Source organism: Solea senegalensis, linkage group LG1 (genome assembly GCF_019176455.1).
Source record: "Solea senegalensis isolate Sse05_10M linkage group LG1, IFAPA_SoseM_1, whole genome shotgun sequence".
Classification (NCBI taxonomy): Eukaryota; Metazoa; Chordata; class Actinopteri; order Pleuronectiformes; family Soleidae; genus Solea; species Solea senegalensis.
In genome coordinates, this window is record NC_058021.1 from 483,251 (window position 1) to 555,339 (window position 72,089).

The following is a 72,089-nucleotide window of genomic DNA, read 5'->3' on the forward strand; positions in this document are numbered from 1 at the left end:
AAAAAAAACACTCTGCAAAAAAAAGGCACACACGTGGTAAACAAAGTGATTTTTTGGCCTGATATTCATTAAGGGGACAAATGAGTTTACTCGTGTACGTCACTGTTGCGTTTACAGCTTGTTGCAATAAAGGAAAAAGCAACATTTGAGGCTGCTCCAAATCATTGTATCACCACAATTTCAAAAGACTTTGTCGCAACAAACGCCATAAACAGTATAACATTTTTTGTTTGAGGTGTTGACCGCATGGAGTCGTTAAATTAGAAACTGATGACATCTCCATTTTTCAGTGACCTTGTTACTCTGGACACAAGATCACGGAGAGGTTGTCACGTCGCATTTAGTGGAAACAAAGTGAACCAGACGACCACGAGATATTGGAGGTCAGTAATTAGTATTTTCAGCTAATAAATCAGTTCTTTCTGAAGGAAACAGTGCCAATTTAACCCTTAGAACACAGAGCATTTCAGCTGCTTTCTTCCATTACCATGTTTAAACTTATATCCTTTTTCTCAGCACAACCTAGACAATCTGATGACAAAAAAATAAAATTTTCACCAACTATATAAAAAAACCTGAGCAAAAAGTACTCCAAATGTTTAAATTGGATTGAATTTGTGAAATTTGTGAAATACATCAGTTTGAAGTTCACTTGGCTCGTTTTTATGAACAAAAAGAAAACTGTACAATTATTGCTACTTTCTGGATCTGGAAAAACAGCCTTTTTAAAAATGATTTTAGGTGAATGCAATATGCTTCCGTACTAAACAATAAAAATAATTATATAAAGATGGGAGAATGTAAACTTACACTCGTCAGGCCATAGGTCTGCTGACACTCTGTCCAACTTCTCAAAACTCGGCATTCTTGATGGGAATGCATTATTTTTATTTCCTCTCATTTCAAATAGCAACCAAATTAATAATTTCATCCTCCACAAGAGGGTCGTGGGGGAAATGGATGAAAATGGGCACGCAAATCAGAACTGGCTAATTGTTTGTTTTTACAAAATAAGGTGAATACATGGTGGTGCAAAATGGGCTCAGTAGCGCCCTCAAAGGTGAAACCCAGTAGGACAAAGGAGTTGAACTAAGTTTGTAGAAACATGTACCACAACCCAAGACGAACAAAAAACTACATCGGGACCATGACCTCAACTCGACAGGAAAGCTGCCATTTTGAAATTTGGTGTCCATCTTGGCGATTTTTCACGTTCCATAAATGAACAAACTTGTCCTACAACATCAAAGACACGTCCGTTTGTTCTAGAAACAGGACGTTGTCTGATCGACTCAAAAACTACAATGTGTAACAAAAGAGACCTGCCCAGAAATCTTCAGTACATGAAAACCTCTGGTACTGATACAGTGTAATGCCATTTTTAACAAATATCAAAATGGCTCATTTATTGAACTTTCTGATGAGGAGTAAATGGACACTTTCTGTGGAAAAAAAACAACAAACCCAGTCCATCGTGGCTCAGTGATTTTCTTTACCTTTACCTTTCTTTAACTTACCTATTTGAGGAGAAAGCTGATCTCTCAAGAGGTGGAGCACATTAAACCAAAACTATCTGCATTGCCAATAGAGCTGATATCGACTTAGATAAGCTGTCCCTTTGGAAGCAGGTCTTGGCGTACACCAACTTGACGTGGCTTCATTCCGCTTGCTGTAAGGAATCCCTCAACTGTCAAACAGCAGGTCCAGACATGAACTAACGCGTCAGTGTGTTGTGCATTGTTTTCACCAATGCAGGTGACAAAACACATTCGCAAACAAAAGAAAACCCTTCTCTCACACTCGCCATCATTTGTATTTTTCAGTTTTTCTGTTTGGGGGAAACCTGCAGATAAAAGATCTGGCTGATATTTAAGGAGAAGCGACACAAAACCACCCCCCCTTCTTGATAACCTATGTGGTTATGGAGGTTGTGTTTGATCCGTGTCTGAAGAAAAACACTGTCCATAACAGTTACCAGCTTAAAGTTTTACTGTAACATCACCATAACATCGTGGCAATACATTCTTAAAAAGCTACATAATTCATTAGACTAGTTATAAACAAGATATATAAAAAAAAATGTTGCTATAGTTTACTATACATTTTGTATTAATATGATGGTTGGACCAGTCCATATATAAACCTATAAAACCTATGAACATGTTTGACAACATTCAAATGTAGACAAAAGTGTGAGGGACAGCCACATGTGTCCATGTATATACACTATATTTAAAGCTCCAGTGTAAGTAAAATAACAAAAATCTTAAACATTCAGTCTCCACATATTTCCTTGAAAGTCTTTTTGCTCTATTTCATTACCATGCATGCAGCATAAATCTATAAAATGTCCCTCGCTAAATCTGAAACGTTCCTCTCCTACATTGACAATTTCAACTTTTAATTTAAAAAATAACTAAGGCTAAAATAAAAAATACCTATATTCACGGGTCATCATTGCACACTATGGCATCACAAAGTCGTGTTGCCAAAGTACATATACACAAACAACAAAAAACACACCATAAATCATGTCACACACACCCAAACTGAGAGAGGCACACGTGGTTTCAGGAATTTCCTCGCTGTGAAATCAGTGGGAAGTCCCAGCGTTCCCGAAGTGGGAGAAAGTGTTTGAATGTCCAGCTAGTGGTTACTGCAGTGTTTTGTTTTCTAATTTAAAATGTTGGTCACATGGTCCTTTGGTGATAAAGCTGCTGCTGCTGCTGCTGCTGCTGCTGCTGCTGCCAAAGTGAGCGAAGGCCCAGGTTAGTAAGTAGTGTTTGTGTATTCAGTGGTAACGTGGTCATACTGCGAGACGCCTGGCTTGCGTTCGAGTTGTCGGACCTCTGGTGCCTCTGGCTGGTTGCGGGGGGCCGGTCGCTGCTTAAAGAAGTCCGACACGTATCGAACCTAAACGAGGAGGAGACAGAAGTCAGAGAGTTAGAGTGTGTGTAAAGTGACATGATATGGTAAATGGATCTTGATGTCACTTCAAACACGACATGTGTTTAACATGAAAACAACAAAATATTGCACCAATTCAATGTATATTTAACTTTTTTTTGTTTTTTTTTTAGGTTTGAGCTTAAACTGATCATACAATATTCCATTGTGTTACCGCAAATTAAGATATTCATCATGATATTTCACAAAAAAAGCTAAATAAACATTGAATTAGTGCAATATTTTGTTGTTTTAATGTTAAACACACGTCGTGTGTGAAGTGAGCTGATACTATCATTTTTCACTAATGTTTAGTTGTATTCACGGACCACATTCGTGTCCAGGAGGACAGCATAATAAATAAAGAACAATTGTTGGAAATGTTAAGGATAATTTAAATACACAAGTCGGCAAAATGTGTAACATAAGTCCAGTTTAAAAACACAGTGAAATAGTGTTCAACTTTAATGGTCCAATAAAAGTAAACCATGTTCATATTTCTTTGACACTAAACGACACCCTGAAACAGTGTTAAACTCAACTGTTCATTGTAGTTTTGCTGCTTAGTGTTAAAGTGGCTTAAGTACCATTCAAAAAACAATACCATGTTGTAGAGAAAACACAGGTAAGGTTGCACTCACATTGAGGGAAGCGACTAGCGCTCCCTGCAGCAGCCCGACCAGGACGTCGCTCCAGTGATGTTTGTTGTCGGACACGCGTGTGTATCCCACGTACAGCGCAAACATCACCAGGAAGAACTGGATCGTCGGTCTGACCAGCCGCGTCCACTTCCCCTGCATTCGGGCCTGAACATAGAGCTGCACGCACAAAACACAACATGTGGTAAAACTTTTAACATGGTCTTAAGTTGGTAATATTATAATATTACCATCTCTTTTCGAATGTAACTTTAAACTTTGTAATATATTACAGTAATATCATGTTATTTCTAGTCAGAATTCTGACTTTTTCCTCAGAATTCTGACTTTTTCTTTAATCTCAGAATTCTGACTTAAATCTCATAATTGTCAGAATGTGATGAAGATATTATAATAACGTTTGACAAACTCCTGACAGAGCTCGTCATCTTCCTACTATTGTCCAGTGTGTTACAACAATGATGTTTTTAAAACTGTGTGTCAGTGTCAGTGATGACCACCTTTTTATGGGTGTTTTCCGGGTTAACACAAAGTTCACAGGCAAAAAAACAAAACAACTCACCGACAGAAAGAGCATGCAGTACATCCCAAAGGCAGAGTGGCCAGAATAGAACGATAACCTGCCGAGAAACAGAACAATATTAATATACAACATTTGCATATTTTTCATTTATGAAAAATCAATAAAGTGTGCCAATAATTGCAATATCCTTTACTTTTAGATGCAATTCTCATTAATCCAGGTCATAGTTAAGGAGCGACTATACAGTGGGTTCCTAAAGATTATTTTTCTTCACAATTATTGCCATGATCAAAGTTTGAAGCATATTTTTCACTATAATTTTGCTATTTTATTCATTTGAACTATTCATCTTCCAATAGTTGTAAAGAAACATGCTTTAAACGTGTCATTATTGCAATAACTATGAGAAATACATCACTAGGACTGAATGTTGGCTTAAATAGTTTTGTCAAGTCATTCATGATTGTCCCATTAATCAGAAACAGCTGGTGTGTGTGGCTTTGTAAACCAGTCACTCCCTGCACCAAGGTCCATGGAGAAAGTCAGCGATTCTACATCACAGCACACAGGAGTTGTTGATTCCACTGCTGCCTTCTTCATACTTTAAATGTGTTATTTTGTGGACTTTTGAGTTAGAAATCCTTCATTTGGATTGACCCATGTGACACACATTTACTAAAAAGGCAGCAGTAGACCAACAGCCCTCTGTGTCCCCATGAGCTAAAAATGCTAATTTTCTCTATTGACTTTGGTGTGGAGTGGATTGAGCAGTTTACAAACTAGTTTCCAGCCAGAAAAGGAAGTCTAATGACAAGATAAAGCAGAAAACTTGTTAGATATTGTAAACTTAAGCAGAGGTAGAACTTATTGGGGTGAGCAGACCGCGTGCGAGTTTGAGCTCACCGAGATTCCGTCACGTTCCGGATGCTGCCTGTGCAGTTGATATGCAGCATATATCCCTCGCAGTGGATGGGGGCGCACACTGCCATGAAGTTTGGACGGGGGCGACCTATGGTGAACTTTGCCAGGTCAGTCAACGATTGGCTAACGGCTGCTCCGAACAGGTAGGTGCCTACCACTTTGTAGAGAGCAGACATGTACTGGTTGAACTTGGAGTTGGAATGGAGACGTTTGGTGTGAACCAGATAAGCCTCTCCTGTGGTGATCTGTGAGAGCGGAAGATGTAATATAAAATGTTTAGTGCTGGGTCACTTTTAAAACCTGGTCTCTCTCTCATGTCTCTTTAACTTGCCTCCCTCTGTCCCCATTTTTCCTTTCACCCCAACCTGTCGAGGCAGATGGCCGCACATGTTTCACTGCAGTCACTCTTCATTTTATTATATTTTAACAGCTCTCAAATCATGGTTTAAGGCTTGAAAGCACAGTCACCCCTTCGTATCGACTGCTCTGCTGCTGACAACCTGCTAAGAAGTCCTCAAACCCACAGATACCCGTTTATTTATTTATTCCCTGTCCATTCAGGTGTCATGGACTCACAATGACGATGGAGCAGGTGATGGTGGATGCAGCCATGGCCCCATGGGAAATGGTGTCTCTCCGGTACGGATATTTGATGCTCTTGTCATCACAGTAGATTCCTCTCTGGTAAGGACTGAACATCAGCGTCAGAATGGCCGAGGGCAGAGCCGCTGGAGAGAGAAAGAGGACAGACACATACATGACTGAGTCAGACCTCCACATTTTCTGCAAACACACACGCACACAAATATCTACATCATAAATCATGAACCAGAAGGTATGTAACTAAAGATACGTGTATGACAAGCCTCACCTGGATATTTTTGGATAGAGTGTTATAGTATTAAAACAACAAGCAGAAATATTACGGTAAGGCTAAGAAGTGAAAGATATGGCAATGTCTAACATTTATTTGACAGGAGATTTTTTGCTGGCATAGAAAAATCAAAAATAGAACGATTCAATTGCAGTCTTTGAGATAAAATAAACAAAACATCTGCAAGACATTTATGAGATCAAAAGAGAGGGTTGAGATTTGAACAGAACAGCAGTGAATCAGAGTATCAGATGTACTGTATATTGTCCAAGTTTATTGGCAGAAATGGGCAGAAATTTTATACCCATTAATCTGTTTGTATAAGTGGTTTCTGTACCCTTAGAATAGGTAACTAAAGGCAGGGGCCTTGCTTTATGTAGGCTACCATTTTGCGCTGCAATGTTTCTACAATATCCTCAACCGACAAAAACCAGCCTGAGCGTGTTTTTCCCCATTCTGAAGCAGAAGTTTACCACTCAAACAAAAACAAAATCCTTGCAGGTATGCAAAGGCTACTACAGTTTCCCAACACACTTGGGGTGGGGGGGTTCAGGGGGGGATGTTACAATCTGTAGTCTCACCATTAGATGTCACTAATTCTTCACATTGGACCGTTAAAAAACTGCTCCAGATGTACTTTGGCAGCAGCAGCAGTGTTTAATAAGTGCTTCCAGAAGCTGCACAATCTTTGCAAACTGTGTCGGAGCTGGAGTCCATCTTGAGAGCAGCCAGACCCTTTCACTGACAAGTCAAACATAAACTACAACACACAAATGCGAAGCTCAGGAAACAGCTAAGAACACAGTGACGGCCTAATCTGTTGGCTTTGGGCAGAAGACTCCACTCTGCCAAATAAATGAATGTGTCATCATTCGAGTTCAGCAGCAACTGCTTCACCTCCTCAGGTCACATTCTCTCTGTATAGGAGGAATTGCCTATTACTATGGAAACATGCCGGACAGGACAGCCGTGACCTTTGACATGGGACCACAGTTTGCACAGTAAAGGGCCTGGGAGCTGAAGACTGAACCAGGAAACACAAACATACACACACAGATGCAAACAAGTGCAGAATTCCATCTAAATGGGAGCATATTTACAAAATAAACATATATAGATGTTGAATCTTGTGATTGAGACCCATTAACTCCTCAGGAAAACGTTTACTGACGTTATTTCCCATAAAATTCTATTTCAAAGAGTTCATGCAACCAAAAAGTCGCCCCCTGCTGGCTACCTGCTATCTCCGTCCTACTTCCCAGACAGCAAACACTGGGTTTAAGAACGACACAGAAATACAAACATGAGTGCAGATAAAATGTGGTCTACAACAACAACAGGTGTGTGATGACAAAAACAACACAGCACACAACTACAGGTCATTGGTTCCCCTTGCCTGAAGCTACTCAAGAAAATGACAGTTTTTAGCATTTAACTGTAACATTAAGAAAATAGAACAATGATATGCACATTCAATAAAAAACATATGGATCTAACAAAAATCTTCATAACAAGTCAAAAGCATATCAATAATATCTATGAAACGGCTCATTTTGCAACCTGCAGAGTCGCTCCCTGGGGGTTAACTGCTGCCTCTGTCCTACTTAATATGTGATGTGAGACAGCAAACCGGGTGTAACTGCTTCTCTTTAAAGAAACACAGATATGCAAACACGCATGCAGATAAAACATGGTCTGCAACAAAAACACACACGTCTTTACAGGTGTGTGAAGACAAAACGTTTGTGTCTGCTTGTGAAGACAGACAGCAAACACTGGCTTTAACTGCTAAAAGACACAGGTTTGTGCAGCTGCTCTTCTAGGACACTGCATTGAATTCCATTCAAATGGACAGTTACGGCCTAACCTAACCACAACTACAAATCTTAGCTAAACGTAACTAGTTCTTTAGATTCTGCCTCATTGGAACCATGTTTTGGTCTCCATGAGGACTACTGGTGCTGACACGCTCAGTGCTTGTGCCAGAAAAGGTCAGAAAAGTGGTGACAAATACAAGTTCAACACATAAACCCGTCTCTTAAATCTGAGCAGGACAATAGTCCAATCCACAAGAATGATGTCAGGAACTTTCTACTCTCCAACCTCTACATAGTTTTCCTGTTTTCATTGAACTTTGCTGAACGGCTGAAGCTAATAAGAGCGAGGGACGGGTGGATTTGTGTTTTCCTAAGTGGGAGCTGTTGTATATTGGGTTATGCGACAAGAGCGACTTAACAATAACAGATTGCTTCCTTCCTCCAGAATGTGTGACCGCCGCTCTAACAGGCAGCACTGGGTGAAACCACACGAGGACACGCACGTAGAGAAAGGAAAACAATGTGACAGACAGGTAAATTTGTGACGGTAATTCTAGCATGATATCATGTATGAAGTAAAGAGAGGGAGTAAATTAACTCTGAGGTCACACACACACACAGCTGTGACATCGTCAGACACAGGTGTGAACATTTAGACCAAATTTCCCCTACTCCTCTCTCTTCTTCTCTCTACCTCTATTTTAAGCAATTAACCAATAATACATTTACTTAAATGCGTAGTGTGTCAAATTTAGGTGAAATGTTATTCATTCTTTTGTATTTCATGACCCCAGAATCTATGGAAGCCACTGTTTTGGACCATGGTGGACAAACTAAACACCTTTTGAGTTTTGATGCTAACTGAAGGCTGCATAGGTTCATGGACACTCTTGGAAGGAAAAGCTGAGGTGAGAGATATTCAGTTGCTACATACGACTTCACCAATAAATATTTCTTTACCTTAAAGGTAAACTTGGTTAAGAAAAGATTTACCTCTTTGTGATTTGATTTTGCAAAAACAAAAACAAGTGTTAGCTTCTTCAATGTAAGTTGCATGCATGTAGCAGTTAGCCACCAGGGGGTGACTCTGTTTCCAATTCTCACTTTATTTTTTATGTCAGTAAATATCTTCTGAAAGAGTTCATGGTCTAAATTCAGCTCTTCCTCAGCTGAGCACGATGTCAGATAACAGAATTACAGTTTCATGATGCATAAAACCAGGTTTAAATTGACTTGGTTTCATATCCTCAGGTTGTTCACTTATGTTTCACTGAAGCATCGCTGTCTGTGAGCTCTGCTCAGCTTTTGGTCATGTTGTTTTTGGCTTTTGTTGAATTTGGCTGTTGTTTTTCTGTTCACGTTGCAAACTGACTTGAACTAAAATCACATCACTCTACTTTGTTGCATTGCAGATAAGATACATACAGTGGAGGTTGTTGGTCTTTGAACAAGAGGAAGCTCATTTCAGGCCCAGTCGTTTATACATTTCTTACTTCAATTCTGCAAATGAACAACGAGAACAACGAAGGATAAGAGTGTTTTTATGAGGTCTCCACAACGCTGTGGTTCTGCCTTTCAGGCAGTTCCTCCGATCATCATGCAGAAGCCCACTGGAACATGCTCCCTCTTGTGGCACTTCATAATAAATCACTAGGACTGTATGTGTGAGAAATAGGCAGAGTTTTTAAGTCACTCATGTGAAATATTAACAATTAGACCCATTTATACGATAATAACAAGTCACCACGGTCACCTTATTAAACTTGTATATCATCCTGTCCCTGGTCCGTTTTGTATCCTCATATTTAAGTGTGTGTGTGTGTGTGTGTGTGTGTGTGTGTGTGTGTGAAGGGGGTCAGAATGAAGTGCACCTGGAGGCCACATGTGAACCACATGTTCTCAGGAACACCACTGAGTTAGAGACAAACCACACAAACATAGGTGAAGCTGCCTACAGGGCTGTAACATGGCCTCTGTACTTTAACAGGATGCCAATAAATGAGCCAGAACTCTGTGATTGAGTCGCATTTCATCTGACACCAGATTGAATTGAGGTCTACTCACATGTGCTCCAGCTTCCTCTTCCTGCGCTAATTTGAGCCTTTGAATGAGTCTCTGTTTTTTGGCTGCACCGCAAAAGTGGGGCCTTAAAAACATAAACATCGCAAATGTCAAGTAAACTGTTGGTCGGCCCAGAGTCATGTGACTGTGTGATGAAGTTCATTCAGTCACATGTGGAAGTGTCTCTGGGCGAGAACCCAAAATTGCCCCTGATGGTGTATGAATGTGAGTGATGGGCAAGATGTAGAGGAGCGACGTGAATGTTGGGTAAACGTGTGAATGTCGACTGTGACGCAAAGCACTTTGAGTTTTCACTAAGACAGAATAAAAGTATTTGTTTTTTAGCTTAAATACAGGATGTCCTGTGTAATACTCAACAATCCTACATCACTTTTATAACACTGGCAACTCTTGCAAAGACGTTAGCCATTGCAGACGCCACCCTGCTGTCTCTGAAAGTAAAACCGAGAGAAGTGTAGGTTCCTCCCATCTTTCCTTTCTCCTCTGCCTGATAATGTTTTTAATTAGCATTCTGCATAATTATTTTTAACATGATTTTGTTTCATTTATAATCTGAAACTAGTGCAGGACCAGTTCACTGTGTTTTTTTTCAGTGAACTTCTGGATTCACTCATGAATGAACTGAATATCTCTGATGGTGAAATCTCTGGTGATCTGAGTGTGTCATCTGCCGACTCTGAGGCAGAGTTATGTTATTAACAGACAGACAGACAGACCCTCACAGCTGACAGAGTCAGTCAGTCGTCAAGTGGAAGGTTGAGGGTTTGATGCCCGGCTCTGCTAGTCCACAATGCTGCTTCTGCAGAGTGCCGGCACCTTTTGGGACACTGTCATGCAGGGAACTTCAGTATGAAGGGCATCATATAGAGCACTGCATCACTTTCCTCTTTTATTTCTATTTTGCCTTTTTGTCCATTAGGACGTGCCACTGTGTGCAATTCTTTCTATTTTTGTTGAAGAAACTATTGCAACCTGGTGGAAAAGCTACTACACATGATAAGATGTTTGTTTGGATTTCAGACAGAACTCTTTACTTTTACTTTGGTGGTGAAAATAGACAAAAGTTCAAAAGTGCAGCTCGAGTTTTCTGTGACTGATCATCGAGAAGTACTGAGGCAAACATCTCAACACCCAAGTGTCACCTTTTACACTTCAGCAAAAGACACAGTGAATGAACAATGCAGCTAAGGAAGTAAAGGTTAAAACCAAACGCCTACATCTCTGATCCTCTCCCCTCTAATAAGGTCCCTCAGGTCCCACATGGGAGCTTCACTTTGATCACAGCTGAATCACAAGGGGCACAACGCTGCTGCTGCTGCTGCTGCTGCTGCTGTGAACAGGAAACCCAGCAGGCTGTATGTCTGGCAACATGTCAATCAGTGATGTCACAGCAGGTGTTAAGTTAATGGAAAACACCTGCTGTGACATCACTGGAGGTGAGCTCACACACTTAATCTAAATGAGTTATCTGATCTTATCTTATCTTATATTGTCTTGTCTCGTCTTATAATAGCGAGAAGCTATAAGTGTTGCATTATCAAAGCTGGTGAGCAGACTGACAAACACTAATTCTGTTCCTCACTTTGGACTATTTTTATGCTTCAAAGGCATATTTTTGTACCAGACCTGCTTTTTGTGTTCATTTCTTCCTCTCCTCCATCCTGTCTTCATTCCTTTTTTCCAGCCTGGGTGAAAAACACCACAGGCTCATAAAAACCATGTAGAAATTCATCCCACATTTTATATTTACTGAGGACAGGAACACAGAGTTCCTCGCCCTCTGTGTGTGCCTCGAACGATCCCAGAGAATAAGCATGGAGCTAATGATTCAACCTTGTAACTACACGTTGCTGAAAAGGCTTCAATAAGTGAATGAATTCATTTTTCAGGGTTTACGTTTACGTTTGACTACTTTTATTCGTGTATTGTTTCAGCCTCAGGAAGCTCCCGAGCATCCTGAACATCAGTTGAGGAAAGTTCTGAGCTTCAAATCTGCGTGTGTGTGTGTGTGTGTGTGTGTGTGTGGGTATGCACATTTATTAAATACATTCTTATATGTGCGCGCAACATTCCGAAAAGCATTGAAGGCAGCACATATGTATGTACACATGGCATTTATTCATACTGAGGGATCAGAGGCGTCCACTGCTTTCTTCTACTTACAGAACAAACTGCATATAATTCTCTATTGTTATGTAACAACAGGATAATGAAAATAAGACGTGGAGGCAGTGGTTGGGTTAAGGTTCAGTAACTCTGAAAACTGTTTACAAAGACTCTTATTGACCATGAACTCTGACTGATGACATACTCACTTTCTATTTCTGAGTTTCAGTTCATGATGTAGTTTGTGTTTGTGTGAGAGTTGTGCTTCTCCCTGTTTTCACTTGAAATGTAAACGTGTCCATTACATTCAAACCATTTCAACCAAAACAGCTTTAAATGAAAAAAAAGTGCATTTATGTTGTTGTGCAAATGGTCAAGAAAAATTGTGTATGAATATGTATTCACATATTATCACGTTGATTTGTATAAAATCAATGATGGACTCTTATTTTGGTAGGATGACTTTATTTTGATAGAGTGTTGCACACTGCACACTGAAATCCAAACACTTGAACAAGATTAGAGGCAGAGACACACTTGAGTGTCGCAGTATCTTCAGATACATCAACGAAAGCATCGGCTCATTGATTTTGACTTTATTAACCCTAAAGTGAGGAAGCCTATTGGATGAGCAGTGTCACGTGATCAACTGAACTGAATGCACAGAACGAACCTGCACAGACATGTCATCTGGGACAGATTAAGAGCCCGTGGGCCCCTGGGCAGAGACTAGCAATCCCCTCACCCCTGCACTCACACACAAAGCCCACAAAAAAAACATAGAGAATATTTAGGTTGTCGTTTAAGGAATCTCAGAGACTCTCTGTTGTATTTTGTTATCTTTCAATTCAAGTTCAGTATGACCACACAAACAAAAACAAGAGGGACTAGCAAAAGTCGGGCCCCTGGTCCCGGGCCCGGTAAACCCTGTTCAGTTATGTCAGAACATAGTTAATCAACGAGGAAGATGAAAGTGGGTGTGACTGTTTGTGTGTATCACAGTACAGCCGTGTTGCAGTTACAGTTAGCTGTAACATAGCATCACAGTTCACTTTCTAGTGTCTTTGTGCATAATATAAACTCACACACTCCTGTGTGTGTGTGTGTGTGTGTGAAAGAGAGAAAGTGATCGTTTAACACATTTCTTCATCATGTCTCAGGCCTCCTCTCTCCTCAGGCGACCAGCTCTGCTGCTGAACTCCTGCTGATTGCACACTTATTAAAGATTTGCTTTGGTTTCTGTTATTGTTAACAACAACAGCATCAGCTGCAGGGGCGGAACAAACAGTAAGAGACCAGAGAAGAACATTCCACACGAAAAGTAAAAGTCCAGCTTATTATTTCAAATCATTACAATTCCCTCCCCAAATAAATTATTATAGCCTCTTTTGACTTGTGCATTATGTATTTGTATTCATGTATTTTATCAGCGTCTTTGTGTACATGTACTGTCTTTGTGTACATGTACTGTCTTTGTGTACATGTACTGTCTTTGTGTACATGTACTTCCTTGTACTGCATGTTTAATTTGACTGCATGAAGTTGATGAACATAGCAAAAACAGTACGAGGAGTGAAGGACTTCAGGTCTTACTGGAATGATGGTGGGTCAGTGGTAGAGCGAGTTCTCTTTTAAATTCAATGTTGTGGGTTCAATTCCCGGCTCTCCTACATGCCGATATGTCCTTGGGCAAGACACTTATGACAGCTGACAGCTGTGCCAACATCATGTGAAGGGGTCTGAAAGACATGTGTGCTGCACGTGAATGAAAAAAGTGTCGTTTAAAGCAGCTCTGAGTCGTGATGAAAACTAGAAAAGCACTAAATAAATACATGATCAGCCGGGATGAGACTTAAGGTATGAGGAGCAGTTTGTGTGTAGTTGTGCAGACACATATTTCCACAGGTTTGCAAACGGAGCTGTAAGAGTATTTTCCCTGGTCAGGCATCACTTGTTCAGGTCAGAGAGCTTACCTTTCAGTTTGCAGTGGTATATTAAATCAAGACGTATGAGTCGGCAGCGAGCCAGCTGTGACTGGTTTACTGCGTTTTTGAGGGGGCACCCTTCACTCTCCATCAGGAAACCAGAGGCCAGAAAAAGCCACTCATGTAACAAGCTTTGAAGGAATAGTTCAGCTTTTTTAAAGTGCAGATATCTGAGGTACTGACGCCCAGCTGGTCCCCTGTGCCGAGAACCAGCAGCCTCTGAAGAGAAGACTCACCGACCAACCAATGTTGACAATGTTCTTAGCGATGCATTTGATGCAACTCTTTCCAGCTGGATACTGATGTTTGTGAAACGCTCAACCTCTCACACCCAAGCCACTGGAGACAATCATGATGTTTAGCTTGCAGGGACACAGGAGCGTCTGATCGACTCTGGCCTTGGTTGGTAAGATTGTGTCATGTAGATAAACCTCACTGAAACCATCAGAAACTATCCTGATATTAAAGAAAATGCTGCAGTCGCTTCTTCTGTGTAACTCAGACTGTTGCCTGTAATGTGGGTGTGTATTTTTAAAATGGACTAATCCCATTTTCATATTTCAGACTGACCAAACTCCAGGAGCAGCAGTGCTGACCATCTCCTGGCTCTGGATTAGAGCTTAGCCCATAATAGCTGCGGCCATTTCCTAAGGTTTGGCCCAGAAAAGCTGGCGGTGAAACACCAGGAGGAAAAACAGTGTTGCACATTTGTGTTTCTGTTATCTTTTCAAAAGTCAATGTTATTTTCTTACTTCGTGATGACATCATTCCTGTCACGTGATCTGCGTCAGCTTGAACGATCTGTGATGTTATTTTCAGATGTAATTTCTTACATCCACAGAGACTTAAAGATATTTTAAAGATGCCACAGTAGAACTTTTTCTCAGAACTGGTGTTACGTCATAAGGCGTCCCCTTAGGGTCAGGGTGGGAACATTTTTAGAGCAAATCTTTGAGTTCCTTGCACTAGTTTTAGATTTCCTCACAATAACTTTTGTGTTCCCTTTCTCCCCGGTGCTCTCTGGCTCTCTCCGTGCCTCAGGCGAAAAATGACTAATCACTAGTTTCAGGTTTTCTTCAATAGAACATGGTGTCCATTTAGTAAATGATGGTCCCATTTAAAAGGAAATAGACCGTAAAGCAGGATGAACTCTGTGCATCAAATGGTGATAATTTGATATTTATTTATTCATTTTCCACATAAATCACTTCCTCTGTAACAGTTTACTTTACAATGTTAATACATAACAGTTCTTAGTTGTTTGCAGCGATGCTTCATTTCGACGTAATGAGAGCTTTTATTCTGAAAAGCTGACAGGTTGTATCGATCATGCATCATTCATGATAGTGCGAGTGAGCTTCACTCGTAACACATGACATCAGCAGCCCGTCTGCTAAATCTATACACACCACAGAATCGTTGCTCTGTTTGAAAAACATGTATAAAAAGAAACGTTTAAGGCCACAATTACTAGTCCTCTGTGTGTGTGTGTGTGTGTGTGTGTGTGTGTGTGGCTATATATATCGCACCACTGTATAAATAGGGAGGATACAGCTGGCTGCATGTCATACACAACATGCAGTGTGTAGATTATGGACGCTACAAGATGAGATCAGAGCTTCAGCCCACATTAGTCTCCTAGATAACGTACACGCAGGGACACGCGTGTTCTTCTGCAACCATGAACACACACACACACACATGCTCATATTGATTTAGTGCTAAATTCCATGTGTCCAAGTGCGGTCACATGTGTATCATTGTTTATATTAAAGCTGTGGTGCGTAACTTTAAAAGTAAACAAATGTGCGTCACATTTAAACCAAAGTCAAAATGACCTGTGAACTTCTAGTCTGGTCAGTGTAGGGGGCTGGTCACGTGAAGAATGACACATGAACAGATGCAGGAGCTGCTGATCTACTGCTGCCTCGTGTGGTCATGTTGTGTCACACTGACACATTTGGACTTACTGATGGAGGCAGCGATGGATGGACAACTCCTGTGTTGTGATGTAAAATCTCAGATTTTCTCTCTGGACGTTGGCACACAAACATGGTCGTGAAGTGAAGATACAATTTTAACATCAAAGAAAGTCAGGAGAATCTCAACATAATCAAAGTGACTGTCTTCTCCTCCTCTTTAATGTTCCATAAAATGAACAATTAGTGGTGCCCGTGTTGTCACACCGTGTCTGTGATGCTACATCGTCCATTCTCAGCCAAACCCTGGTTCTCTGGACTGCTCTTCACTGACAGCAGCAGCACACAAGCTGTAATTTCAGGCTAAAAGTGGAATGATTTCACCAGAGACGAGAGAGAAATAAAAAGGCTGCACTCAGTCTGTGGCACGGAGCTGTTTCCAGACCACTTTAACCCAGAAATAACACAAAGACAAACAGTTTTTTCATTTTCTCTCTTTTTTTCCTGCTGTTCTCTCTTGTTTGTAAGCAGTGAATGAAAGGTCAGTGGGAGGTGGGCAGAATATGGTTTTTTTTTGTGCCTCTGTCAAATGGACACATGAAATATCACATATTTCTGACTGAGACTTCTTATCACATGCTGATTCTCTAAGGGGAAGTGTTCAGTGCATTTAGTACAGGTGGTTTCATAGTGGATGTGAGTGCAATGTGTGCTGGCAGTGGTGCTGGTCGGTTATTCTTATTCTTATTTAAGTTTCTGTTATTTTCTAGTGTTTTTTGTGGAGCTTCTGCTATGTTTTACATAGAGTTTGCATTTGAAAACTATTGAAATCTTCCAGTTAGAATATTCTCCTCTGTACTCAAATAATTACCAGGACTCTTCAGTATGCAGAACAGAATTTGAATCCAGATGCAGACACCAGGGTTCCCACGGGTCCCTGAAAGTTCATGAATTGGATTTCTTTTTCTTTTTTTTAAATCAGGAAGTTGATGGTTGATGTAAATGTCTCCCTCTGCCAATGTACCCTTGTTTGTCTTTAGGCCTATGCAGGACAAACGTCGATTCGTAGTCACGAGTGCTGCTGTGGTCATTGAGTCCATGCAGACTCACGATTCCGATGAGAGCAAATGACGAGATCTCTTGCTCACCGACAACAATTACAGTGTGGCTCGCCCAAAATCCCAAGGACAGTCACTTCAGTCCAGATGCAGCAGAAGTGGACACCATGGCCGAAGCAGCTCTTGCCTGTTGCCCTTCCGTCTTCAGCTGTGTCAGCACATTTGGTCGTTGAATTTGAGGGAATTGGTCCTGGAAAGTCATTTTGGCTTCACGAGATTAATCTCGACATGTCGACATTAAACTTGACTTGTTGAGATTAAACTTCAAGAATAAAGTTGGGATATCATGTCAGTCTCAGAGCGGAAACTCGACCGACCGTTGGAATGAATCTCATCACAGCCATTTTGTGTATTTGTTTTAAGTTCATAAGAAGTTGAACAAATACACTGATGTAATATTGTCTCTTTGCTTCCATCATGAACCTGGACTGCACACGTGTGTGAGAGCAAGCACATGATTGGTAAACACAGTTCCAGTTGAGCTTGTTAGAAAGCAGATGATCATATGTTCTCACCTATCTTTGGAGTTATGGACTCTTCTATTCAAAAGTGCTCTAACTCTTGTCTCGTGTAAAGTCCAGATGGGAAACTTTGAAAATGTGATCCTTCTTTGTGACATCATCAGTGAGAATATAAAGTGATAACCTTATGCTTCAGTACCTTCCAAAGACATGAATTATCCCTGTAAGGCTACATGGCTGAATAGAGAGTATCTTGCATCTTAAATCTCAGAGTATAGTGGATCAGCTTCCATCTCTTCCATCATATATATATATTGTTTGACTATAATTACGATAAAATACCTTTTTTACGTAACATTTCTTGTGTGGAAAAATCCTCATTGATGTTAATGGGGCCTCTTTGACTTTCACCTGGCCTTAAATGTACAAAATGTTTTCCTCTAAAGGGCCAGTCTGCGTAAAAACAACCTCCACTTGTGTTCCTCTAGAAAAAAAAACCAGACGTGTGTGTCCTCGCATGTGTCTGATCAAAGTCAGAGAACAGGACAAAAATAAAGACAGATTTAAAAGAAAATAAAAGACAGACATCTCAAAAACAGATTCATCACCATTTCAGTCCCAGCTGTGATCGCCCTGGAAATAATCAACGAAGAACAAAGCCTGCGATGAAGGCCAAAGACTTACTGTGTTTACATACGACACTGACGTGACCCAAACACACCTGTGTGATGGAGCATCGTTCCATTGTTTTGCTGATCATGTGCCAACTTATCTGCCACTAGAACGGGGAAACAGGAACTCTCTCCAGCCCTTATTTGATTATATTAATGAAATTACAACATGGATGACGTTAAACTTCCTTAACCTCAACGAGAATAAAACAAAAGTTCTAGTGTTTGGTCACCCGGATCGAGTGGATGTGGGTGAGTTGGACCCTCAAGGCCCAAAAATCCAGTTGACTTGTCTCAGATCCTCCGTCTTCACACACACATCCTGAGCCCTGAGGTCACATCGCTGGTTGACCTTAAATGTCCCTAAAAGACTCATCGTGATTTCTCTTTTCTAGACGATGGAATGATTTTGTGAGGATCTGCAGAGAAACCTTGTCTTCCTCCTGTTTTCTCTTTCCCTTTTCCGTTCTATGGCTGTCTGTCTTGTTTCCTGTCTGTGGGTGTGTCTGTTGTCTTTTCCCCTGCAGGCTTGGCGGAGAGTTTCCTTTGCCTGTTTCCCGTCTCTACCTCCATCTCACCTGCTGCTGATTTACTTGATTACCACCACCCTCTACTTGCTGCTTAAAAGCCTCAGCTGCATCACCAGCCGTCAGCGCTGCACCTTTATTTCCCCTGGTTTTGCCTCAGCCTTGTTGTCAGTCTCTTTTTTTTACCATAGTTAGTGGACTGTTCTTCCTGAGTGTATATTTTTGATTCATTTGACCTTTGACCTTTGACCCTGCCTGTTGGTCTGCTGTTTGGGCTCCAGTCCTGCCTGGCGTCAGAACAGATTACCCAAATGAAATGAAATCTCACCCCACTATTGAACATTTTAACTCACCCACCTCACTTAAGGATGCTGATATTCCACCTGGACAAATCTAACTTTTAGCATTCTATTATTTTACTTTTTTTAGTTAATTGTTTAAGTTTTGTTTTACCTTTCACTTCTATAGTAGTTTGTAAAACCCTGGTTGTTTTTAACTGTGCTTTAGAAATAAAGTTGACTTGAACTGAACATCACCCTCGCTCTTCATTTATCATGAGAGCAGCTGATCCTTCACTTTGTCCCGGCTTGATTTTCGTTGAAAACACAACAAGTTCAAGGTCTTCACCAAATTAACAACGTAAAGCAATAAAACACTTTTGTTTTCTGGGAGTCTGACAGTCAGGCAAACTGTTATATTATATTATGTTGTTGCTTGTCAATGATAAATTTATTTATTTTTTTCTAAGGCCAACTGAGCGTTCTTTGAGTGTGCTTCAAAGTGGATGAACAGCTCCACCCAAAGGCCAGGTCTGAAATCCTGATATATGCAACTACCTGGTCCTTAATCTTAAGGTCAGTACATGGATAAGCAGTCCAGTAAAGGAGATTCAGGATAATCTGGTTGAATAATCTAATAGGATCATTCTAAGTGGATGAAATACAAACAACTTTGACTTTGAAGTAAACACTTATACAATTTTTACTTTCTGCATTTTAAATACCTCTGCTTGTTATTTTCAAATATACAGTGATAACGTATGGTGTTGAACTGTAATTCACTCTTCTTGGTCCATTTGCTTTCCATGTGTATAAAATCTGGTCGCGTGTCTCAAAATACTCTGAATGAAAGCAAATGTAGTAACACATAAGCAGATGTATGTGTGAGCGAGCACTGGGTGGAGGTTGGGGTTGAGGGGTAATTATAAAACTTTTACCATGATAGTATCACAGTAATACATATCAGCTGTGGGTAAATGCAGGAACCACTTGAATACACACACACACACAAATAGAATGAATGAGCGATACCTGCACCTCTACATCCCTCAGACACGTGCACATTAAACTTCCCTCTGATCTCACACAGGCCTCGAGGGCAACATGGCAGCATTAGATGACAGTCTGAGACCTGGTACCTGGCAGCAGCAACACATGCTCTGTGTGCGTTGTGTATGTTCTAGAGTTCCGGAAGAAATTAGGAAACTTCTGCTTCAGTTTGTTTAACGTGAACAAACCTGTGTGAACAGTCAGGATTTAATGTTTGGTTTCACATCGTTTACATTCATTGCAATCTGCAATCTAAAATGCTTTTTTACTTTTCTGCAAACAATTGGCAATGATAAATGTAAATATTTTCAACACAAGCATTTCCCCAAAGACTCAGCAGAACCTTTAATTGCTCTTGTAATTATATATTGTTTTTAATTAATTGTAATATTTAATATGTATTTTTTTATGTAGGCCACACAGTTGGTGTAGTTCAGTGTTTCCCAGCCCTGGTCCTGCATGTTATAGATGTTGCCCTGCTCCAACACACCTGATTCAGATGAACAGCTCGTTACCAGGCTTCAGGTGTGTCGGAGCAGGGCAACATCTATAACATGCAGGACCAGGGCTGCGAAACACTGTGGTAGAGGATGGATGAATGGTTGTTTTTATACTTCCTGGTCTTCTTAATGAATGGACACTATTCCTTTTTTTTTTTTAAACCATCTGTGCTGCTTTACGTCACACATTTCTCCCTTGTGGGACTAAGAAAGGAATATATCATCTTCATTCATTCATTGTCTACTGCTTTCTCCTCCACAGGTGAGTTAAGGTTAGGTCCCTCACACACACAGACCCGAACAACCATTCACACATTCATCCAATTAACCTATGCATGTTTGGGAGGAAAGAGCACCTGGACAAAACCCACATGCACATGGGGAGAACATGCAAACTCTATGTGGAGACGTAAGCATGTAAGCATGTTTCAGTGTTGCCAAGTCGTTCAATATGTGTCATGTGAAAAGTTCCATATTCCTCAAGTGTTTAAGGCAAAGTTATCACCAGGATGATGAAGGATTGCTGTGGAACATCTGGTCATTCATACTTCTCACATTGGTATGAGGACATTATGGCATGTTTGATGTTTGATAAGTTTTATGGAGGGAATGTTGCAATGGCATGAAGCAAATCCAACACCAATAGTCCAATACTATCACACTGCTTATTATTATTGCTGATATCAGTCGACAAGTTAAAAATAAAAAAGAGTTAATTTCAGTTATTATCACCCTCGTATTTTACCAAAGGCATCAGAAGTGGTTAAAACACTATCACGTTGATATGCACGTCTGTACTCATGTAAATAAGTAAACACTATGACCGCTGTCTACCATTGGTCTTGGTGGAGAGACTTTTTGTGATCTCATTCCAGACACAGCTATGGCTCCCACTAATTACACACACAAACAACTCGCAGAGCCAAACCCAGAGCAATATCATTTGGCGTCTAAAGTGATTTCACAATATTAAATCTTTTGTCAACACCCACAAGCACACAAATGCAAAACACTTAGAACAGTGTGATGCTTTGGGGATAATTGATGCAAATGCACAAAACAGAGTTGCAAACACTCTTGGAGAAAAGTCAATGAATGTGATGATAAGTTCAGTGAGTGATTCTTTTGAGCATCCCTTTCTGAATTACTGTGGAAAATGTATAGCTTGTCTATGAAAATAGAAATGTGTGTGTGTTGTCTTGTATTTGTCACCTCTTCTATTGGTCCAAATGAGTCAGAACCTCCTTTCTGAGGAACTGGTTCAGTTTAGGACTAAAATTGAATTGTGGTTGGGTTAAGGGATTAACTGGTTATGGTTAAGGTGTAATTTGTGTGTGTGAAAAGGCTGTAAAGATATTGTAAAATAAGTTCACACTGTTTTTTTTAGGTGAACCTTTGAGTGGCTATAATTTGTTCTTCTATGTGTTCAAGCATAAACTGTAAATAAAAAAAGGAGATGGTCTCCTGGTTTGCTGGATAAGGGCAACCTGAAATTAATTATATAATGAATACATTCAGCTCGTCAACAAGCTCTGCAGAAGCCTGGTAACGAGCTGTTCATCTGAATCAGGTGTGTTGGAGCAGGACAACATCTAAAACATACAGGGCAGTGTTCTCTGAGGACCAGGGTTGGGAAACACTCAACTATAAGAACTCCAAAAACATTCTTATACGAAACTCCATGAATGAAAAATATAGAATATAAATGTCCATGTCTTGAGGTGTCATTTGAACAGTTTTACAGACATGTCTTTTACCATTGTAGTTACATTACATGTCATTTAGCAGACGCTTTTATCCAAAGCGACTTACAATAAGTGCATTTAAACATTTGGGTACAAATAAGAGCTAGAAGTAAGCTTCAAGTAGATCAAACTATGTATACTAAGTGCTATGTATACGTTTATCTTAGTCGAGGTAGAGTCTGAAAATAGTTTGTTGGTGTGATTGTCAATGGTTTGATCGTCTGTGTGTTTGGTGGTTTGTTTTTTTCAGTACCAGGAGTGGCCACTGGAAAAAAATTGCTGCAACGAAAATAAACCCTTTTGCCTGATTCAAGAATGTAATTTTTTTCTGTATATTATTATTTTTATTATTTTTATTATTACTACTACAACACAATATACATGTTTTAAAAGGAACCAAAACGAGTTTGAATACCTTTTTAATACGAACCTAATGACGTAACTTCCATTTTCATAAGACCCACGTAATGACGTCAATGTAGGGCACGTGGTAGACGTCAGTTGTGCAACTACTTGTGGGCGGTACAAGACACCGGCGACGTCCTGCACGCTGACATTGGAGTGTTGACCTGAGTTGTGTTTACTTCTCTGCTGGTTTCCATCACATGTGAGTTATTTGTCCTGTCACTGACGTTCTTGTCTCGCGTGTACTTTAAAGGTTAGACATCAAATGAACGACACGTGACTGCGGTGTTTTCTTTTGTAAACGTGACATTTGAATCACAGACTACAACAGACCGCCAGGCTTTCTGCTAACGCTAGCATAGCTGCTAGTTAGCCTGGCTAATGTTCTTTAAAAGCCACAGAGTTAACGTTGCTGGTTCATGTGTAACCTCGTTTCATTTAATATTGTTCATTTAATATGAAGTTATCGCCGAGTGTGTTGTAGATAAAAGTCAGTCTGCAGACCGGAACTAGGCACAGTATGCTAACGTTAGCCGTGGGGTTATTCAAGGATACAGCGTCAGCTTCTCCATCTCCTCCATAGAAAATCATCTAAGACATTAACTTTATTTATACATTCATTGTTTATTAAAATATGCTGGTTACCATCATACAGCTTTACCACTTAAACCTGGATTTGTGAATGTTGTTGTGCTTTATTTGACACTTTATTCAGCGTTTAAATAAACATAGGCTTTTAGTTAAAGTTATTTTTAATCTCGGTCAAATGAATATACATTGACTTATTATAGACGGGCTGCAACTGAAAATTGTTTTCTTACTCGATACATATGTTGATTATTTCCTCCTAAGTACTTATTGATTATTTAAATGTGATTATATGATGTATTATTAATAAATCTATGCAGCCCGATATCAGAGCATTGTTCAGAAATGTAAGCGGTACTAACCACAAGGCTGCTCTTGTGTCTCTTGCATGTCAGTGTTGATGGTCAAAACTGTATCTTAATAAACATTCATGATAGCTTTGTTTCACCAGTGGACTCTGTGCTTAACACTAAATGTCACTATTTAAAGAGATATCAGAGTGTTGTAACACAAAGTGTATTGATGTTTGGGATGCTTGTGTGTTGTTGTCTTGTCTCCAGATCAGATTGGAAGGATGGGAGCATCCACGTCCACACCCACGGCTCCTACAGTCCAGGCAGATGCCATGATGGCTACCCCTCCTCAGGGCTGCCCCATGCACCATGAAGCCAAGCCTGTGGCAGGTAGTGCTGCGTTGTTTCATACCAGTCATGTTTAATAAGTGATGTGTTATCAGGTTGTAATAGGCTTTATATGTATTCCACAGTGGCTCCGCCCTCAGAGTGCCCCATGCATCAAGCTCAGCCTGAGAAAGGTAGGTGTATCATTTTGTGGCACAAGCTTATGGCTGTTTTTAAGTTAATTATGCAGCTTTTTAGGATGTTGTATCTTGAATTCATAGCTACAGTAGGTAATGTTAATGAATATGCAGGTTAATTGTGATGTTGATGTGATGTGTTCGTCATTAATTCAGTAAAGCAAGAAAGGCATGAAGTGATGATGTCAGTCATTTTTAAGAAGCAGGTACAGTCAAGTCCCTACACATGTGTTATATGCTTTAATGCAGGTATTTATAGTTCATATTGTCTAGATTTTTATTTGTTAGAATTATCATGTGACATTTGTATAGTTTATCTTGAGTAATACAAATATAAGCCGCACATTTTTGTGCTCAAATGGTTGTTTTTATGTTCACTGTGCTTTCTCTGTATTTGTATTTCAGTGTCTCCTCCCTCAGAGTGCCCCATGCATCAAGCACAGCCTGAAAAACGTAGGTGTATTATTTTTATTTTGCACCTTCCCATGACGATGGTAGCTGTCTCTGTGGCCGGACATGCTTTCTTTTATTAATGCGTGCTTATGGATTTCATGTGATCAGGATTTTCATTTGTTTTATTTATTTATTTTTTTTCTTGTGTGTTCTTTCTTTCTTTTATTGAAAACCTGTGTATATATTCTGGTGCAAACTAACTATATCTTGTTAGTTCACATGCTCCAAACTGTTCCTTCTTGTGGGTTTTGTTGAACGCCACTAGTCCAGAGCTTCACTGTGTATCACAGGACCAACATACAGAGGCAAACAACCACATTCACACCTATGGTCAAATCAGATTCTCCAATTAATCTAACCCCAATTTGAAAAGCTGCATTCAGACAGACACTAACCCTTTCCCGCTGCGTTCATCGTATGTGCAAACTCTGGGTTTTGGTGCTAATTTTTGGAGGAGAACATATTCTGAAATTTGTCTCTGATGGTTGGTGGCTCAAGACATTGAAAACATAATTCATATAAATCTACCATCTTCCCTTGTATTTGGTTTGATACAGTGGTTGTTGCTAATGTCACAGGTTTACGGCGTGTTACTGTCCTGACTGCGTTGTTTCTCATCTTTCTGCATTTTTAAATGTGGCACTGTTGAAGTTAATTTAAGCATCAGGAACGCACTGTGCCTACCATGCTTCACCCAGGTGTCCATGTCTCCTATAGCGTCTCCTCCGTCGGGGTGTCCAATGCACAAAGCGGAAGCAGGCCCAGCCCACCAGGACCGTGCCTACGAGTTTGTGGGGTGTCCAATGAAAGCTGCAAAAAACAAGAGTGACATCGATCCAACAAATATGGTAACAGGACACTTAATTCTAGGATGGAGAAAGGCAGACAGTTTTTCGTGTCATCACAATCAATATTATCAGTGCAGCCATTTGTCATTGTCTCATACAACCACACTTCATAACTTTTACTGTACGCGTGTTTCACTTACAGTAATCTAAATAAATGTTTTCTTACAATGTCATTTAAGTCACAAATTCACACCGTTGTCACATTGTTAAATATAAAGGATTTATGTTTGCATACAGATGCCTCCTCCCAACCAAACACCAGCTCCAGACCAGCCCTTCTCTCTCTCAGTCTCCAGAGAGGAGTCCAACATTCCTCGTCATGGTGCAGAGAAAAAATGGGTTTACCCGTCTGAACAGATGTTCTGGAACGCCATGCTGAGGAAGGGGTCAGTTTCTTTAAAATGCAATTTTAAAAACAAACTTCAAAGGGAGAAAACTTACATTTGCAGCCTTGATGTTTAATTATATATGAAGACCTTTTAAGCGCTGCAATTATCAAGATAAAAGACCAGGGATTTTTTTTTGTCATCAGAGCATATTTAATAACCTGCTTATTCACAGATACTGAAGTAAATGAAGTTGAAGTCGAACAATAAATTAGACAAATGAGGCCAATCCTACTGTTAACAGTTTAGCGTGCTGGATTGCTTGGATTTAAATGTTATCCTTATTTAGATGAGAGGAAGTCTTGCAGAGAACATCTTAAAGGTTGGCTAATTTTGGACTCTAAATCCTGCATGTGTGTGTGGCACTGTACTGCAGGTGGCGCTGGCGTGAGGATGACCTTGGTGCTCAAGATATGACCAACATCATTAAAATCCACAACAAGAACAATGAGCAGGCCTGGCAGGAGATCCTGAAATGGGAGGCGCTACATGCACGGTGAGTCAGGAAGCAGCAGCAGCAGCAGCAACAACAGCAGCAGCATATAGAGCAGCACACTTCATGCCGCAGTTATTTGAAGAGTATTTTGTCTTTTCTCTGCCGTCAGTGAATGTCCATGTGGACCAGCCTTGAAGAGGTTTGGCGGTAAAGCCAAGGAGTACTCGCCCAGAGCTCGCTTCCGTCACTGGATGGGGTGAGTTCTGCCACAGTTTATCTACCTCAACTGTTATTAACAACTTAGTTTTCAAAAATGCGTTTTACACTGAATGTTTTTTTTCTTATTATTCTTTGATCCCACTTTCTTTAAGGGATAGTTCAAATTAAAACATGGTTTCCACCAGAAACACTAGAAAAATCAGATTTTACCCATTTAAGCAAAATTTTCACAGAAGAAAATCTGTGGCTGATTAAGTCGACAACATCTTAAGAATATGTTTACCACCTCATCTCGCAACACTTTCACTCTCTTCCCGAACAAAGTCCTCAGATTGGGACACAGGAGCTTCTGGTCTACTGCTGCCTCCTGTGATCAGTCTGTGTCACTGGGGTGGCAAGTCAGGCGGCAGCAGCAGCAGCAGCAGCAAGCCAGGTGGCAGCAGCAGCAAGCCAGGCGGTGGCAGCAGCAGCAGCAGCAGCAAGCCAGGCGGCGGCAGCAGCAGCAGCAGCAAGCCAGGCGGCGGCAGCAGCAGCAGCAGCTAGCCAGGCGGCGGCAGCAGCAGCAGCAGCAGCTAGCCAGGCGGCAGCAGCAGCAGCAGCAGCTAGCCAGGCGGCAGCAGCAGCAGCAGCAGCAGCAGCAGCAGCTAGCCAGGCGGCGGCAGCAGCAGCAGCAGCTAGCCAGGCGGCGGCAGCAGCAGCAGCAGCTAGCCAGGCGGCGGCAGCAGCAGCAGCAGCTAGCCAGGCGGCGGCAGCAGCAGCAGCAGCTAGCCAGGCGGCGGCAGCAGCAGCAGCAGCTAGCCAGGCGGCGGCAGCAGCAGCTAGCCAAGCAGCAGCTAGCCAGGCAGCAGCAGCGGCAGCTAGCCAGGCGGCGGCGGCAGCAGCAGCAGCAGCTAGCCAGGCGGCGGCGGCAGCAGCAGCAGCAGCTAGCCAGGCGGCAGCAGCAGCAGCAGCAAGCCAGGCGGCGGCAGCAGCAGCAGCAAGCCAGGCGGCAGCCTTTTGTTAGCAAGCTATATGTCTGTAACTATTATTAAGAGTTTTAATAACACTACATTTTCCTGTAGCTGCTTAAATGCTGAACAAAGAAAGTGGCCATTGTATTCTTTTATACTGAGGAACTCTTCTCTTCAGTTACATGTGTAAGAAACATTTTTAACCTGAGACTTTCTCTGATTCCTCTGTCCAGCGTTCCCAGTGGAAACGTTTTGAAATTTAGAATTATTTTCCCAGGCCTGCAAATGTTTATGAAAGGGTTTCTACTTCAGGATGCTTCAGTCCAGTATCAAATATATTGGATATTATTCTCCAAGCTACATGAACATCACTCCCTTTTGTCTGATACACGTCATGTGATACATGTATCGTGCATGATGTTCACTTGTGAGTGAAGTTGGCTTATCTGCAGAAATGTCAACTGCTTTTTTAAAAACGTGTGGCTTTGAATGACGACTATAAGACGTGAATGACAGATGAAATCTACTGTGGATGTTGACTGAGATAATTATGCTACATAGCCTGTGATAGGGCTACATCATGTCTGTGGTCATTACCTTTGTTAAACTGCTTAAATTGAGTCATGGAAGTTTTGAAAAGTGATCAGTAAAAATGTGAGGGCTGTAACGTCCCGGTCTACTGTTCCATTTGAGTCAAATTCTGATAAGTCGACTTTTTGCCCTGTTCATTTTTTCTTTGGTTCATCTGGAGGAATGTACCAAGTGCTAATGGTAACAGTGTGTCTTCAGAACACCCCCTTGTTTTGAGTATTTTGCATCGGCCCAACCCACAGGACACAGAAAGACTCCAGAACGTCCGGTGGTTTTATTAAATGTTGAGCTACAGTCAGTCGTCCACTAACATCCATGTCAAAGACGTCAGTGTGGCAACGTTTTACAAAAATAGATGGTGATAAAAAAAAAAAAACCAGACTAGTTAATTTTGAGTCGAAATTTCAGGCCTTCAGTCGACCAAGAAAGTCTTCAGTTGATTACATCCCTGGTGGGAACCCTGTCTCTCTCACCCACAGCTACGAGCTGCCTTTTGACCGCCATGACTGGATTATTGACCGCTGTGGGAAGGAGGTGCGCTACGTCATCGACTACTACGACGGAGAAATCAACAAAGACACGTACCAGTTCTCAATCCTGGACGTCCGTCCCGCCTTTGACTCTTTGGGAGCAGTGTGGGACCGCATGAAGGTGTCCTGGTGGCGCTGGACCTCCTAAAACCCTCTCGACAGCAAACATAGGTCAACGTTTAAACGTCACACACATGAAAGGACTACGAATATGATGTTGCTCATTTCAGCGTGTGAAGAAAATAAAATGGCTCTGATGGTTTTTAACAGACCCTCAGTCAGTCTGAAGCTTTATCTGTTAATCATATTGATTCAAGTGGAAACTATAATTATACAATTCACACTTTTATTTACGAACCGCATGTCTGTCAAAGGTCACATGGTGTCTGTAACTTCCTCTCAGACTCGACTCACATTACTGACGTTTTTCTCTCAGACTTCAGTTTTAACAGGATGATGTGCTTGTGATGCCATCACAGCTGTTGTAGGCGTCGGCATGTTCTGACCATCCACACTGCAGGTGTAGTTTGGTACAGTTCTCATTTGAATTCATATCTTTTTATTTTTTAGTACTTATGGTGCATTACCACCGGCTCTACTTGCCTCGCCACGGTTTAAGTAGCGTTTCCACTAGCATAGTACCTGCTACCAGGTACTAAATATAGTACCTGCTGCCAGGTACTATATTTAGTACCTAGCCAGTGGAAATACACCGTTAACTTTCTCTCATAGCAAACACAGTCCAAACATGAATTTAGACCATAAGAATGAACCGGCTGCTGAATGTGTTCTGTCACTTTCTCTCACTGTAAATGTCGTAATGACATCATTTGGTCAACACCAAGTTTGGTACCATCGCTGGTTGTGGGACATGTATTAGGCAGGATTAGGTTTAGGGCGCCGGGTTAGTGTTTCATCACAGATGTGTGCATGCTGATGACTGTTAGATCTCAAATGGTGACAAAGTCGGGACGTTTTGCCCTCTGTTGTTGTGATTGACTGTTTTTTTTTCTTAAAGATTTTCTGCAGACTTCCATCACATATTGTTTATGTTGAAAGGATTAAATTAGAAGGGTTCACATAGATAAACCTGTCAAGTTTGACCTGTAATCTTATTTTTGACTTATAGTATTTAAATGTTGTTCACTGAAATGACCTCTGTAGTTTGGGGTGGTTCATGAAGGTGGAGAAGTTTTAGCTGTGTTGAAGGAAGGTGATGACAAACCACCGCGTTAGATAACTTCGTAACCCGATGAAGAGAAATGAGAATAAGAGGCGACTGTAGATGAGAGGATAAGAAGATCTGTGGTGGAGGGCTTCAGGCAGTGGTTGGGGGGGATGTGGGGGCTTATTGTGCCTCTCAGTGTGCAGCCTGCCAGAAATTATTTGCGGAAGAAGAGGAAGCTTTGAGCTAAATTGTATTAAATAACTTCAAGCTGTGATAAAGAGCTTTGAACTGTGATTTAAACATGGAACTGTGGGGGGCAGCATTACACCTCTGTGTACAGCCTGTCAGAAATCCATTTAAGATCAAAGTAAAGATCACATCTGTCTGTGACATTATTGTCAACTATGTTTTCCTTCAAAAGTAAATTCTAGATGAATGACATTTGAAATAGCCCTTTAACTGTTTCCAAATCTGAAAACAAAAACATGATGTTTGAACTCAAAAGCAAAGTGGCCGTTATATACTGTATCTTTAAAAAGTAGCTCAGTTAAACAGGATTATTCTCTTGGATTATGTGGCGTGGTGAGTGATGTGCATCCACATGAACTTTCTGCAGTCGATTCAGATCAGAGTAACAATGTTATCTCTCGTGTTCCTGCCTCTGCAACACAACTGGCCTTATTCATAGGAGCCATTGTAACAATACATCAGTGGAAAAGCACAGGGTTTACTGATGGCATCAGTGATGGAGAGTGCAGCCTGAAACTGAGTAAGCTAAATGGAACTCAGCCATCAATTATTTCATTTGTAAAAGTACGAGCCAACTCTGGAGTTACACGTCAATGTGAGCACAACATTTCATCTGTAAATTCTCCACCGCTGTCGGAACTTCCACGTCTTTATGAAGCAGTGTTTCTCAAACCTGGTCCTCAGGGAACACGGCCCTGCTCATTTTCTTGTGCTGTTATTTGTAGTTTTATTTATTGGTTGATGAGCGAGAATCATGGTTCTGTTCACAGAAAATGTTAGTGTATGTTGAAATGATTTAAACTCTGCCGGTCAATAAAGCTGCTCCTGTTTTGCCTCTGTTATTATAATTATTATCATTATTATTGTTATTGTTATATTGTCATTGTCTTAGAATGTGAAATATGTGGATGCTGTACGTGGCTTAAGGTGCGTAAACTGTCCGGAGTCCCAGACATTATGAAATAAGGAGATAAAGTCAGGACTTTAAATGTTCATTGAACACATTTGATGCGACTGCTGTTTTTTGACATCTGGTCTTAAGCACTGACCGATGTAATCTGTCATTTTAAATCTCAAGATATTTTAGGGACGTTTTCTTACGATCAGACTTTTCCTGCTGGAACATGACACTGGTGTTTAAAATCCAGCATCTGTAGACGTCCCAGCAGATGATACAGATTTACAGATTTAACAAACATCAAAGACATTATTGTTCAATAGAAAAAAGGTGAAATGAAAAATATATGTCTGTATAAAAGAATGAAAAAACAACATGCTCCACAGATCATAACACCACAGGAACACGGGGAGTAAATAAAATGTTACAATGTGACATGAATAAAATCATTAACAATGAATTAAGTACAAACACATAACAGTTGCTTTTGTTTCAACAGCACAGCTGAAATGTTTTCATACCTCAGTGTGAATACAAATATTTCACCACCATCTGCTGGACACAAGTAATATTGCAATATAAACAAGTTAAACTGAAGTTTGATGAAGTGTGGCCATTTCAGTGTTTTGTTATATCAGAAGGAAAAATGAGCTCCCAGAAATCTCTGCGGTGACGAGTTTCAGAGACGCCTGATAGATCATCACTGATCATCACTGCACATCTGTCACTCGTTTAATAACTAACGACCTCACAACCTGTTCCTCCTGGACAGTGCTGCTGCAGACGGTGCAGGAGTTGTGATGTCATGAAACTGTGGATTGTGATTTTTTATTCCAAATGATCAGAGGAAGAGTTTTGAGCAGTGCAGTTTTAAATGTGAACACAGGAGGGAGGTGTTTCACCACATGTGGCGCTCGTGATGCGCCTGAAAGACCTGAACAATAAATAAATCACCTTATTGTCTCTTTCCTTTCACTGATTCATCTCAACACTTTACTTCACTGTTTTTGCGTCTGTCGTCTTTGACGATGGTCAAAGCTGTTGTGTAGCTGATGCCCGACAATCACAATTATGTCTTGTCCTGTTTAATAACAAATGAATAGTAATAATCATGATAAAACTAATAAAAACAATAGAAAACAATTCTTTCTTTCTTCCTTGGTTTGTCTTTGTCTAATATGAGAACCAGTTTAAGACCCTGTTACTGTTTCACAGTGTTTCCCAGCCCTGGTCCTCAGATGTAATTATTATTATTATTCCGATGAGCTTTGAATAATGTTAAAAAGCTGTCAATCAAAATGTACTTTTCGGGCTCGGGCCTCGTCAAGGCTCTGTGTGCTAAAGTCGTACATCTTCTCAATAGAGTTTGGTGCAGGAGAGTGAGTGGTTTACAAACGTCTGCAGAGGCTGAAAACACAGACTATCACGTTCTACTCTTGGTTGATGGGAAGTTTTTCTCTTATTTAAAATAACTTAACGCTCTCTTCCGACTTCAGGCCATGGATTTACCTCAGCTGTCCTCAAAGGCCTTTAGACAACATGAGACATGTTCTCTTATGCTCACATGGCTGTGGGTTATTCATGTAGGTGGAAAGAGCAAGAGCTTGAAGCGCAGTGAGGGCGATGAATTACAACATGTCTTGTGGCTGCTGCATTGCATTGTGGTCGATGTTTATTTTTCCCGGCCCCCTGAGTGACAGGCTCTGGCTTGTATATGATTGTTGAACATCAGTGAAGGAGGAAAACATCTGTTTTTAAATGTAAGTGGAGCTGACACCTGACATTTACAGTCTGCGTTGAAGACAACAGGACGTCTCTGCGTGACGTCTCATCGGCCGTAATTGGCCAGTCGTCCACGGGAACGGGATCCTGAATGCATCTCACATTGGTGGTGGCTCGACCGCGGAGTGTGTGGGTCGACCGTGGGGTGTGTGGGTCGACCGTGGAGCCATGCCTGTGCTGCCTGAAATAACGTGTGCATGTTGATTTCCCATGTGTTTGACAGAGGCCAGAGAGCCACGCAGCAGATGTCCAAACAGCCTCTGGCATTCTTTGTGAGAGTCAGATATTTTATCATATCTGCTCTCTGCAGTCCACATTAACATACCAAAGGACCCCCCACACACACACACACACACACACACACACACAGTATTACCCAGCTCTAACCACATGTCCACCACTTCACCATCACTTACGACGTGTCCACGCACAGTGAAGCTCGACTGAGCCACGTAATCGGTCAACGGTTTACAAACACTGGCAGGGAATCGATTGAATCAAGTGTGTCTATCTCCTTACACTAGGTGGCGATGTGGCTCCTTTCAGCTTATTAGTCGTCCAGAGTTCAAGACCCACACGTTTAAATATTAGCAAGAATGTAGCAAGTACAATGTAATCAGTGGGTTCTTCAGTTTCCTTCCACAGACCAAAGTCATGCAGAGGTGAACTGCACTTGACTGTAGGTGTGGTTGGGTTTTTTGTCTCTGTGACGGACAGGCAGTCTGTGACCCCGCCTTTGGCCCTGTGTCAGCTGTGATTGGCTTGAGCAGCCCTCGCGACCCTCATCGAGGGAAGTGGTAGACAATGAGTGAATGAATGAATGAATGAATGAATGAAATCCATTCTGCCCTCACACATAAACACTCTTTATGTTGGGGTTCCATCGCTGAGCTCGTCTGGCTCCCACTACACCACAGCACCCATGTGACGTTGTTACTGTATGTTTGTGAGAAAACCACAGAGGACGCTCATGAATGTTGTGAAGGAGGACATGAGGACAAGATGGAGGACAAGATGGAGGCAGGTGATCGTCATGTTATCAGCTGCTGGTTTACATCAACACAGTGTGTGTGTGTGTGTGTGTGTGTGTTCACTGGTTATCAGCCAATCAGTTTGAACATGCAATTATTCAGAAGTCTTTGTGTGTGGGTGTGTGTGTGTGTGTGTGAGTGGGCTGTAATGAAGAGTCCTACATTTGCTTTCAGGTTAATGCCAGTTATTACGAGTGCGATGTGTTTAAATACAAACACAGTGAGGCACCACAGCAGCTATCATTTATAAAATAATTGAATATGTAAATGTAATGAATCAGTGACAACAGGACAGACTGTGATGTCTTTCATTGATCTCTGAACTGAATCACCTTCATTTGAAATGCATAGTCAAAGGGGTTTGACGTCGTGTTTATACGGTGATAAACATCCTCGCCCTGACTCAACTCAAGGATCATTGCATTTATGAACATGGCGAGAGTGAGCGATTTACCAAACATTGAGAGATTTTATCAGGAGTAGTGACATCTACTGGTGAGACTGCAGATTGCATCAAGTCTGGGAACTCTGTGTCATCAGAACTTTGCACCATCTGTGAAACATTATTACATATTTATAGACAGCAGATTCCAAACAAAGTCGTCATATCACGATCACGTTGTAGAACACTTGTAGTAATGAAACATAACAGTACATTTATGACATTTTCGAGGAAGCCGAGCTTCTCTTGCTGTCATAGAGCGATCGCCTCTGGCCACAAACACACACACACAACAAAGAAGGGAAAGGAGAAGGAACAGAAACACATCAGGGAACCACTTAAAACCTGTGGCTGGACCCAAACCTCCAGAACCGTGGTCACCAAACTTCCCAAAGGCAACATCTACTGAAGCGTGTTTTATTTAGATAAACTCTTTAGAACTGTACATTACACCATCAAATTTAAGTGCCATTGAATTCATAACAACACAAAGAATGTTTTCTGTTTACAGAATTATGTTCATAGTAGTATCTGTCAGTTAGTTCTGGACCTGGAAGTAACATCTGCCCTGGATCAGGGAACAGGAACGTTAACACTGGGTTGCTTTAGTTTGGTGGAATAACACAATATACCACATTGTACCACCTTCCTATACACTTCAAACAGAAAGAGATCAATGCAGTGCAACATAATGAGAATTTTAAAGAAAAAAAAAAGTTAGCATAGTCATGAATAAACCAAAATACCTCCTGACACCCCGATGTCGTTTTTTAGTCAGGTTTCCTCCTTCTTACGAACGATGGGTGATGAGTTGATGGTGTAGAAAGAATCTCGCTGACTCAGAGCGAACAAAAGGCATCAGACCAGCAGGAACATGCTTTTAAAAGTTCTCTGACATCATCATACCTCACATTTGCCCATTTTAGGTGTAACATAGAAGCCACCTGTTGCAAAAATCCAAAATTTCACACTTCAGTGTAATATTACAGTTGTACAGTCTGGTTTTCTTTCTCTGCTGTGGTGAATAATGGATTCATCAGAATACAGATGAGTAAATATCTGTCTGACAAAAGGAGGAGAAATGACTTTTCAATCCCATCAAATATGAAATAATCGACTTTACCTCGAAGTAATAACGATAACGTACACAGTGAAGAGATCAGTTAAAGCTGAGAGCTTAACACAGAATCTGTTTTTGAAACACTTGCTTCACTTTTTCTTTTAGGTAAAAATTAAAGAAAGGACAGAGTATGCTTTCCATATTCCATACATAGTTATGATTGTAGGTATAATAATTATCATTTATTTACTGGACCTGATTGTGACCTGATGTGTTTTGCATCTATTTGTGACATAAATGAATAATCATACATAGTAATGTGTTCATCTAAATGTCCCTGAAGTCGTGTCACTATCAAGTGCCTCGGTGTAATGGAATTCATGAATTTAATTTGTCTATTTTTCACTTTCACATTCATTTTTAAATGGCTTACAGAATTTAAATAGACTGTAAAACATGCCTGTAGTGCAAATGGATAAACAAACAAAAACAAAAAAGTGCGTCTGACATCATATTAGCTTCATTTACAATGACAAATCTGGGGAATCAGTGCAGTGTGCTGTGAAAATATAATACTTTCTAATAATTCTTCAAAGTATGTACAACAGCGACCACAACATGGAAACACAGAGCCACACCCCACGCTACACCCTCGACAGAAGGACCTACGCTGGGGTTGGTTTCTAAACTTTATAAATTCATTTCTGGACCCAACAAACCTTCACCAGTATCTGGAATAGAGATTGAAATGGAGTCATTGATAGAGAGATTTGCTGGGACACAGTGTGGAAAAACCTCAGTGGTACATTATTAGTAAGGAGGCGTTATTCTATGAGGATTACCACATCTTCATAGTCATTCTTGCAGGTTTACTGCGAGTGTCGCGATGTGGACAGAGTCTGGACAGAGTCTGGACAGAGTCTGGACAGAGTCTGGACAGAAGTGTCAGAAGAAGAAGAGCCCAGTCTCCCCCGGCTTTATTACTTCTCTGTTAAAGAGAAAATGATCCACACTCTCTTCAAGTGTCTTCATTTCTCAAACTCACCGGCGGTGCATCGGTCTTTGCCCCGAGTGAAGTATCTCGGGCTCTACTGCAACATGCTTGGTCTTCATGTGCTCATGCAGCGATGTTGTTCTGTGAAGGCTTTCATGTAAAGTGCTCTCATGCTTTTTCAAACGCTTCTTCCAGAATCACGTCACGTGAGCTACACAAGGCGTGGCATTGGTCGTCCTCCTCCTCCTCCTCCTCTTCTTCTTCTTTTACGGCGGTCAGCATCCAGCTTCGGTTGACTAACTGCCCCACATTATGGCAACTGTACGTGAAATAACGTAGATCCAACTTTATATTCGATTATTAAATTAGTTGCCAACTATTTTAATAATGGATTTGAATGGATCGGTGAACCCTGTTCATTATGGTCTGGTCTTTTGCTCATTAAGTGAATTGGAGGGAGGTGTGAGCGGTAACAGCTCAGTGGGAAACCACTCCTCCCTGGAATACAGTGAGCTCAGAGGAAGCGTTAATTGGTTCTCCACAGAGGAAAGACCTTGTCAGTTTTTTTAATTAGTCACAGTTGTGATGAGTTTTCTTCAGCAAACAATTACAAGCGATGTTGTACACACGTTGTAGCATTCTTGGTTGTTGGCTGAAGTTGTTTGAAGGCTGCATGGTGTCCCCCTGCACCGACCTCCTCCAGCACCTCACCCTCCTGCAGCTTCATGCCCCGTGGCCATGATTTGCCATGAAAGTAAACAGTACTGTATTAAAGCGTTGCCACAAGAGGAGTTGTCCTTGTTTAATTGATGCTTTCTCCTGAAGTGGCCTGAGGCACCGTGCTCTGTGACCACACACACACACACACACACACACAGCACTGTAGAAGTGCTGCAGGTGCTGCAGGTACATTATTAAGGAGCAGCTGGATTTGACAGCAGGAGCTGCTGGGAGAGAGGCAGAGGAGGAGGCGGAGGAGGAGGAGGAGGAGGAGGAGGAGACTCCGTCAGCTCTGATGCTGCAAAAGCTTGTGTCTTCTCTTTGATCGAGATCCATGAACTCAGTGTGACAGTCTTCAGAAACACAATAAAAATCCTGTCTCTCTGATGAACTTTCTGATCATACTTCTAGAAACCACATTTGATGAGTTGATTATCAGTGTTTATTTACTTCTTGCATGTATTTGTTTAATGTATAGTTCTGTTGCTAGAGGGCGCTATAAAGCACACCACACAGGCAGCAGGTGATTAACCAGGAGAGACAACTTGAATTTGAATGTTTGGTTGAGTTGAAAAACAAATGTCGACAGATCATACCTTCATGTCATTGAAGCTTCCTCATGCCTGACAAAGGAAAATGAAACTACTACTTTACAACAGCTAGTATCAAAGAGTGCTCCTGGAATAATGAAATAATCCTTTCATTTACAGGACTACAAACATTCAAAACACCTGTCCTACCCACACAACTCACCCCTTCACACGGATGACTCTGGATGATGACAGAACACACCAGGGTGGAGCTTGTGAAGGTCCAGGAACTTTAAACTCTGAAAACATCTGCCCAGTGTTGATCCTACGAAGAACATTTATATAAATACAATATAGAATATAGAAATATAGAAATCCTCTCGCTCTCCAACAAAGATCAGAACCTGTCCAATGTGGTTGCCAAACCCTCGGGTTCTTCTCTCCTCTGGAGCCACATGTCCAGGGGTCATGGAGTTTGTCGTCCCCCAGTCCGTCTTCTTCTCCTCCCACACTGCTGCTACCCCTCATCCTCATCCTCATCTTCATCCTCCGTCCATCCACTGCCAGACATGGCCCTGGTGTGTCCTCAGGGATGGAAGCAATTAGCACTGGGGCTTAAATGAAGGCCTTCTGACCCAGAACCTCATCCATGAGGACAAACCGGAACCAAGTCTCAGTAGTGGACTTCCCACCCACACCTTACACCCTGTGAGGATCAATCAGTCAAAAGGAACAACAGTGTGAACTGTGGAATTCAGCCTCATGTCTTGTTTTCATATGCACTTCCTGTTTTATTTTGTATTCACCTCTCATTTCAGACCCTGACTTCCTCCCCTTGTGTGATTTCCCGCCACTGTGATTGTCTGCCCCGCCCCTGATTGCTTTCACCTGTTACTTCCTGTATAAATAGTCCTGGTCTTCCCCGTCATGTGGCCAGTTCGCATTGTTTGGTCCATGAGTTACGTCGTCAAGTTCTTTCATAGCAAGTTGTTCATGTTTCCCTGGTGTTGAGATTTGTTTGATCCTCCTGATGAGTAAACTCTTGTTTATATTCTAACTAAGTAAACTCTTGTTTATATTCTAACTAAGTAAACTCTTGTTTATATTCTAACTAAGTAAACTCTTGTTTATATTCTAACTAAGTAAACTCTTGTTAAACTTTACACTGACGTTGTGTCGTCGTCGTCCAGCCTCGTGTTTAAAAGCTTAACAAATCTATAACTATCTGTAAAACAACTCAGATAACAATATACAAGAAAAGACAAATTCATATATTTACAAAAATGATGAGAAGTCCAAATCTCCGTTGAGACCTTGATGTGGTCCCTTTAAGGACATGGATCCAGTACGCCTCTCTTTGTTTTAGGGCATTTTACTTTGTCACAGTCCCTTGTGTTAAAGCTGATGCTTCAGTGCCTCACATGGTTGAATCACTGTGACGTTGGCGTCCATTATCAGAACGGTCGTTCTTTACATTTTCATGTAGAGGCCCTGGTCACCACTTTGGCTCCTTCTCAGACAAACAGTCAGACAGTGCTGCTGTTGTCTCCCTGGTAACCAAGGTTACATAAACAACGGTGTCAGTCTACACTGAGCTGTGAGCTGTGAGGGACACAGTCGAGTTGTTACTATTGAGTGCTTTTATCAGTGTACATGTTTGTAGCTTGTTGTTAGCGCTTGTCAACGTAACGCGGCAGCACTGCTCGTCATCCACACACACACACACACACACAAGCAAACTTCATCATCCACTGATGGCTGTGATGTGTTGTCATAGAAACAAAACCCAGGCTTTCTTGAGGAGGAGCTCCGCAGCGCTCTGCCACTTTTTCTCAGACAATGCAATGGACACAACTCTGACTCTTTATTATTTATTATAATACAATAATACATTACTTTTATTATTTTTCTGCAAAGCATGAAACATGTTACAGCGTCCATGTCTCATGGTACACATGTTACATGAACTTTCTTCTGAATTAGAAATGATGAGCGGTAATACATGAGGGTATATTAATGAGGGTAAGATCTCATGGATCATAGTGAACACATTCAGCCTCAGACTGAAAGATGAATGAAAGAGAATCAGAACCCAGCAGCAGGCAGAGACACAGGAGCCTGAAAAAGATGGAGTGCTGGATGAAATAGAAGTGGACAGCTCAGACGGAGCAGAGAGCTTCATCACACATCTCCTCGGGGATGTAATCAGTCCTGCTCCAATTTGGCGCTCGCCGCTTATCGCACCACCGGGAGCTATGACCCACAGACTTTTATGGTGTGGTCGACTGGCAAATGGAGACATAGGTCCCGCCTGCCTGCCAATGTCTTTTAATGAGCGCACTGATAAACAGCCCGGAAGAAGAGCAGGAGCGAGGCCTTTTCTAATTACTTCTCCAATGATCACCTCGTTTCACCCTGTGCACCAGATCAATATTAGCACACATGACTGTGATGACTTACAAAGTCACTTCATCTCACTTGATACTGCCGTCAATGACGGAGGAACGAAGGAACATAATCTACAATATGCTGGAGATAAGAAAGGGCTTTTGGACAGTTTGATTTGTTTTTTTTTAATGTATATATAAACGATATTACAGAACAACTTGACACCATCATTGTTAATCATGCAGTATATGGCATAAAGCAATTATGACACTGTCCAATTTTAAATCCAAATACTGAATTCTAAGGACATTTAAGTCGCTGTTTGTATTAAAAACACCACTTAATTATTTCAATTAATTTCCACCCACTATTTCACAAGCCTGTATTTTCTCATATATCAATCGTTGCTTGAGTCATTTGGAAATAATTCTGCGGAAAACATTTTTTCTTTGAATGAAAGCTTTTGTTTCATTTAATGTATGTTTGACTGTATTGTAATGAATGTGTTCTCAGCACAGGGCGTTTAACACACTATGTATTCATTCATTTAACCATTTACATATTTATTTATTATTGTAGCCACAGGCTAATTTCCATCTGTGGTCCTGAGAGAGGGGCCGTCTTTTATCTTTTTTATCTTATTATCCTTTTATGACCGTTATTATTATTATTTGTTTTGTTTATACTGTGCATATATATGTGTGTGTATTTTTTATTTATGTATGTGAAAGCACTTTGTGAATTGCAGTTTTTAAAGGTGCTGCTGCCTCTCAATGACGGAACATTTTCACTGTCACCTCTAATGGCTTTTTGAGGCTGACTCAAGACTGACTGAGGGTTAAGAATTTCCCTCACGTGTAGAACAGACTTTCATAGAGAACATGTCGTTTTAATTCTCTTATTTTAACGTTGACAAAAAAAACAACAAAGACAAACAAAAAATAGAGGACAACAGGACAAACACAGGAAGTAAAACTAGACAAGGTACACACACACACACTAGGAATAACTACAAAATAAAACGGAAATTAACGTTAATTAACAAGTCTCTTGTCCAGCAATCCAGGGGTAAAAAGCACAGAAACCAAAACCCAGTGTCTGTGCGCAAACACAAACATGAATCAACAGAACATTAGACAGAGAAATTCACAAAAATGATCATTATCATCCAGGAACATGAAACAAGTCCTGGGGTCATGGCAGTTTATCTCTTCACAGCAGGGACAGCAAAAATGGGTCTTTTGTTTTAATTTAATATCGAGACTTTTGTTTAAGTCAAATCACATTTTCAGAAATATTTTTCAGAGAAATATTCAAAAGAGAATAAATAATTAGAAAAATAAAGTCACACTGAACCAAATTATATGATTACAATCAACCCTTTCTATATCTGTTCAAAGGGATGTTTTAAAGAGCTGTTTAAACTCATTCATACTTTTACTTCTTTCACTTTTTTTCTTTTCACAAATTATATTTCTCTTAAATCATGTTTGACCTCCGTCATGTGGAAAAAACCCTTCTTTTCAAGCTTTAGGGTTTTGTATTTGATTCTTCTGAGTCGTTTGTTTTTGAAAGATAAACACATTCAGAGATGAGTTGAAAACGTGCAGCTCTGTGTAAAGTTTCACAGATAAAATATGTATGAATTATCACATAAATGATAACAATGTAAATGAAGGATTTTAGCGTAGTGTTGTTCTGTTTTTTTTCTGTTGCTAATTATGAAACGTGTGTAAAACTATTTGAAAATTAATAAATAAAAATGATTCATTCATTCATTCAAAAATATTAATTCATGAATAAAGATCTGGAATATCGTTGACTGTGAAAACATTAAGGCAGTGACGGTGGATCAGTGGTAGAGTGAGTTATCTTTCAAATGAAAGGTTTGTGTTAGATTCCCAACGTCCTTACAGCTATATAAATACAGACCTTTCAGCATTTAACACCTTTGGTCAGAGAAGTCCTAGTTTCTGTGTAATTGAGTGGCCTCAAATATTACAGTAACATTTTGTCAATAAATACTTTGACATCATCATTTATATATATATATGTATGTATGTATAATGTACCTCCTACACTCGGGCCTATAAATGTACTGTATTGACCTTCATATTCATTCACTGGGCGTCACAGTGACCTCTGCTCTGTGCCTCTGCATGCATGATGAGCGACGCATTCACAGTGTCCACTCATGTCACTGTTAACAATTGTTTCTGCTCAAGAAGAAACCACTTGTGTGGCAAACACTAATTACGTCCTTGATTAGGAGCAGAAGCAATGAAAGAATTAGAGCCCTCAGTGAAAGAGGGAGGAGGTAACCCCCAACCTTCCGCCTCTTTGTTCACTGCGATGAAGATGATGGAGAGACAGAGAGAAGGAGAGAGAGAGAGACAATAATCTTTTATTTTAATGTTAATACAGCGATCGGAGAGAACTAGTCAATTAAGAGTCTTCAAACTGCTGAATTTTAAGAATGTTACATCAACAGATCCACACACCGGTGCAGGACTCTTCATTTTGCGTCTATGGTGGAACCTACTCAGTGATGTGACCATATGAAATGTGCCTGCTGTGATGATCAGATCGTAGTATCCTGGAAGGATCTGCTCTTTGAGAAACACCATCTGTTTCCAGCCTTGGAGATATCTGGTCTTTGACCAGTCAGAGGGCAGTTTAGGAAGAGGCGGTGCTTCTATTGGACATTAATCAGCTGTGTGTACATGTCCCTTTGGTACTATTACAGCATTGCTAATAACTGCCTATGCTGCAAAGCAACCTGAAGTATACAGAACTCAGCCATCAGGGGGTAATAAAGATATGATTTTACTTTGGGAAGCCGTCTTGTCGTCTATTTTTCTTTTAATCCATTCTATGGTCGCATCACTCTCTTAACTTGACACTGATGGCAACACACTGGCATCTAAGAACCCGAAAACAACTTCTCACTAATGGTTTATGCATTATGTTTACCCATGTAGAACTGTAGTATCTGACTTGTTAAGATGAGCATTTCATTGCATTGAAAAGCAAGCAGGAAACTCCTGATTGGGGTCACGAGCATTACCACAGACAGTTTTACAACACGTTTATGGGCCAGTCCTGGGCCAGTCCTGGATAAGACTTGTTGAAGAAACACAGATACTTCCTATAGTAGATAAGAGATAACCTTTAAAAGGTGTGGTCCAGCTTACGGGGGCCAGAATTGTTCAGAGATTCTGCAGGAACGTTCAGACCGAGCTGCTGCAGAGCTTGGTCTGATGCCTGACTTGTAACCAAATAAATTCCCTTTTGTTCGGTACGAGTCCTGTGTCAGAGGGATTCTTTCTACACCATCAACTCATCACTTATCGTTCATAAGAAAAAGGAACCATTCTTCTTTGTCTGTGTAGTAAACTTTGGGTTCAAATGCCCACGGTGTGTGCGCTGAAGAAACATGGCCGATATAAAATGCTTATTCAAAGGCTTCAAACAAGTTTTTATTTTAAGGACATTAAACACAAACATACTTCTGGGTGGTACAGTCCCTTCCATGTTGGTGACACCTATATAGTCTATACAATGGGGCAAACCCCCCAATGCTGAAACTGCAAGTACACATCCAGTGCTATTTATTGTTTTATTATTTTAATCAGTGTAATAATACACACCTTTGGTACACACCAAAGGTAAATGAGTTCCAATTATTTTTACTGACTTGAAAAATTGTTGTTTAACATATCTTAGATTCAACTTTTGATATCAAACCCAAATGATTTCAGTACCGCAAAAAAAAATGAATTGGAAAACACTGTATATTCAGTTTTAATCAATAAAACCTCGTAAATGCTACACAGAGGACCTTGAAAGTCCACTGAAAAAATAGGACATTTCCATATCTTTCCAAAAACATGTTTACTTCACATTAGTGACAAATTAAAAAGCAGTGATTCAAGTCATGACATTTATAATTGAAATATTTCAAAATAAAATATAAATTAGTAGAGTGTTAGAACCAAATACAGGGGATTCAGAGCAGGGGGGTCAATTTCAAATAAGGCAATTATTCCAAACTAATGTCTTCAAGGACAGCAGGCAAACAGACACGTGTCTGAGACGTTAACAGGACAGATGAAGGGCAGGTGTCATTGGAAAAAACAAACAAAACAGACACACGAGAAGCGAAGAAACACGAGGTAAAACGGAGCGAGCTGAAAAGAAACCACAAAACCATTCAGCTCAATCAAAAGACAGGAACTGGGAAACTAAAAGTAGGATAAAACTAAATAATAATACGTTTTCTTTAGCACTTACACCAATTAGTGATAGTGACCTCTGCATTTAACCCATGCTTATGACACAACCGTAAACACAATGAGCCGGGCTCACTCTTTCAAGACTTTTGGAAAAGTTGTCAGCCCTGTTTTTAATGTCAAACATTCTCTGAGACATTCAGTCAGCACATGAAGATATTAATTCTAATAGATAAATAATTCAAACTAAACTGACATCACATGTTTTAAAGTTAACAACTTATTTCTCCATTCAATTTGTTCTGCATTTTTTCATTCAAACACACAAGTTTGTGTTCTATCTCTTCATTCATGTGATTTAGCTCTCAGTCGAAAAACTGGAAACTGGTCGCGACATCACCCATGAGCACCTGAATTCCTGTTTTGCGTTATATTGAAGTTCACAGACCAGGATGCTATTGGATGATACCAGCTGTCAATCACACTGGTGTCCACATATTGCATGCCATGCTTCATCATCTGTTTTCCCTCATTGTGTTCTACTGAAGAAGAATTCAAACATAGTGATTGAGACTATTAACTCGTCAGGAAAATGATTACTGTTATAAATGAAGTACGAAGTAGAAGCTCATTTTATCAGAATCACCTCCTGGTGGCTCGTCATTACATGCTTCACAGTGCAAACCAGAATTCTATTTTCAGTCTGTGGGAAAACTGAACTTGCTGCTTACTGCTCACTCGCCTGCTCCAAAGCCCAGAGAGGAGGTCATTGTTGTCTGTTGGATGAATCTGACTGAAGTATATCAAGCATCAAAGTCACAGAAAGGGATTGCAGGGATTAAAGGATCATCATGTGACACAAACTTCATTTTCCAGTCTCAAAAGGCTGTAACGTAACAGTAACGTAACAGTAACGTAACAGTAATGTAACAGTAATGTAACAGTAACATAACATTAATGTAACAGTAACATAACATTAATGTAACCGTAATGTAACAGTAACGTAGCAGTAATGTAACAGTAACGTAACAGTAACGTAACAGTAACGTAACAGTAACAAAACATTAATGTAACAGTAACGCAACAGTAGTAACAGTAACGCAAACAGTAACGCAGTAGCGTAAACAGTACGTAACAGTAGCGCAACAGTAATGTAACAGTAATGTAACAGTAACGAACATTAATGTAACAGTAATGTAACATTAATGTAACAGTAATGTAACAGTAATATAACAGTAATGTAACAGTAACATAACAGTAATGTAACAGTAACGTGAAAGCAGTAATGTAACAGTAACAGTAATGTAACAGTAAATAACAATGTAACAGTAATGTAACAGTAACGATAGCTTAACAGTAATGTAACAGTAATGTAACAGTAACATGTTGCAAACATAATGTAACAGTAATGTAACAGTGTAACGTAACATAACGTAACAATAACGTAACAGTAACGTAACAGTAACGTAACAGTAGCGTAACAGTAATGTAACAGTAATGTAACAGTAACGTAACATTAATGTAACAGTAATGTAACATTAATGTAACAGTAATGTAACAGTAATATAACAGTAATGTAACAGTAACATAACAGTAATGTAACAGTAACATAACATTAATATAAAGCAGCAGACATATTCTCACCATGTTCTATAAGTGGCTAAAGTCTTTTTCCTTTGTGTCTTCACTGGCAGCCACGACTATGAGACAATACCTCACACAACCACACTACAAAAGACCTCGACCTCCGTTTGAGTCCAACGCACACACTGCAAGTGTTATATGTCCTCCACAACACACGAGAAGACGTGGCAAAGCCCCTTACATGGTATGCTAATCAAATTCCAACAATTTAGTATTCCTTGCTGCTGCTGCTGCTAGAGGGATTTCTGTCCTAGATTAAAAAATAAAAAGAAACCATGATTGTGCCCCCACACCTGATTTGCTAAAAACTTTAGACTCCTAATCAAATCCTGCATCACCTGATGCAGCATCTCCAGCACGCTCCAAGTATTAATTCCACTAATACAAAGGGATGGCGGAATATCATGGGAGGATATTGGAAAATAATTTCTTGCTTGGTTATTCATTGTGGAATTCATTAAAATCCAATTTTGTGAAATTGAAATAAAAACAGCCATTTGCTGTGATAGACTGGTGTGCAACAGCAGCAAATATGAGTGTGTGTGTGTGTGTCAGGAATATGTTGGCAAAAGAAGATGGAGAACGAAGAGAGGAGAGGACGATAACACAACCACAAAGACTGACAAGCATGCCCTCTATCATATACTGTATGTGCAATGCATTCTGGGATATGCCCCACAATAAGGCTCATTCCAGTTTCTTTTTGATTAGACTCATGTTTGAGATGTTTCAATGCCTCCCAGCCTCACATGGAGAGTAACACACAGCAGACACCTGTTCCTATTAGCCCTTAATGTTAGCGACCACGTCCCCACATTAGCCGCCGCACACACTCCTAATTGCAGAAACAGTGGGAGTGCATTAGCTCATTAGCATGCTGCGCCACGTGCTCTGGAATAAAGGCAGAGAAACACAAAACCCTGCTGTAATTAAGCCAGAATGGTTGTTTCATGACAAAAATGCACAGCCTTGCAATTAAATCAAAGAGGCTGACTGCACATGTCAGAGAAATCCCTGGCATCACTACTGCTAACGCTAAAACACGTGGGCTATAGATTGTACTCGTGATCAGGAATGTATCTTTTATGACATTGAAATGTAAGAAAGGCTTCTAAATGATACAAAAACAGTCAATAAATGGACAGTTTTTTAGGTTTCATGAAATGTGGTTGTATGAGATACTGATCATGCAGTACTGACTATGTTGTGCTCGCCCTTTGTACCAAGAACCAACTTGAAACAAGGACGTTGACTCACTGTATCTACACGTACTTGTAGGAATGTTACTGAATTGTACGCAACTTTGAAACCTGACTTAAAGACTTGGAAACATTTTTAATGATTCAAGGTGAAGAGTAGCCGACGCAGACCTGGATTTTATTAAGCAAATATTTTAGAAAATGTCCTCATGTCCCAGCTGTCAGCCATGTTTTCAGGGAGCTCGAGCCTCTGAGTTTCTGAGCACCAACTTTATCACTCCATTCCCCCGATGTGGTGATTGTTCTACATTATAAAAGCACTGAGTAGTCCTGAGCTGGGTCCTTACATCAGTAGACGACATTCAAACAACCCTTTTAAATGACAGAACTCCATCCAGGATGTTATTGCATGTGAGGCCCAGTAACATTTAATCAATTCTCGGTTATCTATGGCTACTCAACGCCCCTGTAATGAAATAGGCTGTATTACAAGGGAATGCAAAGGTTTGCTCTACAAATGTTCCCAGCCTGACCCAAGGGAGGCTCTGGAGAATACTGAGAACTTTATATATATATGTATATATACTTATAACTTATACTTAGTATATTTATATATACTTTTTAATTACAGAAAAACTTTATTATTTGCCTCACTTTGACTGTGAACAAAATACAAAACTAGAACATTTACAGTGTCTTAGTATTGGAAGAGGTTTTTGTTTTTGTTTTTGCATAAAAACATAAATATAAGACAAGAGATCAGTATTTTATTACAGCTTTTATTTCCAGGTATTTACGTCCAGATATGTTAAACAACTTAGAAGAAAGCCTGCTTTTTGAATGGAGCACCACACTTTTAGGGGAGATTTAAATGAATTATACGTAATATTTTGACGTTGGTTCTTTAGGGTTAGGGTTTCAGCTCTAGTTTTGTCACCATTTCTAAAGTGCTGAGTCATCGTGACACATCCGCTTATTGCCGCACACCTGCTCAGCTCACTTGAAGATACATAAAGTGGAATCAGGTGCAGCAGAATCCGAGTAGTTTTACGAATGCAAATACAAATACATGAGAGCAGCGTCGGACTCGATATTTGATACTGGCATCGTTAACATTTAAATCTTAGAATGTTTTATGGCCTCAAAATGGATGTCATGCTGTATTAAAGAACACCTGAAATTAATGATTGAGACATGATCTAATCATATAATCAAAACAAAATGTTTGCTGATGTTGCAGATAAAGTGAGAAGTTAATTTACACTTACATATGTCAGTGACGCCCCTAATGGCCATTTAAGAGAATGCAGGGTTCAGACACTTCTGCATTGGTTTGACTTTGCAGAGTCTTTGTCCATTTGTGTCTACATTTGAATCCTGGATCTCAACAATAACTTCAGTGCAGTTTTTTCCACAAACAAAAACAATGACGTTTGTGCTACAAAGGAACATTTGTCGTTGTGGAGGTGAGTGAATATGCAGAACACCTCACGTGAATGACAGGCTGCACAGCTGCTGCCGCCACGTCCTCCTCAGTCTCCTCAGCCATCGTCCAGTGGGGTCAATGAGACGGACATGGGATCTGCTCCATGCGCACATGCTGCCTCTCTCAGGTCTTCGTCGTGTCACTGGCTTATTGCTCCTCTCCACGCCTCACATTTTAATGAGGTCCACCTTGTTTGATTCTAGTGTGCATCTATTTGTGAGAGAGATTGATTAATTTTTGATGAAGAGGTTTGATGGGCACATGAACGCTTGGATGTAAAGTGAAGCTGGGCTGTTTCAGCGCCATCACAACCGGCCTTCTTGCCAATCACTCTAGCTATAATGTTGACATGAGAAATGCTGTTTGTGTGCGGCTCTTCCTTCACTTTTTAAAATATATTCTAAACATGGATTTATTTGTTTATTTCTTAGAACAGCATCAGTGCATTGACTGAGTGTTTTAATCTCACTTTATACCAGTCTGGTCAGTCTCCTCTGACATCAACAAGGTGTGTTTTTTACACACACTGCACATTCTGAAGATGATTGTGTGTCAAATTCCCAGTAGAACAGCAGATTGTGAAATACTCAGACCAACAACCACACCACAGTCACTGAAATCACCGTTCTTCTTCTTTCTGATGTGTGTTAACAAGCAGTTGAACAAGTGTACCTAATAAAGTAGCCAGTGAGTTGTAATGGGGCTCACGAGTGAGGCTGGAGCCAATCCTTGCTGACGGGGCCAAACCTTGGACAGGTCACTAAACCGTTGAGGAAGTGGAGAACCCACACACACACACACACACACACACACACACGCACACGCGCGTGGAGAACATGCAAAAGAATTGAGGTGATACCGGAGACTTTTACTTGGATGAAATGCAAATTCCTTGTTACATAATTTGCACAAAAGCGCGCTCTTCCACTTCCATCCGACACTTTCTAATGATGACAGTTTCATCTGTGCCAATCATCACATGAGCTGCTACTGCCGCTTTTCACATGGAGCTTTGTTGTCTAACGTCATTTAACACATCTGGTGCACCGGTGTGATCGGTGTGACAGGAACTAAGCAAAGTTCATTTTTAATGTGTTCTTTTTTCTCAGTTATAGAGACCACGTGACCACATGAAACCACATGATGGTTCCCACAAAATGTCGCCCAGTCACAGAGTTTCTGCTGAGTCTGCATAAACACCACAGGACAGGGGATGTCCAGTAAAGTTTGGCCTGGGGTCAAAGGACTTTGTATCTTCATCAGGCAAAATTAGAAAATTAGATTTTCTTTTCTACTAAACTGATTTTTTTTCTTCTAATCTAAACCAGTGTTGTGATCTAAACTCTGCCCTGCGTGTTTTAGATGTTGCTCTGCTCCAACACACCTGATTCAGATGAACAGCTCGTCAACAAGCTCTGCACAAGCCTGGTAACGAGCATCTGAATCAGCTGTGTTGGAGCAGTGCAGCATCTATAACATGCAGTCAGTGTTCCCTGAGAACAGGGTTGGGAAACACTGGTTTGGATTTTAGAATGTGTAATTGTGTGGATTTGAATTTGCTCTGTGTAACTTACACTCCCTGTAAGTAACAGCTTTGACTATCTGTGTGGTTTGCTGAACATATCACTTGACTCTGTCAGTACCTCAGTGTTGAGGCAATGAACTCGTTCACCCTGTGTGTGCAGCATAAATCAGAGACTAAGAGTGATTTGTGAAGTAGAGTTTCCCCTCTGACCAGAAAAAAGCCCCTAAAACCCCAGTTTGACCTTAGTGAAATTAGTATTTGACACACACGGTGCCACACGTTTGACCCTTGTTTCACATTGAATGCAGCCCAATTAAAGTGTGCTGTGCAGCCCGGGTCAGTGTGCATTCTGCCACTAGAGGCTGCTGTTGCACTGTGAAGGAGCAGTGAGTGTCCAGAGTCCGTCTGTCAGAGGCGTGGGAGGTTCCTGTCAGAGCTCATCTCACCCATCTTTCTATAGAAACACAAGTTAATGAAAGAAAGAGATTATGTTGAGCATTACATTTAATTAGACTTTCGTTAAGTAACACACTTGTGTGTTCAACTGATAATAGAAGCACCTTATTTAGCATGTGTATGTCATCTTACACACACACACACACACACACAACATCCTTTGTGTTATAAGAACATTTGTTCAGCGTTTGCACACAAGGAGAACTCAAAGTTAGACTAAAGTTTAAACTAAGACTAAACACCTGTGTCTGCTCTGTGCTTTCTAAATAGAATTCATACCTTGTGTATTTTTTTATATAGTTTACCAATTATTAAAGCTACAGTGTGATTTTCTTTAATCTAAAAATAAATAAAAACAAAGCAGAAACAAGGGTTTTGTACATGTAGAAAAAACACATTTTGTACTTTGTGTATTTTATGACAAATGAAAGCGTGTTTAGGTCCTTGAATAATAGAATGAGCAATTTATAGAAGTAAATATTAATTGCAGCATTATTCTCGCACCACTCAGTTCTCTAAATGAGTCTGATTTGATTGCAAATCACAAAAATAGCAGAGTCATTAGTCACTAAGTCACCACATCACACTTTCTAACAGAGTCAGAGATAAGTTTCCAAAACGTAAAACCACTGGTGAATTTAAATGTTTGTGCAACATACACAATCTCAGGTTGTCACAAATACTTTTGTTAAAAATTGTTAAAAACAAAAAGAATAAAATCAGAAATAGAAATGCTGCTAAATGGAACTCTTTGTTTGTTGAGTTTCAAAAACTGACCATGGCTTCAACTGAAATGACCACAACTGCAGCTGTTCCTCACTGGAATGTGGGTCACATTTGTTTGTTGTTGATTAAGTAGCTCCATACGTGTCGCGCTGAGCTTCTCAGCAGTGTTTAGATCTCGCGTCACCCGGCGACATTCCTGTACTGCACACAGGAAGTGAATTGTTTATATTCCCTGGTCCCCGGTCAACTGGCCCTCTCTTCATTCTCGCAGACAAACACATAATTAGCAAAACTCCATCTTATCTTCGCTCATTACTTACTCATCCCCAAAGTCTGCACTACTTTTCTGCTGGACTGGAATCATCTTAAATTCAGTTTATCATTCCACTTTCTTCTTTTAAAAATTTAGTGAGGGCAACAATTTGCGACTGCTGCTTTTAACCATTTTTATTTAGTATTGCTGTTTGTTGTGCTGACTCTTGTCCAGATCGTCATCGTAAATGAGAATTGGTTCTCAACTGACTGACGCGGTTAAATAAAGGTAAAATACATAAATTAATAAATAAATGGTTTATGATGGAGGCAACAGCCACAAGGCGCTGGTAAAGCTAGAGATTCACACACACACTCCCTCAGTCAGGTCTGATAGTTTTGCTTGACAGAGCGTGATAGATAGATAGATAGATAGATAGATAGATATTCATGATATAGATTGCATTTGACATTCCATTGCTGTGAAGCTGTTCTGTACTGTATGTGCTCGCAGTGCTGTGAGAGGGCTAATCTCAACATACACCCACAGGGCAACACGGTCTCCCACAGATGAAAGTGAAATGCAATTAAAAGACAGAGTCTAACACTTCAGCTTCTCTCCTGCACAGTTTATGTTCTGAGAGGCTGCGATCAGGTAACGCAGCTGTCTGTACATTTAAATAACTCACTATTAAAACCCGCCGAGTTGAACTTTGTCCTGATGATTGTGATGAAACATGTGGGGAAGAGCTTTCTTCCCTCACCAGGTTACAATGCAACACATCCTCCATTGTTGCTATTTATTGTTTTTGTATTTTAAGGAATGACACAACAGCCACTGGAGTTCAAAAGCGTAATATTCATAATCTGTTATGGATTTTTTTTGTTAAACGTTTTAATTTCATCAGGTCATCACTCTTCCATGTTTTTACACACACACACACACACACACACACACACTTCCAGAGGCAGGGTTATGAATAAATAAATAAATAAATAAATGCAATAAGAGGGTAAACAGAACAAGGGAATTCAATGAAATAAATAAATGTTTTAGTAATAATGGATACGAGAGATTAAAAACAAATAATGAAATGAGAAAGTAAATAAAAAGTAATGCACCAGAATAAAATAAGATTCAAAAACTGGTATTTAGTTTAAAGTGCTGGAATAACAGGCATTCAAATGCAAGTGAAACTGTATGAAAAAGAAGAATAAAGAATGAGATGGAAATAAAACAATATACTAAATAGGGCTTCAGAGAAACCAAACCGGCTTAAATGTAAACAAATGGGCCGATAAATAAAATGGAAATTCAATTCAAAGTCACAGTTAAGAGAAAGGTCTTGATTCATCTTCTCTGTTCGGTCCTCAGCACTTCACGACGAGTGTGATGCCACTTTTCTAAACTTACAGATTGTGGAAAAGCTCTGTCCATGGTGCTGAACTAGACAACGGTCGGCACACACACACTGAACAGCTGCTGCCACCATTGTTCCACGCAAGCGGGATCTAATTCCAAGTGGAGTGATATGGAACTGTGAAGAGGAATCAGATGTTCTGCTGTGATAGATGGGGATTCTATTACTCCAAGCAACCAATCAGATATCTGAGCTCTCAGTTTATGCACATGATTTAAAATAAAGTCATTTATGTTCAACTGCACACATACCACAAGAGAGAATGGGTCAAAAATGGCAGCAAAGGTGTGCACCACCACAGAGGTGCTAATCCAGGTGTTAGCATTGGCCATGCAGCTGCAGTATAAGCATGCTAACAACACAAATGCATTTGCTCCCATTTGTGCTTTATGATTTATCTCTTCTCTTCTCTGTGGTTGTTGTAGAACCTGAGAGGGTGGAGCCAGTGACAGAGAGGATCAGGGTTGTCTTTATGACCAGCTGTGACACAGTCATGTGGTGCAACACATCATATAAGACAGAGCGCTTCAGGTCTTCACCCCTGCCCACTGCAGCAACTGTACAACAGCACGGTCTACATGTAGTATTATTATTATTATTTATTTGTTACACTTTTCTTTTTGTTTTTGTGCATCACTTTAGTTTCCTCCATGGAGATTAATAAAGTCTTCATATCTACATACACAAATGATTCAGTCTTTCCAGTGAGGACGTTCACACAAATGTCAAATGAATGGATCATACTCAGTGATATATAGTGCAGTGATGTATAGTCATATACATCATGACGTTTGCATTGCTTTATTAACATTAAAAAATAAAGACAATCAGTGATTTTACGTCACAGCACAGGAGTCGCTGCTTCATTGTTGCTTCCATCAGTAAGTTCAGATGTGAAATTCTTTTGTTCAGATTCACGTCACTGACACACGCTGAGAAAACCCACACTATGACTTTACTGTCGCTAACTATACCTTTGCTGCTGCAGTGGAGACAAGCAGCGATCCTCAGTGTGAGGACAGAGTCACTGAGGCGTCTACTAACCCAATGATTCATCTCAGTTTTATGTATTTAAATTCCTCCATCTTAAGTGAGATAAATGAAATAATAAAACCAGCAAACAGCCTCATAATAACCTGCGATATAACTGTCAGATTTGTAGTACCACTAATTTCTTTCTTCCGGCAGAAATGGCTTCACTCTCGAGTGTCAAACTATTAGTGCCGCAATCAGACAAAGCTATTTTAAGTGTCTTCTGTGTCATTAAAAGCAAGTGTAGGTTCTCGTCTGTCTCAGACACACTCTGCAACATTAACACAGCGATAAGTGACGTCTCAAACATGTTACACACCATCACTCATTACCCTCCATGTGAACTGAGCTCATAAAGTGCAGCCAGTATAGAAGAATGAAGTGTGAGATATTGCCCGTCCCTCCACCATCTGTCGACAAGACTTTCCCCCCCTCTCCTCACCTAGCAGTGGTGTTGGGAAAGGACTTATAGACTCCACTTAATCTGGCTCCTAGGCTGCGGTCGCACTGAGCCACAGACCTGAACAGGAGAAGATTAGAGAGCTGAGTCCAGTCAGACGCACATTTTGTTGATGTCAGGTGCAACTGTTAATGATTTCCTCAATGAGCTTTAAAGCTTACTTTACTCTAAGTCTGTTATACTGCTGAATGAATGATGTGTAGCTTACACTGTTTAATTTACTGTATACTATAAATTATTCTCAGGATTTCACTGTGATAATTACCTCCTATAGGCGTGTGTTTATCGGTTAGTCCAGGGGTAGGGAACCTATGGCTCGGGAGCCAGGTGTGGCTCTTTTGATGATTGCATCTGGCTCGCAGATTTCGGCTTTTCAGATAAAACATAAAATATTATCACTTGTTTTAATCCATCCATCGATTTTGGAAGTGGAGGAAACGCAAGTGAATGACATAAATGCAGCACCGTTCTATTTCCTGGCTTTGGATGAGTCAACAGACGTAAGTCATTTGTTGCAGTTCAGTGTGATTGCAAGATATGCTGCTGGTGACACACTGCGTGAAGAGTATTATAACAACATTATTTAAAAGAATAAATTCAGAGGCTTATTATACTCACATTTAGTTAAATTCAGTCTTAAAATATATTATATGGCTCTCACTGAAATAAATTTGCAAATATTTTGCTTTCATGGCTCTCTGAGTCAAAAAGGTTCCCGACCCCTGGGTTAGTCCTTCTGTTAGCAGTGAGTTGTGATGGTGAGCTCACAATTATGTTCCCATTACATTTTGGTAGGAATCTACCCATTTTCAAAGAAATCACTATCGCTTATCAAATATGTAAAAGAAAAAAAAACATTTGGATTTGGAGTTGGAACTTGAATTTCTTAACGTGCATGCAAGGCTAGGTTTCGTCTGGATCTGATCTAGATTACGGATTTGGCGGCAATTTAAATTTGACATAGAAGTTCCATTTAACAAGTTCAGGGTGGTGCGCGAGGTGTGAAGCCATCGAGGAGGCGGTGCAGAGGATTTATTGGCCGAGCACGCCGGTCACTGAGACGGCAGAAGCTGCATCGAGGTGGCTGCAGATCCGGAGCAGAGAACTGTGGGTAGGGTACTGCTGTCTGGACCTGAGCCGAGGCTTGGTCAACCCCAGCTGGGTCATCCGGGCAAACACTGAGGACATTTACAGTATTTGACAAGGACGTTTTACTGAGATTGGAATCTCTTTCACCAGTGAGACCGAGGCCGAGTTATTGCATGTTTGTGGACTGGGGTGACCTTAAGTCATCTTTAAGACTAGAACATCGCTGTGTGAATGCAGACCTATTTCCATTTTTCAGAAAATATGTTCCCTGTGAAACATAAATGAGATGCAGTTCAGTTATGTGGGAGTGGAATATTGAGGAGAGAAGGTGAACAGTAAACTTGGCTCTGTGGATAAGATTTATGCAGCTAATGAGTAGAAATCTTATTTAACAAAAATGGTTAAAGGGTTAATATGTATGTATATTTATCCCTTGTAAAAAAAATATACTCTGGTTCATTTATTCAGCCAGACACTGTATTTATGTGTTATGTATTCATCTGGTTCTCTGGCCATACAGTGAAGACTCAGTAGAAGGCAGGTTGGTGCAGTGAATTCTGAGTATTTATGATAAAAAGAACACACAGCCTCACTGAGTCTGAGAATGTGGTGGGTGGAAGGCAAACTGAAAGTCTACACTGAAAAAAAGGAAAAAGAAAAAAGCAGAAAAAACTCTCCAAGGCTAAAAGGAACAAAGCAGAACACTGGGTAATGATGGGGAGCTAAACTGAAGCGCTGCGAAAACAAAACAGCAGCACAAGCACAACTGGGTACATGAGGAGAGGCTCAGGGTTTAGCAGGTACATGAACCGACAAAGAGGGCGAGAGCACGGACTCAAACATACACAGGGGAGGCAGGGATTACTGGGTACAGGTGAAATACATCACTGCAGGACACACAAACACCACAGAGGGAAAGACACCACACCAACTACACAAGGTAATAGAGTAAACACAAGCTGGGACTAAATTCAAGGGCAGTCTCCTTCAGAGGCTGCATTTGAAGGCTGATTGTTTTAAATCGGCTGTCCGACAAATGTGTCCTTCCATCCCAAAACAAAAACAACGCACACACACACACACACAAGTACCACTCACTTGAATAGCAAACAGCACATGTTAAAAATAACATTGTGTGAAAACAAGACTTTTTTCTTTTCATTGACAACTTTCTTTGACTGGAAGCTGGTTTGTAAGCTGCTCACGCTCCTGCACCACAGTCCACACAGACAAATCTGTGTCTTACTGCACAGGGACAAAAGAGTTAATACATCAGACATGAACAGTTTCTTGTTTTTGTCCCAGAAAACAACCATGTTTTCAGTCAGAGTGTTTGTCTCCAATGCAAATTTGAAACCCTTTTTTCAAAAAGTGATGATAGAAAACACATATGTGCAGTATGTGTTTCCATTAACTGCTCTTAGATAAGCCAACTTATCTGCTAAGATAAGATAACTGCCAAGATAAGCAGTGAGTGGCACAAATACCCTGGTCACCACAGAAGACGGATAAGAAGACTTGATGACGTAAAGAAAGTGTCAGTAGCTGTTACACGGTGACAATCTGTTGCTGCTTCTTATTTATTACTGTAGTCATATTTGCTTCTTTCCTCATCAGTCCACACATTATTCCTCTTGTCTGCTGTTTCAAGTGCAGTGAGAGTGTGGGAGCCGAACCCTAACCGGGCGGACGTTTTTAGTGAGGTGGTCTCGAAGCGCCGTCTCGTGTCCACTGGACCTCTTTCAATTGAAATAATTTGCTTTGACCTTTTATTGACAAGCCAGCTTTTCCAGTTTCCACGAGCATAAAAATAGTGTGGGTGCACATTGCGGTCAGAACCTTACAGAGCTCCACTTCAAAAGCCCTAAACCAGACATGGAGTCCAAAGATGGAGGAGGTCTTTGGTTGCACATGTTCATTCTACGGCTTTATATATTTGTAATTCTGACATAACAAGGTTGAAAGCTGCTTTTCTGAGGTAAACATATATTAAGCTTTCCACTGGAGGATAAGGCCGTGCACTCAGTGAGTCAAAAGTCAATAAGCAGTGTATTTCAAGGATAAAAACAGCCTGCCTCTCCATGGTCAAACCCTCTGAGATACAACAGGCAACCTTTAGTGACCATTTAGTCTCATTTAAACATGATTCTCTCTCCAGTTCCTCACACTGCACCTGGACCCTTTCTCCACTCATCTTGCTGAGGTTTTTCGTTCTGCCAAGATTACTGGGCCAGCCTTTAAAAGCACACCTCTGCTCTGTCTACTTCCACTCCATTCCCTCCCATTAAGCCCCGAGAGTCCGGGGCTAACACCAGTCCTCTCTGCAGGCTATTGATCAGCGTCAGTGCTCGCTGCCCAGGACTCCTCTCCCACAGAGAGATCAGGAATGGGCTGAGCCGCTGGATTTTCATTAAGAAAACACCACAGACAAATGGCAGGGAAGAGGTAAAGGGCATCAGGGCTAAGAGTTGGATAATCAAACTTGATGGTTGCCTGCCAGCCTGCCTCTGTCCTTCCTGTTGGTTTATTAGTCAGAGCTGTCCGTCTGCTTTCTTGACCCGCACAGCTTGTTTTGATTGAGGGAATTCATGAGAAAAAGGTGCTTAAAATAAAGTTGCCCATCAAGCTGAGGGAAGCTGTTGAGAACATGTTATTTTCCTTCTGTTTGAAGGTCTGTCTTCACCAGTGTGATTTAAGCAAACATTTCAGTCCAGATGGGATTGTGATACAAGCAGATCAGAAATCATTGTAGTCAAAGAAAAAACCTAATTTCACTGCAGGGCTAATCCCTAATGACATCGCCTGCATCAGCTTTTATCGTAGCCATCATGTCAGTCAGAACTAATGAGTTAAATAAGAATGGGTAAATGTCACACGCCAGTTTGATAGAGGTGGAAACTGAAATGCGAGCTGGTGGAAAAGATGAATGTTCAGCGGTAGAACAGATAGGAGATGCTGACAGCAGTTAAACACACGTAACATTACTTCTTTTTCTCAGTCTCTTGAGCACTCCAATAAATTCCTTTCAGGGAGAGTAAAGCTGCTTGGGATTACTAGAATCACAAATTTAATCCAAGTGAGAACAAAATGAAGCGGCATCTGTAGAATTTTTTTCTCCCCCTTGAGTCTCATTTTCCCTCGCTCTCTCTCTCTGCGTCAGCTTTGCTTTATCACTCCTGTTGTCTTTTTGAATCTAAAGTCTGATTTTTTACAGTGTGCTTTGATCGTTACTGTCTCCAGGTAAAGGTTTCTTCCTCAGCTCGCTCACTTATTGTCTACTGCTTTAGGTCAGCAGGTCGTCAGTCCATCGCAGGGCAAACATTTAGCAACAGACAACCATTCACTTCTGTTCAATTCAATTCAATTAACCCAATCACCATACTGCATGTTTTTGTATGAGTGAGGAAGCTGGAGAACCTGAAGAGAACCCACACACGCATAGACAGAACGTGCAAACTCCATACAGCGAGTCAAACCAGGATTCAAACCAGCAACCTTCATGCTGTGGGTCCCGAGCCGAGCTGTGAGGTCTGATCCCTCTCAGGGAAAGACAGCCACAGGAAAGGTCACTTCCTCTCTGCATTTAACCCATCCTCCACAAGGAACCTTCCTAGAATAAAGCCTTGTTTATACTGCAGCCCAAATTGGATTTTTAAGCATTTTCTAGATTGTGTAAAACACGTGAGATCCGATTTTTCCAAAGCTGATTCAAACCACATGGAATTGGTTTAAATGTGATTCTGATCTGTTTCAATCTGAACTTGTCGTTCGCTCAGATAGGATTTCAAAGTGTCGACGTCTCAGCTTCCACTAACTCCCTTTGCGTTGTCGCCGTTGTTGCGCTTAAATTCAACAGAACAGGAAGTCAAACACTGATACAACATTAAGAGTCCGTGTTGACACCATATCACACACATGCAGTGGAATCCCAGGGCTCAACAACAACAACAGCAAAAATGCCGTAGACCCAGAGAGAAGGAGGTTAACTGGAGGCACGTTAAATGTTCTACACAGTGGAAGATACAGATTGCTGTCATCCATTTTGTTTAATTTATTTGGATTACCTGTTTTTTCGGGGGCGTGTCCTGTAACTATGGAAGACCAGACTAGACGATGTCAGTATGGACACACGCAGATCAGATCTGATCACTTGCAACATATAATGTGAACAGCTGATACTGATTGGATTTGTTCACACATACGATTGGGACTGCAGTCTAAACAAGGCCTGAGCACACACTAACCCTTCCACTCCAAACTACAGCTACAGTTTTTGACATTCATTCATTCACACCCTTTCACTCACACATTCATACAGCACATCTATGTGCAGCACATTTTCTACCCCACATCTTTTATATCCATTCACACGCTGCCAGTACAGCCACCAGGCGCTTGCAACAGGAAATGCAAAATGAAAAATGTAATGTGGAAAAAGGGATGTAACAGAGTGTCACAACAAGTCAAAATCCAAAACACTTAAAAGTTCAGTGGCTTAAACACAACAGCTCTAAAGTCCAGAAGCAGCAGGAATCTGCGTTAACATCCACAGGTGATGAGGCCAACAAGCAGTAATTTGACTCTAAATGAATGAGTCTTGATGCTCCTGTGATTTCTGATTGTGTGTCTCTGTGATATCCAGATTATCTGCATAGATTATCAGAGGGTTTTTCATACGTGTTTCTGTACAAAAGACCTTGGAATTTAAAAAGCAAATATAAATATAAATGTCCATTAATTATGGAGGCAAAATTCTATGAACACATAAAAAAGAAGAACACTGTGCCCTTCACCCCCACCCCCACTTCCCTTCCTCCAAATTGCTTTTTGCTTTTTCCCTGTTGTCACTAACCTTAATCCTCCCCGTTGTCTTAATATCAAGTGGAGAGAGAGAGTGAGATAATGGAGCACCAAGGGAGGAGGGGGCAGTGTGGACCTGAAGACCATCCTCAGGGGGAATAACCCTCCCTCATGTCAAACACTCAAGAATACTATTAAAAACCCACCTCCTCACCAGTGCATTTAATTCCTCACATAATAGCTCTCATATACATAACAAAAGCCAACACATGGGAGGAGACTTGTGTAATGGGTGTGCAGCATGGTTATTACATGGCACTGAATCAACCCACTGGAGCTGTGTGTGATGTCGTTGTTGCCCTGAGTGATGCTTGCTGCACCGGGCATGGTGATATCTGACTGCTGGGTTTCTGCTTCTATGATAATCTCATGAACGTGTCCACTGCGATGGGGGGACCACACACACACTGTGATACCAATACAAACATTACATTACATTACATTACATTACATTACATGTCATTTAGCAGACACTTTTATCCAAAGCGACTTACAAAAGTGCATTTAAACATTTGGGTACAAATAAGAGCTAGAAGTAAGTAAGAGCTTCAAGTAGATCAAACTATGAAGTGCTAGTCATAAGTGCGTGTACAAGTTTTTTTTTTTTTGTCGTCTTAGTCGAGGTAGAGTCGGAAGAGTGTGGAAGATGTGGAGGCTTTCAGCTGTCCGGATGTCGATGGGGAGATCGTTCCACCATTTGGGAGCGAGGACAGTGAACAGTCTCAAGTTCTGCGAGTGCCTCTGTGATCCTCTCAGTGAGGGAGCAGCAAGCCGGTTTGTCGATGCAGAGCGGAGTGGGCGGGCTGGGGTCTAGGTTTTGATCATGTCCTGGATGTAGGCTGGACCGGATCCGTTTGTAGCATGGAACGCAAGCACTAGAGTCTTGAAGCGGATGCGAGCAGCTACAGGAAGCCATTGAAGGGAGCGGAGGAGGGGTGTAGTGTGGGAGAATTTTGGTAAGTTGAAGACCAGTCGAGCTGCTGCATTCTGGATGAGTTGCAGAGGTCGTATGGCGCATGCAGGAAGACCAGCCAGGAGGGAGTTGCAGTAATCCAAGCGTGAGATGACAAGAGCCTGGACCAGAACCTGTGCCGCCTTCTGGGTTAGAAGAGGCCGAATCCTTCTGATGTTGTGCAACATGTATCTGCAAGATCTAGCTGTTGCAGCAATGTTGGCAGTGAGGGAGAGATGGTCGTCAAGTGTCACACCCAGGTTCCTTGCGGTGTGAGAAGGAGTTACCACAGAGTTGTCGAGGGTGATGGTTAGATCTGTGGTGGGAGAGCCCTTTCCTGGGAGAAAAAGAAACTCAGTCTTGTCGAGATTGAGTTTCAGGTGATGGTCAGACATCCACTGAGAGATGTCAGTCAGACAAGCGGTGATCCGTTCTGCTACCTGTGTGTCGGAGCTGGGAAAAGAGAGAATGAGTTGGGTGTCATCGGCGTAGCTGTGATAGGAAAAACCATGAGAGCGAATAACCGAACCAAGAGAGTTGGTGTATAGAGAGAAGAGGAGAGGGCCCAAGACAGAACCCTGAGGGACCCCAGTAGCTAGAGGACAGGGTTCCGACACGGATCCTCTCCAGGTTACTCTGTATGTTCGGTTTTGAAGATAGCAGCCCCAGTGTTGGTCAACTTTTCCACTCCATACATACATTTTTTACTACTTTATACACGGGAGAGGTTTGCGGGCGGAGATGTGCCAGTCATAGGGCGAAGGGCGGGGTGCACATCGCAGGGCCACATATACAGACAAACAGCCATTCACTGTCACTCTCACAGTCAACAGAGTGACCAATTTACCTAATCTCCTTATTGCATGTTTTTGGACTGTGGGAGGAAGTCGGAGAACCCGGAGAAAACCCCCCCACACACACACACACACGGGGAGAACATGCAAACTCCATTGTTCTCTGCTCAAACCCGGGTCCTCTTGCTACAAAGGCAAGAGTTCTAACCACTACACCAACCGTATTCCAATGAAATCTATTTGAATTCAAATCATATTAGGAGCTTCACTTGTGTATAAGCCAGTGGCTTCAAAAGAAATACAGCAACACAGATAGAGAGAGAGACAGAGTGTTGCCTCTTGCTGTGACAGTGATGGTTTCAAACCAGTTTGATGTTCACAAAGGTTTATAAAGACATGATGGACTCGGTCATCTTGTGTCTCGCCTGCTGTGGAGAACATGTGTGTCCACACTGAAGCTGACAGATCTGCAGCTGTGCACAAGAGCATGTCCCAGTTCCTGGAGTAAGATGTTTATATCCGGTTATCTCCACTCGGCTGTGGGCAGGGGGGTCTGCTGTGCATGCACCACTTAATATAACGAGAGTCTATGTTCAAGATTTCTGCACCTCAAAGGAACAGGAAATCCGTCCCTTGACCGTTCACTTGCTGTAAACGAGTGAGAACATCTTTAAACTACATTTAAATGCAGATTAAACACAACACTCACGGTCTGTATACTATATGGCACATTTTCATGTTTTTGTGAAGTTATTTTTATGTGATTCTTCTCCCATCAGCACCCTAGCGCCCTCTATTGACGGGCTGCCACTGGTAAAAGTCAAAAAGAGAGTCAGACAATAAATGCAATAAAAAGCTTGTCAATATCAACAGTTTCAGATATGGAGAGATCGCCTCAGGTGGAGTATCTGTCTGTGCTCGTCTGATGAGAGGAGCTCAGGACAGAGAGTCCTAAATGTTAGTGTTTTCTTGCGTACTGCAGCTTTAGTCAGGAAAACACTGAATTCAGAACAAGGTCACATTTGTGAATACTACATTAGAATGATGTTTCCATGAAGAGTATGAGATTTATAATATTGTCATAGTCTTTGAAAAATCTGTGGAGTATTTGTGTGCATGTAAATGTGATGAATATAACCAGCAGTCTCCTGGAGAACAGCGTGGTTGCTGCTGACCTGCAGCTCACACTCAAATCTTCACAAAGACACACACACACACACACACACACACACTCAGCTGGACTACAGTGCTGTAGGGTCATATCTCAAGGATAGCGAGTGAAACCCCTGCTTAAAATGAAATCCTCTGTCTGCATACCAATAAAATAGCCTGAGGGCTCAGTCTGTGTGTGTGTGTGTGTGTGTGTGTGGTCTTTACAGTGTAAGAGACTGCCCAAAGAGCAGAGAAAGCTATTGATGCTGTGATTTAGAAGAAGTCAGCAGACACCCGTGGTTAAAGTGGCATCCAGTGTCCTTCAGCGCCGCCTGAGGGCGTCCGAGCTGGGTCGGGGGAGCAGTGTGGGGGTGTGTGTGAGGGTCCTGGAGGTTGTCAAGTAGTGCTGTCGGTAAGGACAAACACCAAGGCCATTGACAGCCGTTCAGCATAACTCCTGAAGGATATTTCTTATCACATTTTCTGCACAGTGTGGTTTGAAAAAACACTTTCTTCTTCTTTTGACTTCCTTTCTTTAGGGGTCGCCACAGCAGAACATCAGCCTCCATCCTGTCCCTTTTATTCATTCACCATTCATCGTCTAGCGCTTTATCCTCCACATGAGTGTCGCGGGGTACGCAGGGCAAAAGGCAAGGTGCACCAACATACAGAAATGAACAACCATTCACTCTCACATTCAGACCTATGGACAACTAACCTCTACAAGTATTTGGACTGTAGCAGGAAACCCGAGAACCCAGAGAAAACCCAGAGAAAACCCAGAGAAAACCCACTTAAACATACAAACTGAAAAGCCTTCGTTCTGGCCGGATCACAGACCCAGGTTTTTTTGCTGCAAGGCCTCAATGCTAGCATCTGCTCCGCTGAGTGACCCCTATGTCTTACAGTGATCCCAGTATTTGATTTGGTAAAGGTTTTATGCTGCCCTTGCTGATGCAACCCTCCCCAGAACACTGGATGTGACCCCTTCAGTGGTTGGGTTTTGGAAGCGCTATATAACGGAGCAGGTCAGGTTTAGGGAAAAGGGCCGGATTTGGAATGAATTCATATTAGTTTAAAAAAAAGGCATGTCTCTGATAATAAAAACATACATAAACAACAAGTGCCATCCCACAAAAAAGAGACATGCCAGAGAAATAATGAGGCTGGATGTGTTACACCTTGTGGATGTGAGGCCAAGAACAGGTTGTTGTAAAACGTAGTAATGGGACAAATATCGATTAGAAGTCAAGAAACTCTTATGTAGACTATTTACAAGCACAAGCACGTTAAAACACATGGTTTGAATGGGTTATTATCTTGTGCTCACAGGGAAAAAACCTGGCAGTCATTATTCACATGCCTAAACTGTGGCAAGACAGCTTTGAAGCTTTGAGAGTATCACATACAGTTAAAATGGCGATTAACACGTCTGCCTCTCTTACAGTCTTTGACCAGCCGGGGAGTTTGTGTGCATGAAGCCTCAAGAAATGAACCCTTTTGCGAACCAATCGGCTGGAAGACTTCATGAAGCTTCATCTTGCCATCACTAGTAAAAAGTCTTAAGGTTTAATGTTAAATTAAATTAAGCACTGGCTAACGTATCAAAACTGGAGGCAACAGCAGCAGGAGGCAGCCAGCCTGCATGTCCATTTGGGCCTCGTAAAGGTTTGTATTCGGGCTGAAAACATGGCTGTGAAGCTGGTTTGTCTGGTGTTTCCATGTGTGTTTGTTACTGACCTGTATAATCTGCCCACTTCAAGCCGCTTCAGTGGGCAATCACAGGTGGGGCAACCATGGAAACCATGGACAAACTAGCTTCAGAGCGATGTTGTCAGCCCTTATACTGGCTCTGATTACAACCCTGTTGTTTCCATTAAGGTCAGCTGTGTGATGTACTGTATAAATGTCACTGTCTAACCTTGCAGATGTCGTTTATTGGAATGGAGCAGAATGTGAGATCAGAGTGGAAGTGGAGCACCTCTGTATAGTTTTCATTTTAAACCTGCAGGTGATTTAGTGTCTTCAATTAACTTCACACACATGCACACAAACCAGATCACTTACTTACTTACCTCAACCGGTTGGTCATAACAGAGGATGAACAACAATCTGTGGCGGTCAATGCTTGCTCTGTGGAAATCATGTATAGGAAACGCTTGCCAAAAAGCAGAATTCACATGTTCTTTCATATGAGGTACTGACAGAAAGACACTTTGGACTGCACCAGCACAGAGAACAGCCTGGGACGCTTGCTTCACAGTTAACATGTGAGTAGCCACACAAGAAAATAGAGTAATGTCAAATCTACATCTGGTTAAGCCATGATATCTCTAAAATATGTTTGCTTCTTTACATCGCCGTCACCCCACAACCTTTTCTGACTGGACTTGAAGCTTGTGCCGCTTTGTAAACACTATTTAGACAATCTAAAGTGCATGGTCTACAGTGCATGGTCTACAGTACATGGTCTACAGTGGTGTGGGTCTACAGTACATGGTCTACAGTGCATGGTCTACATGGTCTATAGTGCATGGTCTACAGTACATGGTCTACAGTGCATGGTCTACAGTACATGGTCTACAGTGCATGGTCTAAAGTGCATGGTCTAAAGTGCATGGTCTAAAGTGCATGGTCTGGTCTAAAGTGCATAGCACCAGCGCATATGGCGCCGTGTCCAAATCCATCCATCGTCTCCCGCTTTGTCCTCCACATTAGGGTCGTGGGGTTGCTGGTGCCAATCCCACTTGGTACCCAGGTAGCCTGGGAAGGGTATTAAGTGGGCGTGGACTTCAAATGGCCAAACACAGTGTGGGCCACCATGGAAACCCAATCGGGACCCATATTGTCAGCCTGAATATAACTTTAATGGCACCTTGCAATTTAAATGGCAAATGAAAAAAAAGCACATCAAACAAAAGGTTTGAGGAGGTTTGGCCAGGAATGTGCCAGAAGTCGATGATGAGGCAGGAGCGTGGGTCTCATGTGATGTGCAGCTGCGATGCTAATAATGCATTTAAAACGGCACGTAGCATTGGCACTAATGTATGAGACACTGTGGGGGTGGGCGTGGCTGGCAGTCAGCAGGTGTGTCGATGGCTCGTGAAAGCAGTCGTTTCTCAATACACAAGGACATATTTGGGAAGTATGACTCAAATACATACTCGCCAAACACAGGATACACACGTACGGTCATTGCAATTGGAACAGCAGTGTTTGAATGGCAGGTGGCACCAAGCACTGAAGCTGAGAACTGTGAGCACAGAGCGTTCTTATTAGTGGAGCTGAACTTACCGCTGCCAAACTATAAATATGGCATATCTTGACACATAAATCACTTTTTTAACTTATAAATAACTCGTTTTTTGCCTCAAATAATCCTGAAATTGACAAAGAAAAAGTTTTATTTCAAGTTTTTTCTTTGCCGACAGAGAGAACACTTCAGGCTAGAAGAACCGTACTTGCTGCTCATGTACGAGGACTTGGACTGCGGCTTATACAGGAGTAATATTACTTTTAGTTAGTTAGAGGTTGTTTCATAGCATATACACTTCTCTGGTAATGGATGATCTTCTGAAGGTTTATTTTCAACAAAGTGAAACAAAGAGACAGGGACGCTTCAGTGGCTTCTTCAAATATAAGGCGTTCAGATACTGTGCGTCTCCTTGTTCCTTGGAGGAAGAACAATGTTTATATGGTGCTTTGCATCGGGCCCTCCATCAGTGAGTTCAGTGAGTTATTTGCAACGTCATTGTCAGTAAAATTCATTGTTCGGATGCATAAGTCATGCAAACTTTAGAAATAAGCTAAATAACCACCAGCTTCCATGTAAACCTGTGCTTAAAATGCTGTTTTTGGACCTTGGTGCAGGAGACTGAACAGTTTACAAATCTTAGTTTACTTTCAGAAGAAGCTGTCCAGTCATGAGATGAAGCAAATCTATTCTTCAGGTATGGTCGACTTTTCTCTGCGTCCTTGCAGGCAGCCATGTTTTTATAGCCGAACGTGGATTCTGGTTTCTGGGTGCAACTATGTGTCAGTACCTCATGGAACCACACAAAAGAAAACCTGAACTCTCCCTTTATTAGAAGAAGGGCATTTTGGTGGGTTTGTTTCCACGCTCACTATAGTCTGTAAATGAATACAACACTATGTTTTCACAGTGCATCAATACAGGAGTAATATTAAATGTATTTTTAAAATAACTTTTATTTTTCATTTTTTAAGACGAAGATGTTGACAAACAGATTCTGTAGTTTGTTTTCATGTCTCTTGTATTGTATCAGGAAGATAATGTTCAGATGCAGCAGCTCTTCTTTGTCTCTGACCTTTTAATGAGAAACAGGAAGCAATGACACACACACACACACACATAGGAGAGAGTGCGGGGGGAGGAAAAGGTCAGTTGTGTCAGTGTCACCTGGTCATTTCCTCTAACAGTGGGTAGTATTACTGAGCAGTAAGCCTGCAGCAGTCCATCCATCCCTCCTTTACTTTCTGTTCTTTTCTCCACCTCAGACTTGGTTGTTTGCTTTTATAGATGATTGAAAAGGCATATTTCACAAAAATTAACTCCACTGGCTCCACCCACATCTGCGTATGAATCTAAAAAGGAAAACAATTTCTTAAAAAAAACGAGAGTTCAGAACAGTTATCTGAATAATATTGTGTATTTCATGTGATTATGGCATGACATTTTAAGGTAGTTACCATTATTCATTTCCTTAGATTTTTGAGTATTTAGGTAATGTTCCACTGTGTTGGAGGGCTAAATATGCACCATCAGTCCAACCTGCTGCTGATGGAGAGCAGCTCTCTGGTGCTTTAAAGCTAAATAACTGCTCCTGCCAAGGGCACTGTCTGCATTTTTGAATTTCAGCAAGAACATGTTTTTGAGTGTTTCACAGCCATTATCTCTGACCTTCCTGTTTGAACCTCTCCAGGCTTTAGATTGGTGGAAAAGGCTCCAAGTCACAGCGCATCAGGAGGCTGATTTTACACCGCAGACTGATTTCATACTTGGTTGAAATGTGATCAAAATGTCCTCTGAGGATAACTTCAGTTACAAAGAGGATTGTGCTGCTATACAAAGAAACTCCTCTGCATTATTTGAAGACATTTTATGTGAAATATTGTCGTACGGTTCATTTCTAAAACTGCAGTAATGCAGTGTTTGCATTCACAGTCTTTCTCTCTTGCACTTTTTCTTTCTACTTCCCACTTCCTAATGAGTAGTGATGCTATAGCATGGAAACCTACAGTATGGAGAATGCAACACACATACATCATTTCATTGCTGACTGCCTGGGGAATATAAATAAATATGGAGTGTTACACTTTCAATAGAGATAGATAAACCATTATTTTGTGTCTACAGTCTATAGTTTGAGGAGACGTGATCGCAGTGATGGAAACTCTGCATCATTACAGCTGCAAACACTCCACACTGGATGAGTTGCAATAACTGTAATAAGTTACTGCTCTTTCCTGAATTAACTGCCTTTGTTTTCTGCCTGTCTGAACATCATGTAGGAAAAATCAGAATCAGAATCAGAATCAGAATCAGAATCAGAAAAAGCTTTATTGCCAAGCACGAGTTTACACATACAAGGATTTTGTTCTGGTGTCGTTGGTGCATAACAAACATTCTCTAAATATAAACTATTACAAATTAAAACATTAAAAGTATAACCATATAAGTATATATACACAGTATGTAAAACAACAGTAAAAGAGCAGTACAGCTGTGCAGTGATAGTAAGTACCAAGTACTTTTAATGTAAAAGTACCATGAAGCATGTATTTGTTGCCTCATCTAAGTTGATTTTCTTTCTTTTTTTTAATGATGCTGATGATTCAACATTGAAGATAGTTCAGGTGTTTACTCTCCAGGTTAGGTCAGCTTTGGACAAATAATGTGAAATTGAGTGTAGTTTATGAAGAATGGGCCTCAGCATGTACATTTTAAATTCAATATATATTGTCTATTTACTATCATTTACAATCTATGTGTCTGTAAACGGTGAAAACCAGTAACACAAACATTCAGTAGTGTACTACACACTGTCAATGAAATACAAAAATGTGTTTGCTATTTGTTATAACCGAAGAACAAACATGTAAACACTTCATGGATAACGTCCCTGCTGTAAATCCTGAGTAAGATTACCATGAGCTTCACTGGATTAGGCTCCATAATAACATGTGAAAACATGGCTGGCTGCAGGGAAGCAAATCACTGAACAAGTCTACGATATCTCAAGTTTGTGTCACTTATGTGAGTCCGAAAGGAGAATTTCGCTGTGCCAATCCCTCACACCTATAGAGTGTCCACTTTACCTAATCCTCAAATCTGCATGTTTTTGGACTGTGGGAGGAAACCGCAGCGAGGACATGCAAACGCCGTGCAGAGAGGCCCTTGTTCTACCTCATACAACTACACTTAAAACAGAACTAGCATCCGACTGTCCTCACAGCTACTACGGAGCCACAGATTGAACCAACAGTCACAGAACTTTCCTTCAGCCGTCCGCTCTTGTCTCTGCTGTTTGGACAGGAGCAATGAATTAAGAGCTGCCTTTTTATCTCACGTGTCCAGTGGCTCCCCACACTATAGCCTACAGACATCTGCCTCCAGTGATTAGCAGTAAATTGATTTTACACTCCAGTAATACCCAGACTGGGCTATAACAGGGGGTGGAATCAACTGTGGGGTCACACAACTTAATTGGTACAATTAGTTTTCACACAGTTAGGGAAGAGGAGGATAAAGAGTGGGATAAAGAGGCAGGGAGGGATTCAGGAGAGGAAACAGAGAACAGGAACGCTGCAGTATATCGCTAGAAAAATAGTTCACTGTTGGGTCAAATCCATGTTGTTTGAATGACTTGTTCTTTCACTGCCAGAGACTTTTTATTCATTTATTCATTTATTTATTTATTTAGCATTTGATTTACGTACATACATAAAATGTGTGTTCCACAATTAGCAGGGGGAAAAAAAATGTTCATACATAAATGTTATATCATGCACACACTATTCCTTTTCTGAATAGTCATCTTTAATAAAGTGGGGAACACTATGACCATCTTATCGCCTTTCAAACAATAGACACACTATAGCTGCACTGACCAAAGCAACCATGGGAGCAGTGAATAAAACATTTGGGGAGAAAAAGAAAAATATATATACAATTTCAGACCATGTTTTCTACAAAGCCAGTCTCTGAAATAAATAATTCAACAGCCCTTCTCCTATTTTCAAATTACATGTAAAGAGGTGATTGCATATAAGCAATTGTGGACATTCCCGCTGTTGTGGCAGATTTGTAGTGTTGCCACATTTTCCAACTGTTCCTCAGGCACAGAGCATTTCCACTGCCATTCATGGCAACATCATCTCCCACCTGCCAATTTAGTGTCTCACGTATAATGAAATAGAACACAGTGTACAGTACACAGAATCCAATGTCCTCATATCAAAATGCCCCATGTGTGCGGCTGATTGTGCAAGGGAAAAAAAAAATCACATATCTGAAGCTTTCATGCAGCTCATTGAGGTTTATCAATGTTTTCATTGTCGCAGCTATCTATCCATGGAATTCAATTTGGAGCCCGAGCTTGGAGAGCGCTGCTTCTTCCACTTGGGGTAGTAGCTATTGATGTAGGCCACATGCGCCTCTGGCCTCTAGCAAGCAGCCCAATTTTCTATCTATTTACGCCACAGTTATGACCCCATTGATTTCAAATAGCCCCGCTGCTATTGAGGCTCATCTGTGATGCATGCAGTGACAGCGTCTGATCAGCAGCGTGGGAGCAGCTAAATGTGTGCTTTGTCTCTTGTCAATGGCAGAGCGCGTCATCAATTACGGCAGAGATAGTGTGCGGCTGACGTTGGATCAAAGCTCATTCTTCATTGCACTATACTGCATTGATTCGAGTGGTCAGGATGTACTCACATTAGCTGATGTATAACATCTGAGAAGAATCAGGCTACTGTCACAGCCATTCTTTCTCACTGTTTTGTGGCTATGAGAAAATACAAGTCTTTTTCTTACCAGCACATAAGTTTATCATGTTCAAATAAATAAACACATTCAAATTCCAAATCATGCTCATCAGAGTTTCCAGGGCAGCGATGACATTGTTTGTTGTTTAAATCTTGAATCTGATTGGGCTTTGAAGAAATCCTAAAAAGAGCAGCTGTGCAACTTCTTGAAAAGTAAAACTGCACCTGAATCTGTAGAAATGTCTGTGGAAATACTGAGTCTTATGGAGGAAGAGGAGGCCAAGTAGTTTAGTTGCTGTCTGTAGATGTGACAAGCTTCATGTTGCTTGAAATGACAGCGTCCACAGTCAGACAGTTTATTCCACTGAGGTTTGCCTGGCATGGGCACAAATCAATGTGGATGGTGACTTTGACGCCGCTGGTTTTTTCATAAGAGAGAGTGAGTTAAGATGCCTGCAGATATGGCTTTTGGTGGCATGTGTGAGTCTGTGCACCCCACATCTTAAGAAAGAGACACTCCTGAAGTGTCCTGTGTAAAGCTGTGCTTCAAAACCAGCTGCCTCTCAGAAAAGGCACATCTTTCATCGGCTGCGTGAGAGTCTTCCCCAAATACAGTCCATCTCCCCAATGTCCATGAACAGTAGAACTTTTTATTGTTGATTTTAAAAACTGTTATGACTCAGAAAATGTCCACAGCTTCACTGAGGACTTCTGTGCATTCTGCACCAAACAGCTGCCACAGACAATAAAGTCATGAGTGAAACACTTTCCTTCTTCATAAACCTCTAACTTAGAGAACAGGGTGTCGCATGTGTCCCAAAGGCTTCCTTTGTTGTGACTACACACACAGCTGCTTCCAGGACTAATTAGTGGCTCACAAATACATGTATTTTTAAATGCTAAGAACAGATCACAATTATACATCCTGAAAGTGAAGCTATTCACAAGCAGAGACAAGTGAAGTTCTATAAACTAATTCACCTCTGTCAACAGTTCACTTTTATTTTCCAGTCTTTTCCAGTCATTTCTAAAGAGAAGTCACGTTCAGCTGACATGACTTCTCATATCACGCAGTAGGAGATGCAGGTGCTAATGAAGGCTGATGCTCCAGCACCTAAACTTCTCCAGTGGACAC

At 41.0% G+C, this 72,089-nt stretch overlaps 2 protein-coding genes across 2 annotated transcripts; one reads left to right on the forward strand and one right to left on the reverse strand.

The window, feature by feature from the left end:
* Positions 1-1,971: 1,971 nt before the first annotated feature.
* Positions 1,972-5,823, reverse strand: LOC122759324 (phospholipid phosphatase 2-like). The gene is made up of 5 exons (XM_044014149.1): positions 5,626-5,823; positions 5,032-5,294; positions 4,168-4,225; positions 3,588-3,764; positions 1,972-2,913 (listed from the first exon to the last, which is right to left on the reverse strand). Exons 1-5 carry the CDS (start codon positions 5,806-5,808, stop codon positions 2,770-2,772), a joined length of 825 nt encoding a protein of 274 aa, XP_043870084.1. The 5' UTR covers positions 5,809-5,823; the 3' UTR covers positions 1,972-2,769.
* A 16,895-nt stretch (positions 5,824-22,718) lies between these two features.
* Positions 22,719-30,664, forward strand: LOC122778691 (holocytochrome c-type synthase). Its single transcript, XM_044040774.1, has 9 exons — positions 22,719-22,789; positions 23,736-23,858; positions 23,942-23,989; positions 24,398-24,445; positions 25,163-25,293; positions 25,531-25,679; positions 26,056-26,175; positions 26,285-26,371; positions 28,355-30,664. The coding sequence occupies exons 2-9, from the start codon at positions 23,750-23,752 to the stop codon at positions 28,551-28,553; spliced, it is 891 nt and encodes a 296-aa protein (XP_043896709.1). The 5' UTR covers positions 22,719-22,789; positions 23,736-23,749; the 3' UTR covers positions 28,554-30,664.
* Positions 30,665-72,089: the final 41,425 nt, after the last annotated feature.

Bases quoted from the DNA above. Each gene is read 5' to 3' on its own strand.
- LOC122759324 (XM_044014149.1), bottom strand. From the start codon at position 5,808: ATGTATGTGTCTGTCCTCTTTCTCTCTCCAGCGGCTCTGCCCTCGGCC. The intron at 5,295-5,625 runs GTGAGTCCATGA...CCGCTCTCACAG, and splicing joins TCACCTGCTCCATCGTCATT to ATCACCACAGGAGAGGCTTA. The intron at 4,226-5,031 runs GTGAGCTCAAAC...GTTTCTCGGCAG, and splicing joins CGGAACGTGACGGAATCTCG to GTTATCGTTCTATTCTGGCC.
- LOC122778691 (XM_044040774.1), top strand. From the start codon at position 23,750: ATGGGAGCATCCACGTCCACACCCACGGCTCCTACAGTCCAGGCAGAT. The intron at 26,176-26,284 runs GTGAGTCAGGAA...CTCTGCCGTCAG, and splicing joins TGGGAGGCGCTACATGCACG to TGAATGTCCATGTGGACCAG. The intron at 26,372-28,354 runs GTGAGTTCTGCC...TCTCACCCACAG, and splicing joins CGCTTCCGTCACTGGATGGG to CTACGAGCTGCCTTTTGACC.